General features: G+C 42.7%; 1 non-coding gene across 1 annotated transcript; it reads left to right on the top strand.

Annotated features, from left to right (window-relative positions):
• The first annotated feature begins 18,289 nt into the window (after positions 1-18,289).
• Trnat-ugu (transfer RNA threonine (anticodon UGU)) lies at positions 18,290-18,364 on the top strand. Its single transcript has one exon. It is a non-coding gene; the product is annotated as a tRNA-Thr (tRNA).
• The last annotated feature ends 53,725 nt before the right edge of the window (positions 18,365-72,089 follow it).

Here is a 72,089-nt window from a genome sequence, read left to right on the forward strand (position 1 = left end):
TGCAGTGAGTTTTGCAGCTTTCGTCTTTTTATATTTCGTCATAATTCTCTTCAATTACCGTCTGTCACTGTCACTCAATATATTTTCGTCCGCGTTGTGACTTGGCACGTGATGTCTTACTGTTTCCTCTGATGCGATATAAATTTTCGATGCGGTGCCTTTTGAAATACCAAGCACTTCGGCTACCTTGGTAATGGATGCACCTTCCATAGGAGCACCAAAAATTTGCCCACGTACGAAGTCACTTATATCCGAGATAACGCACTGACAACTACACAGACCACTCTTCTGACCACAACTGAGATTTGCAACGTGTAGAGGACAATGCATAGCTGCCGTTCATGGTAAAATACAATAACGCAGCATGCAGGCTTGGCTTACACCTGCGTTTATGTTCAAGCAATCATTCATTTCCCGTGGTATTGTCTTATTTTGTCCAGCTCCATTTGAATCTACATGCTTCATCCAAACTTCGATCTCACTGTAAAATTTTTAACCCCCCCCCCCTCCCCCCTCACTCACACATTCCTTCTATTGTCAGACCAGCCATTCCTTCATGCCTCAGTTTATCTAATTAAACTTCAGCATTCTTCTACTGCATCACATTGTAAGTAGGCTGTTTATGTTTGATCACTGGCTGTGCCGTGTGCAGTCTGTGGCTGGTTTGCATTGTTGTCTGCCATTGTAGTGTTGGGCAGATGGATGTGAACAGCGCGTAGCGTTGAGCAGTTGGAGGTGAGCCGCCAGCAGTGGTGGATGTGGGGAGAGAGATGGCGGAGTTTTGAAATTTGTAAGACTGGATGTCATGAACTGCTATATATATTATGATTATTAAGGTAAATACATTGTTTGTTCTCTATTAAAATCTTTCATTTGCTAACTATGCCTATCAGTAGTTAGTGCCTTCCGTAGTTTGAATCTTTTATTTAGCTGGCAGTAGTGGCGCTTGTTGTATTGCAGTAGTTCGAGTAACGAAGATTTTTGTGAGGTAAGTGATTTGTGAAAGGTATAGGTTAATGTTAGTCAGGGCCATTCTTTTGTAGGGATTATTGAAAGTCAGATTGCGTTGCGCTAAAAAATATTGTGTGTCAGTTTAAGCACAGTCATGTACAATTGTTCAAAGGGGACGTTTCATAACATTTCAACGCTTCTATTCTTTTCATGTGTGGACTGCTTATTGTTGACGTTCCAGTTTCTTACTCTTGGACAATAGCTTTAAATAATATTTCTTAACATACGAGGGTAATACCAGAAGTAAGGTCTCCTGTTTTTTATAAGTACATAGACCTGTTTATTTCTACAATAGTTTACATCAGTTTACAGCTTGAATATTTAGCTATTTTTCGACATAATCACAATTTCTGTCGATGCATTTTTGTAGACGCTGTGGCAGTTTTTGTATGCCCGTGTCATACCAGCTCCTCGCCATGCTATTCAGAAAGTTATGAACCTCTTCTTTCACCTCGTCGTCGGAGCTGAATCGCTGGGACTACAATTAAGGCTGACAGGTACTATGAGACTCTGAAAAAACTCAAACGGGCAATTCAGAACCGGAGAAGAGGAATGTTGAGCAAGGGCGTACACATTTTCCATGACAACGCTCGCCCACTCATCGCTCGGCAAACCGTTTCTATCCTTCAGCAGTTTCAGTGGAACATAATCACCCACCCATCCTATAGTCCTGACTTGGCGCTCAGTGACTATCACCTGTTCCCTAGGTTAAAAGAACATTTGGCCGGAAAGCGATTCAGCTCGGACGACGAGGTGAAAGAAGAGATTCATAACTTTCTGAACAGCATGGCGGCGATCTGGTATGACAAGGGCTTACGAAAACTGCCACAGTGTCTACAAAAATGCATCGGCAGAAATGGTGATTATGTCGAAAAATAGTTAAATGTTTAATCTATAAACTGATGTTAACCCTTGTAGAAATGAACAGGTCTATGTACTTATGAAAAATAGGAGACCTTACTTTAGGATTACCCTCGTATATTATTATTAGGTGTTAACAAATTCCTATTGTCCACAAATGCTTTTCTTGCTGTTGAGAGTCTGTTCTTAATATTCTCTTTACTTCGACCGTCATCAGTTATTCAATTGTCCAAACAGGAAAACGTATTTATTACTTTTACTGTCGGGCTTCCTAATCTAATTCCCTCAGCGTCATCTGATTTAATTCAATTACACTTATCGTTGCTTTATTTTTACTGATGTTCGTATTACAACCTTTTTTCAAGGCACCATCCATTCCGTTCAGTGTTCAGTAGTTGTTCCTTATCCTTTGCAGTCTCTGATAGTACTACGTTGTCTTAGGCGAACCTTAAATCTTCATTTTCTCCTAGCCTAGGTTTTCTTTATTACTTACTCAATTTACAGATGATATAACATTGAGGACATACAACAAATCTGTCTCACTCCCTCATAAAATACGACACTCTTTCAGGTCCTCCGACGCTTATAAAGGCAGGCTGATTTTTGTACAGCTTTCTATACTTTGTCCCTGCTACCTACAGAATTTGTAAAAAGTGTATTCCGGTGGATATTGTTCAAAGCTTGAGACAGTTAATTGTGGTTAACTGAGAATTTTGCCCGGATCCGCAAGTCACAATTTTCATCGCAGCCAAAGTCTTCTTCCTCATTTGCTTTTCTGTTTGTGCTACTCACAAGTATATGAACTGTTTCATCTCATAAATATGATTAAAAAAGGACAAAAACCTTCGTTAGCAGCACACATAAACGGATTCATTCCTAAGAAAAGTAGTGGTACTTCTACGGGATGTCCTAAGCAATATGAAGCACCTTCATGGTAACTTAGTAACCAGGCAACTAGAACAGTTGCTATGAGCTGTAATCAAAACTCCTGCCTTTACTGCAAACGTCAGAAGTGACATCGACACTCGTAGGTAGTGTTTCAGTAGATGGAGTGTGACCATGAACTTCGGGAATAAGCTTAACTTGTGCAGGAGATCGAAGCCTCGAACCGAATACTGAAGAGTACTAATTCATACCCAAATGAATCGCAACACGATTTCACAGGAAGTTATAGTGTGAATACTTCACAGGTATTCCGGAAGGAGAGAGCATGTATCATTCATTAGGTGCACTCCACATATTGCTCCGGTTACCATACACGGCAAATTACCGCTAAATTTTTAATACCACTTCATACCGGCACGGCCCCGCTCTCTCTGCTGACGCACTGGTTTTCTATTAGTAGTCGTAGTCTGCAGCACAGCAGGAAGTCCGAACAACCCACGGCCGAGTAACGCCCGTGCTCTTCTACATCTACATCTACATCCATACTCCGCAAGCCACCTGACGGTGTATGGCGGAGGGTACCCTGAGTACCTCTATCGGTTCTCCCTTCTATTCCAGTCTCGTATTGTTCGTGGAAAGAAGGATTGTCGGTATGCATCTGTGTGGGCTCTAATCTCTCTGATTTTAACCTCATGGTCTCTTCGCGAGATATACGTAGGAGGGAGCAATATACTGCTTGACTCTTCAGTGAAGGTATGTTCTCGAAACTTTAACAAAAGCCCGTACCGAGCTACTGAGCGTCTCTCCTGCAGAGTCTTCCACTGGAGTTTATCTATCATCTCCGTAACGCTTTCGCGATTACTAAATGATCCCGCAACGAAGCGCACTGCTCTCCGTTGGATCTTCTCTGTCTCTTCTATCAACCCTATCTGGTACGGATCCCACACTGCTGAGCAGCATTCAAGCAGTGGGCGAACAAGCGTACTGTAACCTACTTCCTTTGTTTTCGGATTGCACTTCCTTAAGATTCTTCCAATGAATCTCCGTCTGGCATCTGCTTTACCGACGATCAACATTATATGATCATTCCATTTTAAATCACTCCTAATGCGTACTCCCAGATAATTTATGGAATTAACTGCTTCCAGTTGTTGACCTGCTATTTTGTAGCTAAATGATAAGGGATCTATCCTTCTATGTATTCGCAGCACATTACACTTGTCTACATTGAGATTCATTCGCCATTCCCTGCACCATGCGTCAATTCGCTGCAGATCCTCCTGCATTTCAGTACAATTTTCCATTGTTACAACCTCTCGATACACCACATCATCATCTGCAAAAAGCCTCAGTGAACTTCCGATGCTATCCACCAAGTCATTTACGTATATTGTGAATAGCAACGGTCCTATGACACTCCCCTGCGGCACACCTGAAATCACTCTCACTTCGGAAGACTTCTCTCCACTGAGAATGACATGCTGCGTTCTGTTATCTAGGAACTCCTCAATCCAATCACACAATTGGTCTGACAGTCCATATGCTCTTACTCTGTTCATTAAACGACTGTGGGGAACTGTATCGAACGCCTTGCGGAAGTCAAGAAACACGGCATCTACCTGTGAACCGGTGTTTATGGCCTTCTGAGTCTCGTGGACGAACAGCGCGAGCTGGGTTTCACATGACCGTCTTTTTCGAAACCCATGCTGATTCCTACAGAGTAGATTTCTAGTCTCAAGAAAAGTCATTATACTCGAACATAATACGTGTTCCAAAATTCTACAACTGATCGACGTTAGAGATATAGGTCTATAGTTCTGCACATCTGTTCGACGTCCCTTCTTGAAAACGGGGATGACCTGTGCCCTTTTCCATCCTTAGGAACGCTACGCTCTTCTAGAATCCTACGGTACACCGCGTACTCTGTGTAAAATTGAACTCGTATACCATCAGGTCCAGCGGCCTTTCCTCTTTCGAGCGATTTTAATTGATTCTCTATCCCTCTGTCGTCTATTTCGATATCTACCATTTTGTCATCTGTGCGACAATCTAGAGAAGGAACTAAAGTGCATTTACATCTGTACTCTGTAAGCCACATTATGGTGCGTGGAGGCGGTTGATTTGTGCACCATTGTCCCTTTCGCTATCGTGTGCCAGTAGCGATTGTTGCGTGGGAAGCAAGACAAAATTGTTGGTAAACCTCCGTTCGATCTCCAATCATTCTAATCTTGCTTTCATAACCTTTCCGCGAAGTATCTGTACAAGGAAGCAGTATATCGATTGATAGTTCTAGGAACGTGCCCTCGAGCAATTTTAACTTTTAACCAAATTGTAATGCAGAAGGCTCTCTTGTAACATAAGTAAATGAAGCTGAACTAGCAACTGTGTGGTGCTTTCGTGCTTACTAGCCGAACCTGTGGCTAAAAACGTTGTTGTTCATTGGGTCTTCTCTATTTCGTGCATCAAGTCTGTGGTGTCACCGCCAGACACCACAGTTGCTAGGTGGTAGCCTTTAAATCGGCCGCGGTCCGTTAGTATACGTCGGACCCGCGTGTCGCCACTGTCAGTGATTGCAGACCGAGCGCCGCCACACGGCAGGTCTAGAGACACTTCCTAGCACTCGCCCCAGTTGTACAGCCGACTTTGCTAGCGATGGTTCACTGACAAATTACGCTCTCATTTGCCGAGACGATAGTTAGCATAGCCTTCAGCTACGTCATTTGCTACGACCTAGCAAGGCGCCATTATCATTTGTTATTTATCTTGGGATGCATGTACAGTCAGACCGATGTTCACCAATTATGGATTAAAGTTAAGTATTCCAGCAGCTACGTACTTTTCTTGATAGTATAATTACTTTACCTGTTCCAGACCTCACGCCAGTCTGCGTGAGCTTAAACGCGTGCCTTTCGGCTATCTCCTAGTGGCGACCAACAATCGTCTTATCACACAACAATGGATCTATGGGTCTTTCTGCCTATGTAAGCCTAATACGTTTGTTTATGTCGAGGGTCAATGTCAATCTCTGCACCATTAGTGAATCATGCAATCATCTGCAGGCTTTCCTGCTATTTCGCTGCAGTTTTCCAGCGCTCTTCAATTTTACAAATATATATATATATATATATATATATATATATATAGAGAGAGAGAGAGAGAGAGAGGAAAGGCATACTCTGGCACATGAGAAGAATATGCAGTAGACAGAAAAACTAGGCCGCTCATGCAACAGACACAACATCCAGAATTACAAGCCGGCCGATGTGGCCGAGCGGTTCTAGACGCTTCGGTCTGGAACCACTTGACCACTACGGTCGCAGGTTCTAATCCTACCTCGAGCATGGATGTGTTGATTTCCTTAGGTTAGTTAGGTTTAAGTAGTTCTGAGTTCTAGGGGACTGATGACCTCAGATGTTAAGTCCCATAGTGCTCAGAGTAATTTGAACCAAAATTAAAATCATAGGAGAAATCTCAGGACCATTTGAGAATCACACAAGGATCGCTTTTATTCAACATGGTCTTGGACAAAATTATCACACTCAGTTAGGTTGGTTCGTTGATTTGGGGGAGGGGATCAAACGGCAGTTTCCTTGGTCCCGTCGGATTAGGGAAGGAAGACAGCCGTACCCTTTCGAAGGAACCATCTCGGCATTTGCATGAAGTGATTTAGGGAAATCGCAGAAAACATAAATCAGGATGGCCGGACGCGGGTGTGAACCGTCGTCCTCCCGAATGCGAGTCCAGTGTGCTAACCACTGCGCCACCTCGCTCGGTGGATTCAGTTAGGAAGAACATTTGCAGGTGACCTGGCAGTACTCAGCCAGAACAGACAAAAAGCACTCCAAGCATTGGAACAGTTACATGAAGTCGGTGCCAAAACAGGACCACAGATTAGTATGAGAAACTACGAGACAGAGATAAAAAGTGCAACAATACATCAACAATGCACGCAGAACACGGAAAGGTAAAAAGTGTGGAAAAATGGAAATATCTAGGGGAATCTACACAAAAAGGAAGATGAAATGAGATATGCAACACAGAAAGCACGGAGAAATTTCAGGAAGCGTACAAACTCGCACAGACGCAGTGCAGTAAAATAAACATATCTGGGCAGGCCAATCGTTCTACACATCAGAAACAATCGGAGCCTCAGGCAACACAGAGACAGGAGAAGCAGAACATGAACTCCTCAGAAAAAGTTTTGAACTGTTGTAGACGGATGAAATGACCAAGCAAAGAATTATACAAAAACACATATTCACGGGAATGATCAGGAACTGTCGACTTTCTGTGGGAATATAATGAACAACAGACACACAAAGAGGATTATCGATTTTTTATGTAGTAGACAGGTAGATAAAGAAAAAAGGTTTCAGTAATTAGAAGAAGACCTAAAACAAGTATGAATCAGTAGGGAAAATGATAAAAGAAAGAAACAATGTTGGTTGCTTGATTTGGGTGAGGGGACCAGACAGTGAGGTCATCGGTGTCATCGGATTAGGGAAGGACGGGGAAGGAAGTCGGCCGTGTCCTTTCGCAGGAACCATCCCGGCATTTGTATGAAGCAATTTAGGGAAATCATGGAAAACTTAAATCAGGATGGCCGGAAGCGGGTTTGAACCGTCGTCCTCCCGAATGAATGTCCAGTGTGCTAAGCACTGCGCCAGCTCTCTCGGTGAGACAAATTCAGAAACAAAATTATGAGCACGAAGTTTGAGGTAAAAGAAAGATGACGGGAAAAATATGGAAAGAACAAAGAAAACAGGTGGGAAGTCAAAAACTGAATAATAAAAGAAGAAGAAAATGGAACAACCATATAACATTCAATTTCAAACACTGCCCTAAGAGGGAAAATTTGTAACGATAACAGTAACATTGTGAAAAGCAATGTCCGTCCAACACTTCATCGTGGTAAGCCCGAAGTTGGTTTATGTCTTAAGATTTCTCTTTGTCAAGAATGACATGTTATTTTCTGTTTTCTAGAAGCCATTCGCAATGTGGAACACTTTACAGGAGTCACGGAGTTCGGCATCTACCTGTATATGGACGCACGTGTCTACTGCATTCTGGGTCTTGTGAACAAAGTGAGTTTTTTTTTATACGATTGTTTTCTTACGGAATCCATGTTGATTCCTGAATAGAGATTTTCGGCCTCAAGAAAGGTCGTATTCCGCAAGCGTAAACGTGTTCCAAAAATCTACAAAAAACTGACCTCAGCGATATACGCCTATGGTTGTACGTCTGTGTTCAACGATCTTTCACGAAATAACGAATGGTTGAAATGGCTCTGAGCACTATGGGACTTTACTTCTGAGGTCATCTGTCTCCTAGAACTTAGAACTACTTAAACCTAACTAACCTAAGGACATCACACACATCCCATCCCGAGGCAGGATTCGAACCTGCGACCGTAGTGGTAATGCGGTTCCAGACTGTAGCGCCTAGAACCGCTCGGCCACTCCAGCCGGCGAAATGACGAATGACCTTAGCATATTTTCAATTACTGTCCAACAAGCTACAGTACGTATCAGCTAGAAGAGATACAGTGTCTTCTTTCGTAATTGCTGACTAACTCCCCATATTCATAAGCACTTTACAAAGAAAATCATATTCTTTTCTACGAGGTCGGTCATGGTCACAAGTTGTTTGTACGGGTATGCTTAGTAATATCGTGTGTTGGTTAGAAGATACTAGTTGTAGGTCCTGCGAAGAGAACTTTATGATGATGAAACAGATGGTAATGAACAACCCACATGAGTGAAGATGGCGCGCGAGGAAGTAAATCGTCTCCGCCCGCATGCTTCTAGCTAGCGGAATATCGTCAGATACATAGCGGTTACTTACGGCGGACAAGTTTCCCCTGCAACTTTCTCTGCCCAGCTGTCTGCCACCCAGTCAGCTATTCCAATACGTTTACGCAATCGAGACGCTACAAACATTCAGACACGGCACACACCAACAGGCAATGACTCACCCACTAATACCAACTCTCTCTCTCTCTCTCTCTCTCTCTCTCTCTCTCTCCCTCCCTCTCTCTAACAAACACACACACACACAAACGCACACACAGCCAGCGCCACCGCTACGTGAAGACATACGTCGTCTGATAGAAAGAGGTAAACCACATTTAGTACGTTTAGTGCTCTGCAGCTTGCAGAAACTGTAAATGTGTCATAACTGGATTAATTGTTCGAGAAAAGTTGCTTTGAGCTTGTATTTTATTTGAACGGACAAGATGTGAGCGTTGCCTGTCATCAGTAGTATCTGTATTACGCAAAAGTCACATATTTCTTATAATAAGTTGCTTACAATGCATACTGTTATGTTATGCGTATGTGTTTTTTCACTTCATTGTGCTCCTGCTTTCCTTGTATGTGATGTTCTCTAGCGTGTTCCAATGGTTGGTTGGTTGTTTGGGGAAAGAGACCAGACAGCGAGGTCATCGGTCTCATCGGATTAGGGAAGGACGGGGAAGGAAGTCGGCCGTGCCCTTTGAAAGAAACCATCCCGGCATTTGCCTGGAGCGATTTAGGGAAATCACGGGAAACCTAAATCAGGATGGCCGGACGCGGGATTGAACCGTCGTCCTCCCGAATGTGATTCCAGTGTCTTACCACTGCGCCACCTCGCTCAGTCTGTGTTCCAATGAAAATATTTCGTAACGTTCACGTAATAATATGATTCCATGATCTATACGTACTTATATGTAAAAAGCGTAAGGATTTTTTACCATTAAAAAGCATTCAATCCAAGCGCGCACAAAATATTTATTTATTCAAGACAACCGATTTCAACAGCCTTAGCTGTCATCTTCGGATCTTAAGCATTTTTTGTAGTAAAACGTGTTCATCTTACGCTGACCTCATCCACAAAATGCATGTACAAGAGGTCAGCGTAAAATGAACATGTTTTACTAAAAAAAAAAATGTTTAGAACCCGAAGATGACAGCTAAGATTGTTGAAACAGGTTGTCTTGAACAAAAAATATGTTGTGTGATCTTGGCTTTTGAATAGTTTTTAACAACTAAAACAGATCGCTCTTCAGCACTCTCATAATGAGAAAATTCTACTATTTTACGAAATATTGCAGTTGTCATTGACAGTTTCTGTACATACGAATATTATTTTTAACATACATAATTAAATATACATAATGCTACTTGTAATTTGTAACATCTCTGTTAGCATAAGAAGGAAATGTGTTTACGTAAAAGCATACTAGCAAAATTTTCAATTTTTAGGTAGCCCTGTACGTTTAAAATAATGACAGGATGTCTTGTTATATATGTGAAAATTTCTATTTCTCCCAAGATATTTAGTAAGCTATCTTTTTCGGAATATGTACGACTGATAGGCATTTTTTCATGTCACTAGCTATGTGGTTTTGTTCTTTCAATACTGTATTAAAGTGCCAGTTAGGTTCAGATGTTCTTTAAACCGTGCTTTGAAATTTCGTCCAGTTTTTCGTACGAAAAATTTTCTAACAGTTCTCGTTGTTTCCCCTACAAACACCTAAATGAGAAAATTTGCGCTGTTGTTCTATGTTACAACAAATGTGTGATCGCGATGTGTTCTGCGTTCTCAAGCCTATTTTTACGTTGCTTTTCTGGACTGAAAGTCTCGTTTTACCTGAATTTTTTCCCTGATTTGGGTATGACAGTAAAATGCTTATGTTTTCTATTATCTGTCCTTGTTAATGAACTGAAAATTCACATATGTACAAAACCCATCAATATATGTTGTAAGTAACTTACTATAAGAAGTGTCTTTCCTGTAATACAGATATTGCTGATGACGGAGAGCGCCCGAAACATCCCCGGTGGAATAAAATATTACCACAAAGTAGCCATCGTCGAAAAATTAATTAATAACATGACAATTTACAGTAGAATTATAGCACCCAAAAGGGGAGGAAAAAGCGAGATGAAACTTCACGGGTTAAGAGGGTATATGATGTTACTCCAGTGATTACAATATCGACTCAGATTTACCAAGAACTTACCAGTATAAGACCGCTTATCACTATGACGTTGCACCCCGTCTGGCCTGGATATACGCACTGATTCGGTTGGGAAGGGTGTCTTAAAGCCGTTGTATCCCCTACAGGCCCACGACTGTTGTAACTGGTCCTCGATATCCTTGATACGGATGGATGAAGACGACATCCGAACTTGTACCGTACGTGTTCTATCAGGGAGAGAGATATGGACATCTTGAGGGACACGGGAGTACCTCAACATCACGCGGACAGATCGCAGAGACATGTCACATGCGGGATGGGCATTGTCTTGTTCAAAAATGGCACCATGATACTAAGCTTTGTCTTGTTGAAAAATGGCACCACGACACTGTTTAAATAAGAGATAAGGACACAGACTGCCACATTCGAAAGCCCCGCAAATTTGGATACTACACTTTCGAACTGTGGGGGGTGCTGATGATTCTGAGGCACGATGGTACACTTCCCCTTCATAGAAATCCCTTAACATCTGATAACATTCACACACCTTATATACGCTGCCAGGTACTACATAACGCCAGTGCATTTTGGATGCCGCTTTACCTGACCCAGTGATATTACACACCCGCCGATAGCGTGTACACGTACCAGGTTACATTGACACCAGACCGTGTTTTCCGGGGGCTGCAGATATTTTGTCAGGCAATGTAGTAACATCCAGAGTTACACACCACCAGTTTAGCCAACGCTGTCTCCGGTAAACGACACATTAGAACGCCGACAGTCGTACCAGATGTATCTCAGTAGACATTATTCACAAGAATCGCTACTCCGAGATTCACAGAGAACTTCAGTAAATTTATCAATGGGTAGGAACGGTAAATTATTTATATACTTGATGAACCTTCCGAAAACATTCTACAGGCAGTCAAATGAGTATTTGAAATGCGACGTCTTGATATATTCATTCTAATTCAAATTAAGATTATTCAATAAAGATAAATGTTTGTAGAACAAGTTAAATGAATACAATCTATTTCTTGTATTAGTTGTAATAACCTATCGCTTTCTATGTTTCATTTCCGATAACTTCTAAATTTCAAAGAGTCGATACGGTATAGGAAAACTATTCGGCTGAAGTGGCCTTACAGTCTTTCTTGATATCAACTGAAAGTATACGCTTGTGTCACTGGAACAGTGGAGGAAGAGTCCCAGAAATCCAGAACCGTCCACGTAAGCATTTTGTAGTCCAATATGAAGTAATCGATTCCAGCTTGTTTGATTCCAATTTCTTCCGTTTTTTTTTTTTTTTTCAAAATAAAAGTGACACAGTGGTGGCGCAGTGCATTGCCTGGGATGGAGTGAAATAGTCCCACACAGAGGCCCAGAGTGTTTTTGAGGACATTTATTAACTTCGGCAAAACTGACGTCCCTGACAATTACACAATATCATCTTCATCATTCATCCCCATTACGGTCGGAGGAAGGCAATGGCAAACCACTTCCACTACGACCTTGCCTAGTACAGCAGTGCGGGTCTTCCGCCTCGTCCCCTACGCTCCTCGGAGTATGGGACCTCCTCATTCTCCCTTAATCGCTGACTGGGCGCACGATCCCCTGTACACCGTTAGAGCTATGCTGACGTTTCAGTCGTCACCAGAGTCCGGTGACGTCTCTGATTATGTTGACAGCCGCCTTACAGTTCTCAGCAGCACATTTGATGTGTGTTCTTCATGTTAGCTTCTGATCGATTAGGAATCCCACACAGGTGACAGCTGTCTTCTGAGAGAAGAGGCACGTACCGAGTACATTGTCGTATGAACTTGTGTTACTTCAGAAAATTTGTGCCAGACTGGAATTCTAACAGCGGTTTCGGCTTATTGTGAGCACTAGACATAACTGTTTAGCGATCTGAGCACGTCTTCAAGCCTGACTTAAGCGTTTATTGACACAGATGTTCCACCTACCACCGTATGGTCCCCTACTTGGTAACTGCGAATGAAAGCATTGGACCATTAGAATTGGTGGACGACTGCGGCTTACCCTAGTACGAAGCATGTACAGCTGAACTCAAAATAAATATAGCCTAGGGGCTATAGATTTTTAATGCATGACGATACATCGAGAAGAATTACAGAGGACGCAAAAAAATGAAATTAAATATGTTTTTCGTCTTTTCTTGGAGTTCTGTATAACTTATCTGATACGAGGATCCCGCATATCCAAGATGTTACTACAGGCGGGTGTAAAACAACGGAAAATACTGAACGCGAAAATGAAGATTTTGTCCTGTCTGACTACCCCCTGAAGCAGATCTTAGGATCTCATAATGGTGCTCAAAATGGTTCAAATGGCTCTGAGCACTATGGGACTTAACTTCTGAGTTCACCAGTCTCCTAGTTAGTTAGGTTTAAGTAGTTCTAAGTTCTCGGAGACTGATGATGGTTCAAATAGCTCTGAGCACTATGGGACTTAACTTCTGAGTTCACCAGTCTCCTAGAACTTAGAACTACTTAAACCTAACTAACCTATGGACATCACACACATCCATGCCCGAGGCAGGATTCGAACCTGCGACCGTAGCGGGTCGTGCGGTTCCAGACTGTAGCGCCTAGAATCGCTCGGCCATTCCGGCCGGCGGGGACTGATGACCTCAGATGTTAAGTTCCATAGTGCTCAGAGCCATTTGAACCATTTTTAATGGTGATTTTATCTCCTACTTATTGATCTTTAACATATAAACTACAACATAAACATAAATGAAGGATTAGGGGAACTAGTAACTACAAAATGATAAATGGTGTTGTTCCTTATACATTTATTGTAGATTAAAACTGCTTTATATATTACAAATGTTTATACATCAATGTTCAATGGACACAAAGAGATACAAATAAATTTCCCAACTAATCTGATTGACCAGTTACCCAAATCTGCTCCTCTTTATGGCTTCGCGATCTAATATAAACAATGCGAGATGACTGACATCATACACATACCAAACATTAGAAGACACTACTTTAAAAGTTGATCTACAGTGGTGAGCAACTTCAGTGGAAATAAAATTTACGTGATCACAGCTGTTTAGCTTTATAGCCCTAAGAAGCTCAAGCAATTAGCAACATCGTCGTATGTACTGCGTCCGGTGATGGTTCTCGTACGCGTCTGCGACGACGGAAGAACTCCTGCCACAAAATATAAAGAAAGCCTCATCCAAACACTAGGACGGTAGAAGACGGTCCTCTGACTAGCATAATTTAATATTGTCTTCTCCTCTCTGTGTTCTACAGACGAGCAACGCAAACTCCCAGCCACAAGGACAGCTTTCAGATAAAGTCTCAGTGTGAGTATAGGCAGAAGAAGTGCTGTCAATCACTGAACGCTGCATACTCAGTGACGAGTCCCTACCCGGAGGCGAAATCCAGAATCGTATAAGTTAGCAACAATACAGTGCCTAACCGTTCTAACTATAAAATCTTCTGAGAGCAAAGACAGAAAGTCCAGCTGTAACAACAAAGCAGATACTGAGCAACCATCAGACACAAGCACTCGAAACGGAAGACAACTTTCCCTCCACCGTTGGCTTCCCAGCAAAGCTCGGCTCCTCTCCCTCGTAACTGCAGAAGGCAAATCATATTCTCGAAACCACGGAATATTCTATCTCTCTACAGATTCTTCTGAACGCCGACCAACCATATTTTGGGCTTTTGTCGTCCAACGCGGAAAGTTTGCGAGGAAATACCTATACCAGTTAATTAGGAATTCATACAATAGTATGCTTCTCAGAGTAAAAATCCTCGGAAGCAAACCAGCCTGTGTGATTTCTGAGGTAACGCTTCCTCGTTCCTGTCTGCTGCGTCCAAGATTTTCAGAGTTTCTGAAATATTATCCGGTTATCCTTTCGGTCCGATACAAAACCGGCCGCCGCCGCTGCATTGTGCTTCAGCGCTCAGGTGCCCCGACCGTCCATCTTGGCTACTTCCTATGTTAAGCAGGACCAACACATCTGTGTGGGCTTTTCCACCCTCGGCTTGAGTTACCCCTACCGTTTCATTTCCACTGGCGTTCCAACATCTACTAGTAAGGGCAATCAGTCATTGCGCCGTTTTGATAATAAAGACACTCTGTCACCTTTCATGCAATACACGTTAGCAAATGGTTCAAATGGCTCTGAGCACTATGGGACTTAACTGCTGAGGTCATCAGTCCCCTAGAACTTAGAACTACTTAAACCTAACCAACCTAAGGACATCACACACATCCATGCCCGAGGCAGGATTCGAACCTGCGACCGTAGCGGTCGCGCGGTTCCAGACTGTAGCGCCTAGAACCGCTTGGCCACTCCGGCCGGCACGCGTTAACAACTGTTTACAAGACGTACGTGACAATGTCAGTCTTCTTTAAACGTTCATATATACGATGTACAACCTATCAAATGATACCTAATCCCGGTTGCAAATCACGGAAAAGTATGTAGATGAGTGCTTGCAAGGTGCGAAATTATAGCCACCTTACACGTAATCCTGAAGACAGCAATGGCAGATAAATGCCCCCATATGTGTCGCAAAGTTAGCTTAATAACTCATGCATCAAAAACCAGACCAAAAGTAACACATAAGAAGGGAAAAGGAAATTTAGAAGCTGTTAGATAGCTATTGGAAACATGGACGCGCCAGACATGCATTTCTGCCCGGCGCTTGATAAACAGAGAAAGACTTACGAAAATTAAAACACGTTCTACATGCTCATAGCATTAGTCGAACTACAAAAAGCGTTTGGATGTGTAAAACGGTGCAAGGTATTCGAAGATCTGAGAAAAATACTTGTAAACTACAGGAAAAGACGGATAATACATAATATGTACAAGAACCAACAGGGGGCAAGAATAAATTGCTCGGATTAAAAACAGTACAAGATAGGTATGTAGTCCGCCTCCCCAGCTCTCACTGAAGAAGCAATGACGGCAATCAAAGAGACGTTCAAGAGTGGGAGTACATTTCTCTGTGACACGATATCAATGGTAAGATTCGAAGATGATTCTGCTATTTTCAGTCAAAGTGAAGAATAATTACAGGGCCAGTTGAATGGAATGAACACCATAATGGGGACAGAACCGAAAAAATACGAAAATAATTAGGAGAAGCAGAAATTAGATGGAAGATAAACTTAAGATCAAAATTGGTGACTACAAATTTAATATATTCTGCTATCTGGAAGCATAACAGCAGATTGCGGCCGAAGCAGATAGGGCACAAAAATCCGATTAACGCGAACGAAGAGGGTATTCCTGGTCAAGAGAAGATTGTTAGTATCAAATGTCGCATTTAATCTAGGGAAGCAATTTCTGAGAATGTACTTTTCCAACATATCACTGTATGGCAGTGAATCACGGGCTGAGGGAAAACTGGGAAGGAAAAGAATGAAAGCGTTTGAGATATGATATTAACCAGGATTTTGAAAAAATTGTTGAGTGATAACTAATGAGAGGGTTACTCACAGAATCAGAGAAAAAAGAAACTACTAAACACACCGAAAAAGAAAAGGGACATTATGATAAGACATGTGTAAAGATATCAAGGAATAACTTCCTTGGTACTAGAGGGAGCTGGAAAAGGTAGAAACTGTAGAGGAAAAGAGAGGCTGGAATGTATTGTGCACGTAAGATGTAAGTGCTTCTTCGAGATGAAGAGGTTCCTACAAGAGATGAATTCGTGAACCGAAACAGTCAGAAGACCGACGAATAAAATAATATGCACTGAAGAGCCAAAGAAACTGCTATAGGAACGTAATACAGACACATGTCGGCAACGCCTGTATAAAGTGACAAGTGTTTGGCGCAGTTGTTAGATCGGTTACTGCTGCTACAATGGCAGTTTAACAAGATTTAAGTGAGTTTGAATGTGGTGTTATAGTCGGTGGATGAGCGATGGAACACAGCATCTCCGAGATAGCGATGGGGATTTTCCCATATGACCGTTTCACGAGTGCACCGGGAATATCAGGAATCCGTTCGCCTGCTTAACCGAGTCGGCCGGTACGGTATCTCACCGTGTTCGGTCAGAGGGTTACCTGCCTTCTGTCATAAAAAAGAACTGAGTTAACGGATCAAGTATGAACCTGAACAGGTGGCACGGGACGTCCGCCCCGAACAAATGTAACGAACAAAATGAGATCATAAACAAAAGTGGTAACGTCCTTGCCTCCTATGTAGCACGGGTTCGATTCCCGGACGGGTTGGAGACATTCTCCGCTAGTGGACTGGTTGTTGTGTTGTCCTCATCATCATTTCACTCTCATCACCGGCATGCAAGTCACCCAATGTGGCGTCGACTGAAATAAGACTTGCACTCGGTGGCCGAACTTCCCCGGTGAGGACTCCCGCCAACAATGCAATTCGATCATTTCATTTGTTATCAGGAATCCGGTGAAACATCAAATCTCAGACATCGCTGCGGCCGGAAAAAGACCCTGCAAGAACGGGATCAACAACGACTGAAGAGAATCGTTCAATGTGACAGAAGTGCAACCCTTCCGCAAATTGCTGCAGATTTCAATTCTGGACCATCAGCAAGTGTGAGCGTGCGAACCATTCGACGAAACATAATCGATATGAGCTTTCGGAGCCGAAGGCCTACTCGTGTGCCCTTGATTACTGCACGAAACAAAGCTTTACGCCTCGCCGGGGCCGTCAACACCGACATTGGACCGTTGATGACTGGAAACATGTTGCCTAGTCGGACGAGTCTCGTATCAAATTGTAGCGAGTGGACGGACGTGTACGGGTATGGAGCGGACCTCATTAATCCATGGACCTTGCATGTCAGCAAAGTACTGTTGAAGCTGGTACAGGTTCTGCAATGGTGTGGGGCGTGTGCAGTTGGTGTTATGGGACCACTGATATGTCTAGATACGACTCTGACAGGTGATACGTAAGTAAGCATCCTGTTTAATCACCTGCATCCATTCATACAAGAAGATGGTATCTATTCTTTCGGATATGTCCGAAGGAACAGATACCATCGGTGACCATGCAGCTCTCTTAGAATAAAATGATAATTAAATCAAGGCCCTAAGTCGCCGACAGGCGTTGATGTACATCAATGGGGACAGTTGAAAATGTGTGCCCCGACCGGGACTCGTACCCGGGATTTCCTGCTTACATGACCGACGCTCTATCCATCTGAGCCACCGAGGGCACAGAGGATAGTGCAACTGCAGGGATTTATCCCTTGAACGCTCCCCGTGAGGCCCACATTTCCAACTTAATGTCCACACACTACATTCGCAGTGCCCCTGTCCATTACACTCATTACTCGCGGCATACAATCTTACCAAGTCCTGCAACAGTTCGGGCAATGCGTGTGCATCGGCACAGAAGAAGAAGGTCAATGGCTCGTTAGCATTAACTATATAAAGATGATATGTTACGGGACTCGGTAAGATTGTCTGCAGAGAGTAATGAGTGTAATGGGCAGGGACACTACGAATATACTGTGTGCACATTAAGTTGGGAATGTGGGTCTCACGGGGACCGTGCAAGGGATAAATCCCCGCAGTCGCACTATCGTCTGTGCCCTCGGTGGCTCAGATGGATAGAGCGTTTGCCTTGTGAGCGGTAGATCCTGGGTTCGAGTCCCAGTCGGGGCACACATTTTCAGCTGTCGGCAGCTTAGGGTCTTGATTTAATTATCATTGCAGCCATTCATATCCATTGCACATTCCGACGGACTTGGGTAATTCCAATAGGACAACGTGACACCCCACACGTCCAGAATTGCTACACAGTGATTCCAGGAACACTCTTCTGAGTTTAAACAATTCCTTTGGCAACCCAGTTCCCCAGGCATGAATATTATTAAGCATATCTAAAATGCCTTGCAACGTTCTATTCGGAAGAGATGTCCTGCCCCTCGTACTCTCACGGATTTATGGACAGCCCTGCAGGATTCACGGTGTCAGTTCCCTCCAGCACTACTTCAGACATTGGTCGAGTCCATGCCACGTCGTGCTGCGGCACTTCTGCGTGCTCGCGGGGGCCCTACACGATATTAGGCGGGTGTACCCTTTTTTTTCCTCTTCAGTGTGTATTACCCTTGTTCACATAGATCTAAGCGATAATACAGGGTTATTACAAATGATTGAAGCGATTTCACAGCACTACAATAAATTTATTATTTGAGATATTTTCACAATGCTCTTCACACACATACAAAAACTCAAAAAGTTTTTTTAGGCATTCACCAATGTTCGATATGTGCCCCTTTAGTGATTCGGCAGACATCAAGCCGATAATCAAGTTCCTCCCACACTCGGCGCAGCATGTCCCCATCAATGAGTTCGAAAGCATCGTCGATGCGAGCTCGCAGTTCTGGCACGTTTCTTGGTAGAGGAGGTTTAAACACTGAATCTTCCACATAACCTCACAGAAAGAAATCGCATGGGGTTAAGTCGGGAGAGCGTGGAGGCCATGACATGAATTGCTGATCATGATCTCCACCACGACCGATCCATCGGTTTTCCAATCTCCTGTTTAAGAAATGCCGAACATCATCATGGAAGTGCGGTGGAGCACCATCCTGTTGAGAGATGAAGTCGGCGCTGTCGGTCTCCAGTTGTGGCATGAGCCAATTTTCCAGCATGTCCAGATAAACGTGTCCTGTAACGTTTTTTTCGCAGAAGAAAAAGGGACCGTAAACTTTAAACCGTGAGATTGCACAAAACACGTTAACTTTTAGTGAATTGCGAATTTGCTGCACAAATGCGTGATGATTCTCTACCGCCCAGATTCTCACATTGTGTCTGTTCACATCACCATTAAGAAAAAATGTTGCTTCATCACTGAAAACAAGTTTCGCACTGGACGCATCCTCTTCCATGAGCTGTTGCAACCGCGCCGAAAATTCAAAGCGTTTGACTTTGTCATCGGGTGTCAGGGCTTGTAGCAATTGTAAACGGTAAGGCTTCTGCATTAGCCTTTTCCGTAAGATTTTCCAAACCGTCGGCTGTGGTACGTTTAGCTCCCTGCTTGCTTTATTCGTCGACTTCCGCGGGCTACGCGTGAAACTTGCCCGCACGCGTTCAACCGTTTCTTCGCTCACTGCAGGCCGACCCGTTGATTTCCCCTTACAGAGGCATCCAGAAGCTTTAAACTGCGCATACCATCGCCGAATGGAGTTAGCAGTTGGTGGATCTTTGTAGAACTTGGTCCTGAAGTGTCGTTGCACTGTTATGACTGGCTGATGTGAGTGCATTTCAAGCACGACATACGCTTTCTCGGTTCCTGTCGCCATTTTGTCTCACTGCGCTCTCGAGCGCTCTGGCGGCAGAAACCTGAAGTGCGGCTTCAGCCGAACAAAACTTTATGAGTTTTTCTACGTATCTGCAGTGTGTCGTGACCATATGTCAATGAATGGAGCTACAGTGAATTTATGAAATCGCTTCAATCATTTGTAATAGCCCTGTACATTTTACCCCATGCTTCGTGAAGCATAAGTGTAGCCAAAAGGGCGTTAGAATTGAGCGTTTTGAGTTCTGTAGGTCGGGAAAGGTATCACATACCCAACGTCTGTCACATAACCGTGTAAAAAAATTCGTATGTGCCAGGTTCGTAGATCAAAGTGGCCCAGAGCAGAAAACAGCGTTTCCACGCTCACTACGACTGATCCAATTGTTTGAAGGATACTGATTTCAAAACGTGCGGATCGTCATACCACGACGTGGGCTCCTTCATCTTTCGAAAAGATGTAATCCGTGAAGCCTACGTCACGTTTTGGCACCAGCCATTGATCCCGTATGTCCAAGTTAGTGTTTGTTGAGACATTTAGTTCAACGTACGTAAATGGACTGTACAGTTTTTGTGCTCCTATCGCTCAACACACATTAACATTCGGTGTGTCGTATTGATGTCCAGTTGCACTCACAGGCTTTTCTGTAAACAAGATGAAAAGTTATACCGGTTACCTTTGCTGCTCAAGTGGCAGGTTCCTTCATTACACGTACCACGAATTTTTCTTTCCCCATAGCATCCAGCACAGCCGTAGCCTAAGTTTTACGTTTAACCCTGTTCCTGTTTCACTTTCTGTAATTTTTTAATTATATGTCGCTGGCATTTGTGAATGTTGTTTGGATTTGGAGGTGTTTAAGTACGTGCGTTGCCAAGGAAATCCATTCCACACTTCGACGTCAGAGTGACACAAACTCAAATACACAGAATGATATCTGCACAGAATCCGCCAGCTTGAAGAAACTCTTGTCGTGTACCTTACTGCGCATGCGACTGCTCTCAACTCACGCCGGCCGTGGTGGCCGAGCGGTTCTAGGCGCTACAGTCTGGAACCGCGCGACCGCAACGATCGCAGGTTCGAATCCTGCCTCGGGTATGGGTGTGTGTGATGTCCTTAGGTTAGTTAGGTTTAAGCAGTTCTAAGTTCTAGGGTACTGATGACCTCAGAAGAAGTTAAGTCCCATAGTGCTCAGAGCCATTTTCTCAACTCACTGTCATTACTTAACGACCGAAACTCTGAACTTCATTTTATATTTTCTGCAATTCTTATCATGAAATAGTTATGGCCGTTTGCATTCTCTACATTAATTTTGAATTGTTCTATGAAGAAATGAATTAAACTTAGTCAAATGAAATAAAGGAGTAGATGAATATAAAAATACTGAAGACTTAATAACAAGAAATGATGTCAATGTGAACCAAGCTAGTTGCTGCGGCAAATGATACGTTTTGATCTGACACAATGAAAAGCAAACAAATTCTTGCCTCATTTCAGTCCCATCTTAGATTTCGCTACTTTCCAAGGCTCTTTGTGGAGTTTGCTAAACAGTATTTTATTAAATTTTACTTATTTATGTCGAAAAATAACACTGTTGATTCAATGTAGAAATCGCGAAAGATCTCGCGCGCCGTAATTCTTCTAGGATATTTTTATTTACCCAAGATATCTTGAGCACTTGTAACTCACGCCTGACACGCCGTTCTTGTAAAATAGCATAAAGGGAAAAGTGAAACTCTAATTACTTCTGGTATCGACCGGGAATAACGAGGCTTCTTGCTCGACACAAATACCTTCAGCGCGACGTCGGAGCGACTGCAGGGGAGACAAAGAGAAGTACGGCGCACTTTGAAGCTGGATATTACAAAACGGATTATCCGAAACGCTGCTGGCAGGAACAACGCTATTAATGAAACGCAAACTTCTTATTCCTGCTGGCGATGTTTTTAACGATTACGTACCGTTCTGTTTCACGCAAAGATTTGTGCGGAGAAGTTTCGTTGTAGCGTAATACCTTTTAAAATCTGTGATTGCTATTACCACATGGATAGGTCGTGTGAACGTAATTCCACTGATTAGGTGCACTATTTGCGACAGACAAATACATGGACCATAGGCGTCGATTACAGGTATGCTCGGTCGCTAAAGCAACCACAAAATTTGCGTGGGTATGAATTAAAAAAAAAAAAAGTGGTATCCAACCGGCGCTATAAAGGTTTGGTTCTTGACCGTAATTAAAATCCACTCACTCATAGTATTCCTGGGCTGTTGGCTTTAATAATGCAACGCTGTAAAAAGGTTATCTTAAAACAAACGGCTAATTGAATCCATAGGAATTAAAATCCACGTTGAGATATAAGTGAAGTGACCGTTTTCTAAAAAGTTCGAATATTAAGGGAGTAAAAACTTAAACCCCTCCGGAACAGGCTATCAAGGCCCAACGGCACCGACCACAGGCGTCACTGGACGCGGATTGGAGGTGCATGTGGTCAGCACACCGCTCTCCCGGTCGTATGTCAGTTTCCGAGACCGAAGAATATTAAGGGAATGCCGTTTGTTAAAACAATAATGTAAACTGAAGGCGGTAATCTTTAATTATTATTATTGTATTAAGTAGAAGACGCTTGGGTGCGATACGATGAAAACGTTTATATAACAAAGTACGGATCTAATTAGCGGTTACTTTTAAGATAACCTTTTAACACAACCACATACGTCACCTGCTGCGAAGAGTGCCTCATACCACCTACCTAAAACTTTAAGTAAGTGGACAGTACTTATAACAATTTGGCGAAGTTCTTTGTGCTTTAGTTGGCAGCTCTGCAACCATCACGAAACATAACAGCCAGCGAGAGATTTTTGCTTGTGATACTGTGTTCGACATCGTGTAACTTACAATTAATTTGAATTTCCAGACTTCAACAACTGAACCAACGGCGAAATAATCAGAAGTCAGATCTAGACTTTAGTTTGTGTTCTGTCTGAAATGTGTCACCTGTGTTTGGAATTATATTATATCTTCGTGTCTTGCGTGTCAAAATCGTTAAAACGGATAAGTATGTAGTAAAATTCAAAAGAACTTTGATAGATAATCGTGATGGCGATGGTGATATCGAATCGACAGCGTGTAGCAGTAAAAGAGGATCGTCTTCGTCAGCTTTTGACAATGAAATCACTGTTACTATTTCTGGTTGTTGTTGTTGTGGTCTTCAGCCCTGAGACTATTTTGATGCAGCTCTCCATGTTACCCTATCCTGTGCAAGCTTCTTCATCCCCCAGTACTTACTGCATGTTACATCCTTCTGAATCTGCTTAGTGTATTCATCTCTTGGTCTCCCTCTACGATTTTTACCCTCCACGCTGCCCTCCAATGCTAAATTTGTGATCCCTTGATGCCTCAGAACATGTCCTACCAACCCTGGCACTTAGAACTACTTAAACCTGACTAAGCTAGGACATCACACACATCCATGCCTGAGGCAGGATTCGAACCTGCGACCGTAACGGTCACGCGGTTCCAGACTGGAGCTCCTAGAACCGTCAAGTTGTGCCACAAACTCCTCCCCAATTCTATTCAATACCTCCTCATTAGATATGTGATCTACCCATCTAATCTTCAGCATTCCTCTGTAGCTGCACATTTCGAAAGCTTCTATTCTCTTCTTGTCTAAACTATTTATCCTCCATGTTTCACTTCCATACATGGCTACACTCCATACAAATACTTTCAGAAACGACTTTCTGACACTTAAATCTATACTCGATGTTAACAAATTTCCTTTCTTCAGAAACGCTTTCCTAGCCATTGCCAGTCTACATTTTATATTCTCTCTACTTCGACCATCATCAGTTATTTTGCTCCCCAAATAGCAAAACTTCTTTATTACTTTAAGTGTCTCATTTCCTAATCTTATTCCCTCAGCATCACCCGACTTAATTCAACTACATTCCATTATGCTTGTTTTGCTTTTGTTCATGTTCATCTTATATCCTATTTTGTGGTAGTTCCACGAAAAACGAATCCGGCAGTGGATGTGGCAGCCACAGGTTCAGGACTTTAAAAAAAACTGGGAAAAACATTTACACTGCTTCAGAATGACGAAAAAGATGAAGGAGTTTATTGTCTATTGTGTTGGTCTATGCGCGGAAACAACAGATTGCCTCCAAAAACTGTTACTGCGAACAAGGATTCCTATAATGCAATCGTTAAATACGGCTTTAAGAACTGGTCTGTTGCTCTAAAGCGATTCAGATCTCATGAAAAAAGTAATCTGCATATGTGTTCAGTTACTACAGATAATTCTATGAAAAAAGAAGTAAACATTTTGTCATCAATTAGTTGTTCTGAAGTAAAAGAAATACAGGCTGTTACTGTTTGTTTAAGGAAAAGTTTGACTCCAGTATTTTTCTTGGTTTGCCAAGGATTGGCCTTACGTAGTCATGTTGATGAATCTTCTAATTCTGTCAGTTTTCTGAAATTACTTTTCGAGCGTGTACCCGAACTGAAACTGCGGCTTAATCAGACTCATTACAGGTGGATGTCTCATGACACAATTAATGAAATTGTAACATTGATAACTACTTCTCTTCAGAGAATGTTGGACCAACAAATAAAAGAATATGATTTGTATTCATTAATACTGGACGAGACAACAGATATATCAATTAGAGAGCAGATGTCTGTTTGTTTTCGTACTGGTGACTAAAATTTTTGCTGTGCAATAATCAATAGTTGTTTTGTGGTTTTAATGAGCTCCAATTAACGGATTTCCTGTTTAAATCTTTGAAGTATGTATTATCAAGATATTCTATTTCTGTAAACAATTGTCGTTGACAGTGTTATGGCGGAGCGTTAAACGTTAGCGGTTGTCTGCAAAGATTACAGTCAAGGATAACAGAAATTGAACCCAGACCTATTTACATTCACTGCTTGGCTCATTCTCTACATTTAGTTTTTCAAGACTCATTTAATAACATCCCAGTAATAAGAGATATTCTGGCAGTTCTCAAAGACTTGATTTCATATATTCGCGTTTTACCCAAGAGGCTAGGAAAATTCGGAAATCTTAAATAGTTGCTTTCAGATACTCATCTCACTGATACAGGTCAAAACTTAAGATCAGTCTGTCCAACGAGACGCTGCATGCGTGTCGTGTCTCTATTGTGTATATACAACAATTATGAAGTTCTTTTGCAATTTCTTAATGATGCACAAGATGAAAGAAATTATGCTGGTGCAAAAGCTACAGTATTTGTAAAATGCCTGCAAAAATTTGAAACTTTGTTTCATATTAGGATGTTAATTGTTGTATTCCAAAGAACAGAGGATCTTAATGCCATACTTCAAAAAGTTTAATTGAATTTCTTCCTTGCTCGTAATACTGTAGATGTTTTGTCTACAACAGAAGGAGACAGAAATACGGATACATTTTTATCACTTTGGGAACTTGCTAAAGATGAGTGTAATGCGCTGCAATTAAGTCTCCTCACTGTTTCACAAGAGAGAAAATTGCTTTTAAAATTAGCATGTGGTGAAGGGACATCCTCCTCTAGCGTCACTCTTTCTCAGTAGTAGTTGTCCATACCAGAAGTATTTTTCGAATTTTGGACAACTCAATATTGTCTCAGTTGCTTTTCTGAAAACTTTCACATAATTTTATACACAGTATGTTATATTTAAAACTAAAATTTATGAAAGTGAATTACTTTATAGTATGTTTATTAACGACGATATAATCGATAAGTACTAGTTCTGAATGTACAGGAAAAATTATTTTTTAGAAACATTTGAAATTGCGAACTATTGGCACACTTAAATGTCTATTATTAATTACGCAATCCTGCACCGTTTACTATAGTTATTTCTGGATTCATTTATGAAATAATAATCGAAATTAATAATGTAACAGAAACTAGTAGAAATTTATTTGTTAAGAAAAATTGTAAACCCTTCGGAATATGGTTATTTCCGCAGAGTGTGAGAGTCGTAAGCATGCCTCTGATGTGATCGGACGCATTTTTGTATTTTGTGTGAACAATGTAATTTCGACTATGTTGATGTGAAAAATCACAAGACTGTGTGATATACTAAAAACTGGAAAAATGTATCTACGTAAAAACAAAAATTCTGAACCAACAATCTTATTTGGATCAATCCAACCGTGAGGACTTATAATGTGATATTTTCAGCTTCAAGGGTCAGACCCCTAGACAAGAAGAACTGTTGCCAAGTCTACATGAAAAGTTAAGTAAACTAAAAAGTTTATTGTAATCTACGCTCATCTCAAATCTTCATAAAAGGCTAATGTGGACAATAGACGGAATTAAGGAGGGGGTAGATTACAACGTGTACTGAAGAACGGTTTCTGCACTTCGAAAACTGGAAACCATGAACTAACACCGGTTAAATCATGTAGCATTATTGAACATCCATTCCGATCTCGCAAGGGAACTGAGCCTGGGACCCTTCATCAACGAATTTCATCAGCAAAACAACTGTCTGGGGGAACACGTTCCTGAATCTCCCTATTTAGGTGAGTGACCATGTATTTTTAGTAACTTTTGTAGCATTTACATTAATGATAATTATACAGGGGGTAATTATGAGTTTCAAAGTGTAACATGTTGAGCATACCCCAAAATATTCAAAAGTCGGCGCCTATGATCTGGACTAGTCTTTGCCCTATCTGACAGAGTTATCTGACAGCTTTCATCTTTGCTGCAGCCAGTATCGACTTAGTCGCCAAAGTATCAAAAACTTGTGACACGTCCACGAGGCTCAATCTTGTCAACTATTGTTTCTTCCTCTAATATACAACAAGCATAATTAGCTCCTTTTGCTAATGACACTGCTATCTGCAATCAATCCAAACATATATACTGTAACTGAAGAAATGGCAAATATTTGTTTTAATATTATAATTGAGAGGATTTCTGCAATTGGCAAATTCTCACTTTCGAAATGATAGATACAGGACACTGAAATGTCTCGAAAACTACACATCGGATCGAAAAGAGTTATAATTTATTTGTTTCGGACGGGGACATCCTACGATACCACACTCTACCCGCCACCTCACCCCATGCGTGTATAACACATGGCGAGGAAATGATAACTAGGGTGGAAATTTCAAATATTTTTCTTAAATTGGGACAAACATCCATTAAGTCAAAAAACAATTCAATTCAGCCACTTTTGCACCTCAAATTATTATAAATCTTGAGGAGAGAAAAATCAGTAGATTAATATAGTTTGCGTATTACCATTCAGTAAAGTCTTATGGAATAATTTTACGTAGTTAGTGCTGTGTCATTCTGTCAATTAGTTCATTTAGCTGTCTCGAAGCGAGTAATAAAGCAGTTTATGGACTACTGCAGATGCTGTCTGGAATTTGGAGTAGACATTTTCTTGAGACATTTAGCATTTGATACGTGTATGCCTCACTTTTATCATCAGCGATGTACAGCACAAAGCACAACATATGTGTGGAGTGGGTGGACTATGTGAGGAACCTGTAACATCCACAGCAACAATGCTGCTAACTGAGAAGAGCCGGCCGAGCGGTTCTAGGCGCTACGGTCTGGAACCGCGCGACCGCTACGGTTGCAGGTTCGAATCCTGCCTCGGGCATGGATGTGTGTGATGTGCTTAGGTTAGTTAGCTTTACGTAGTTCTAAGTTCTAGGGGACTGATGGCCTCGGAAGTTAAGTCCCATAGTCCTCAGAGCCATTTGATTTTGGGAGTCTTACAAAATTGCGATAATGGTAACGATCTTTCGAAAATAATTTATTTTCTTAACTGAAACAGAATCGAAACATTCAGTTTTTACTCTCAGAAAATTACTCCCATGTTGTTAACCACTGATCTAAACACAGCCACCACGTCCAGCAACTTATACAACTCCTGAAATTCGCGGTTTTTCCTTTTTCTGCAGTCGTTCCCATCCTTCAATGGCCAGAAAATCTGTCTCAGAACAGTATTCTCAAGTGTCAGGAGTTTTCTTTCTGTCAGTTGCGTCATAGTCAAGGTCTCTGCACCGTGTAGGACGACTGGTCGGATTACTGTCCTGTAGATCCCAATCTTTGACGATCTCGGCGGAATCTTGGAGTGCAAACTTTGACCTGTTTCCTGCCTGAATTCTTGCCATTATTTGATGCCATGTATGATGCTAGTAGACTTCTCTTGGCCAGAGATTCCCTTTTTGCCGTTGCTAGTCTGCTTTTTATCTGCTTCTTGCTACGTCCATCGTGGATTATTTTGCTGCCTATCAAGCAGAGTTTCTTAAGTTCATCTGTTTCGTGATCGCCAATTATGACGTTAAGTTTGTCGCTGTTCTCTTTTCTACTACATCTCATTACTTCCTTCTGTCTTCGCTTCGCTCTTTGTCCATATTCTCTACTCATTAGACTGTTCATTTCATCCAACAGATCCTGTAATTGTTCTTCGCTTGCCATCAGGATATCAATGTCATCAGCAGATCTTATCATTAATGTACTTTCACCTCGAATTTTAATTCCGCTCAAGAACCTGTCTTTTATTTCCATCGCTGCTTCTTCGATGTGTAGACTGAACAGTAGAAGCGAAGGACTACATGCCTGTCGCACACCATTTTTAATTGGAGCACTTCACACTTGCTCTTCCACTCTTGGTTCAAGCACATGTTGTGTACTACCCGTCTTTCTCTACAGCTTATCGCTATTTTTCTCAGAATTTTTTAGATCTTGCAACATTTTACATTGCCAAACGCTTTTTGCAGGTCAACAATTTCCATGAACGTGCCCTGATTTTTCTTTAGTCTTGCTTCCATTATCAACCGCAACATCAGAACTGCCTCTTGCCGCCTAATTTTGACGAAATATTTCTGACATCTGGAACCTACGGAATACGTTACCATTGTGACAAAGCCTACAATAGTCAGACAACAGTCAAAGTCATCGCCACGCTCGCCTTTGGCAGCCCAGTGACAGCCGAGCGTTGTATCTCCACAGGACATTCGAGAGATTATTCTGTCACGGAAACCTTAAAGTGTTAATAAATCGGTGGAAAGTCGAATGGCGGAAGATCTTATTAGGCCTAATCGTGATGGGTAAGGCCTGGCGTGCGGTGACTTCTTAAATTTCTTCCGAAACAAAACATTTCATGACTAATGAGACGTCTACCGATATTTAATTGTATTAATTCCGACATCTGAATTTTAACTTCTTGAGTTGGCATTCCGACACAAAGAGTGCTCGTGCTATCACCATTACGCATGCGCTTGCGTGCCGTAGACGGAGCAGTGGGGAGTGACTTGTGGTCGTTCATGTAGCAGCTGTCTTGGCTCACGCGTCTGCGCGCCAGTTTTTGGTATAAAATTAGCAGTGGGAACTAGTAATCTCCAGTGCAGAACACTCCCCTGAAGATGGCCCAATGGTTGTCAGCCGAAACATCGTGGCAAGAAGTGTATGTAATCCGGTTGCAGTCCCGAAACTTCATGGAACAGATGGGATGATGAAGGTATTTTCACTAGAGCTCATATGTCCACTCTGAACCCTAAAAACATTGACAGTGTATACGAAGTGTGTTCAAGAAGTAAGGCGACTTTATATTTTTACGAAAAAATATTTATTTATTCATCAATATTCATGTTGTCCCCTTCAAAGTAATCCCCCTCAGAAACAATACACTTGTGCCAACGCTTCTTCCAATCCTCGAAGCACTTATAATAAGCACTTTTTGCTACAGCCTTGAGTACTTCCAGCGATGCAGGTTTTATTTCCTCAGTCGTTGAAAATCTTCGTCCTTTCATAGGTCTCTTTAGCTTTGGGAACAGGAAAAAGTCGCAGGTGGCACAATACGGTGAATATGGTAGCTGAGGCACGATTGTCGTGTTGTTTATGGCCAAACAATCTCTCACAAGCAACCATGAAGGAGCAGTTGCATTGTCGTGATGCAAAAGCATTGAATTGTTTTTCCACAATTGCGGACGTTTTTTGCGTATTGCTTCTCTCAAACGGCTCGTAACGTCAAATTAATATCCCTTACTGTCTGTACAACCTTGAGGCAAAAATTCATGAAGCACTAAGTCACAGCAATTGAAAAAAACAGTGAGCAAAACTTCGACATTTGATCGAACTTGCCGTTCTTTTTTCGGTCTTGGCTCTCCGGGATGCTTCCATTGGGATGACTGGGCTTTGCTTTCGCGGTCATAACCGTAAACTCATGTTCCGTCACCAGTTATGATCCTTTTGAGCAAATCAGGATCATCATTGACGTCATTCAAGAGCTTCTGGGCGATGCTCATGCGTCGGTTCTTCTGATCTAAATTGCCCAAAAGATCCCAAAAAATTGCATGACACTAGCCGACCGATATGCCAACATCCTCAGCAACTTCTCTTACGGTAATTGGACGATTTCCCAAAACTATTTTATTCACAGCTTCGGCATTATCACCTGTTGTTGATGTACTGGAGCGTCCAGAGCGAGGTTCGTCATTGGCATCTTCTCGACCATCTTGGAAGAGCTTGTACCACTTGCAAAATAAATTTTTTTTTTTTTTGGTTAGAGCAGACTCACCGCACGACACTGTCAACCTTTCAGGTGTTTTAGAGCATTTGATTCCATTTTTCACACAAAATTTGACGCAAATTCCTTGCTCCATTTCTTATAATAATCGAAAATCGCCGAGCACAAAAAACACGTCTAAGCTTTCTATCTGTCAAAAATAAAAGAAGTATATCGCACACTTGAAACTTTGAACATATGTTCGGGACATGTGGACCAACATAACAAAAAAAATCGATAATCGAATATACGTTGCACGCGCAGTTTGAGAAGTCACCTTGTTTTTGAACAGCTCTCGTACATGGAACTTACCTTTATACCTAGTGAATGTGAGTGTGCTAATCGCAGTCCACTGAAACTTATTGTTATTATCGGCTGCAAATACCTTTGAGTATTAAATGTTCTGTGATATGATTAGAAGAATTCTAAGATTTTTAAACGGGTCTCCTCAAGAAAGTTATCTGCCTCACAAACCATTCTGACCTTTAGACCAACGCAACGAGAGACAGTTCAGGGTGCCGAAAACGCTGAAATGACTTTATTGTTTAGTTCGTATCCGTGTTGATAACCGCTGAGGACCTCATGAAATTCACGGTGCCGAAAATATCGACATAGACTGCATAACAGGATTTACTTAAAATTTAATAAAAATCGATGTAACTACAAACGTTAGACATGTAATCTGGTAACGATACGGCATAATGAATATATACAATCGATGTTGACGTATTAGGCATCATGTTCCTCTAACTCCTGCGAACGATACACATCTATTAGTATATAGGATGTTCTCCAGAAGAGTCGTAAGACCTCTTTTCTCTGTTTCTTTGGCTGATATTCTCAATTTGGTTTTTGCAAGTGTGGGTGGAGTAGCCCCAAACAAATACCGCTCGTCAGGTCTTCCACGCCACGTCCAGTGTCGGCAGCAGCATTTTCAGACGATCAGTTGGTAACAGGTAGTTTCTTTAAATTAAAATACAGAACGTTCGTACGTTTGAACATTTTATTTCGATTGTTCCAATGCTATACATGTACCTTTGTGAACTTTTCATTTCTGAGAACGCATGCTGTTACAGCGTGATTACCTGTAAATACCACATTAATGCAATAAAAGCTCAAATTGATGTCCGTCAACCTCAATGCATTTGGCAATACGTGTAACGACATTCCTCTCAACAGCGAGTAGTTCGCCTTCCGTAATGTTTGCACATGCATTGATAATGCGCTGACGCATGTTGTCAGGCGTTGTCGGTGGATCACGATAGGAAATATCCTTCGACTTTCCCCCCAGAAAGAAATCCGGGGACGTCAGATCCGGTGAACTTGCGTTCCATGGTATGGTGCTTCGACGACAAATCCACGTCACCAAATATGCTATTCAATACCGCTTCAACCGCACGCGAGCTATGTGCCGGACATCCATGATGTTGGAAGTACATCGCCATTCTGTCATGCAGTGAAACATCTTATAGTAACATCGGCAGAACATTACGTAGGAAATCAGCATACATAGCACCATGTAGATTGCCATCGACAAAATGGGGACCAATTATCCTTCCTCCCATAATGCCGCACCATACATTAACCCGCCAAGGTCGCTGATGTTCTACTTGTCGCAGCCATCGTGGATTTTCCGTTGCCCAATAGTGCATATTATGCCGCTTTACGTTACCGCTGTTGGTGAATGATGCTTCGTCGCTAAATAGAACGCGTGCAAAAAATCTGTCATCGTACCGTAATTCTTCTTGTGCCCAGTGGCAGAACTGTACACGACGTTCAAAGTCGCCTGGTGCACAGAAATATGGTACGGGTGCAATCGATGTTGATGTAGCATTCTCAACACAGACGTTTTTGAGATTCCCGATTCTTGGGCAATTTGTCTGCTACTGACGTGCGGATTAGCCGCGACAGCAGCTAAAACAGCTACCTGGGCATCATTGTTTGTTGCAGGTCGTGGTTGACGTTTCACCTGTGGCTGAACACTTCCTGTTTCCTTAAATAACGTAACTATCCGGCGAACGGTCCGGACACTTGGATGATGTCGTAAAGGATTCCGAGCAGCATACATGGCACACGCCCGTTGGGCATTTTGATCACAATAGCCATACATCAAAACGATATCGACCTTCTCCGCAATTGGTAAACGGGCCATTTTAACACGGGTAATGTATCACGAAGCAAATAACGTCCGCACTGGCGGAATGTTACGTGATACCACGTACTTATACCTTTGTGACTATTTCAGCGCCATCTATCACAAAATGAAGAAAGTGGTCCAACTAAAACATTCATATTTCTTTATGTACTACACGAATATGTAATAAAAAATGGGGGTTCCTATTTTAAAAAACGCAGTTGATAGCTGTTTAACCTATGGCAGCGCCATCTAGCGGGCCAACCATAGCGCCATCTGGTTTCCCCATTCAAGCTAGACGAGTTTCATTCTTTGTAATTTTTTCGATTGATGCTTATTTCGTGGCCCGGTCACTATCAATGGACCACCCTGTATACACACAGGTAATGTTAATTGCGTAAATAACGGGCCGCAGATTTGCGCACGAGGTGATGGCACCCGATAGCCACACAGATGGGTTTCATAGGATTTACATCAGGCGAATTTGGTCGCCGAGGCATCAAGGTGAGTTCATTGTAATGCTTTTCAAACCAGTGTAGCATGTCTCCGAGACACAGTTAACTACACTGCTGAAAGGCGACATCGCTGTCGGGGAAAACATCAAGCATGAAATGATGCAGGTTGTTCGCAGCTGTAAGCGTGTCTTCGATTACTACCACAAGTCCCATGCAAGCGTACGAAAAGTCTCCCATACCGTAATATTGCTCCCACCAGGCTGCGTCCGTAGCGCGCTCCTCGTTTCTGTCCGACGTTCACCTAGATGATGTGACGGTACGTCACATAAATGGACATTTTGAGACAGGGAAAGGAAGTTTTTGCTGTGCGACTTGTGAATTATAAATTATTTCAAGACTGTGTACGTGTGCGCGATGTATAAGAAAGATTAAAAAAGTTAAATAACACCACCAAAAATCACAAACAGCGATGTGACATAAAAATAAAAGAACATTCTTTTTATCTGTGTAATGAAAATGAACATGACTAGAGACTATTGCTTTACTGAAAGCTTCAAATGGCTCTGAGCACTACGGGACTTAACATCTGTGGTCATCAGTCCCCTAGAGCTTAGGACTACTTAAACCTAACTAACCTAAGGACATCACACACATCCATGCCCGAGGCAGGACTCGAACCTGCGACCGTAGCAGTCGCGCGGTTGCGGACTGAGCGCCTAGAACCGCTAGACCACCGCGGCCGGCTTTACTGAAAGCTCTCCTGTTTTGTTTCGTCTAGAGGTAGGCCACCATTGTAGTGCTGGATAATATTTAATGCAAGTTTGATTGTAATTTAGTAAAATATACCTGTAATTGTTATTGGAAAGTGTTTATTATTGACTTAGTTGTCACCTCTCATGATCGCAACCATTAATTACACTTAACAAAATTTTTACAGTACTTCGTAGTGCAGGGAGCTCATTTCCCTCGCAGGATTTAGTCGGCCTTTACGCTGATTGCATTATTTAATTAAAATTTTATGTCATATTATTAAATGATCTTTCATTAACTTCATAGTTAAAATACAGTAGTGGTAGATTTCATTTACATAATTCACGGCATTGAATGAGTTCACTATGTTTCATTTTGGCCGCCTACCGGCAGATGAGATTCTCTCCAGTTTTGCCTTGCAACTAATGTACAAGAATTATTGAAAATCTTTACATTCCGCAATATCCCAGTTACTCTTTATGTAGTTTGGTACATAAGTAACCAGTAGCCACTGACACCCATGTTAATAATTATAGTTTGAGTAAGAATACTCATATTTTCTTTTCTAAATAGCAGTGCTCACGCAAAGAATTTATTAGAATGCGGTGAGTCGCGCGTTGTGTTTAAAAAAATATTATATCGTACGTACTTCGGGGCAGCCGATGTCCGTATGAGTGTTATCGCGGCATAAGTTAATTAAAAGTCTCATGCTAGCCCCATAATATTTAAAGCCACCCCAACCAAAATCGTAAAATATAATTATAGGCTAATAATAAAAAATACATAATTGTCCCATGATAAGTGCCCACACACCCTCACACATTCACATATACACTTATACCGTGATAATGACGGCGCCTTTTAGGACGAACATCGACCTAGTCTAGCAAAATTCTAATTCATCCAAAGAGCGGTCACGTTTCCACTGATCGACAGTTGAAGCCCGATGGTCCCGTTCCCAAAGCGTTCGTAATAGACGACGTCGTTGGGTCGACACGTGAACACGTAGGGGTAGTCTGCAGCTGCGGAGCTCCATGTTCCACAACGTACGATGAACGGTGTGCTCCAAACGACTTGTGCGTGCGCCAGTATTGTGCTCTTTCGGCAGAGATGTCACTTATCGGCATCTATCCTACTTCACAAAGCAGACATGCCACCGAGCGCCATGTTCTGTGAAGATTAGTGGACGTACAACCATTTAGTGCCTAGTGGTAGTTTCACTGTCTTCCTACCTCTTTCCGGAGACACGACAGTAGCACCGAAACATTCGACCTGCTTCGCCATTTTCGAGATACTCGTTCACGGGTTCTGCATAACAATAATCTGCCCTTTGTCAGAGACGCTTATCTCAATGGATTTCCCCATTTGCAGCCCATATCTTTCTAGGGTGATTCGCCGCCCTCATGGTTCAAATGGCTCGAAGCACTATGGGACTTAACATCTGAGGTCATCAGTCCTCTAGATTTAGAACTACTTAAACCTAACTAACCTAAGGACATCACACACATCCATGCCCGCGGCAGGATTCGAACCTGCGACCGTAGGAGCAACGCGGTTCCGGACTGAAGCGCCTAGAACCGCTCGGCCACAAGGCCGGCTCCATCTGCTCCGCTTAGATAGTTTTGTTACCGCGTCACGTGTTCGCGGCCGGCATTCTACGTCGCAATGGGCAGTGGTCGTAATGTTTTGGCTTATCAGTGTATCTGCAGATACATGTTTTGTATCGCCACCATGCGATGCCATCGTACCGACAGCGTTTGGGAGTTATAGCGACCTAGATCCTACGCCGATACCACAAGGAGGCGCAAAGTGCTGCGTCAGCAGCGCTGGCGGGCAAAGGTTAGAGTATAGAGCAGACTTTAAGGTGCACCGAACTCTCTGTGTGAAGCTAATCGTTAAGCCGGGATTTCCCAGGAGCAGAAATTTTGCTCCGCTTAGTACGTAATGAATGCAGCAGCCGTAGTGAGTCGTCAACTCGACATTGAAAAAATAGTGAAGCTGTTTTCTGACAGAGAGTAATGCCTAGTTCGGCAGCGCTTTATGTTAGCTGTGCCAGGCCAACTCGATCTGGAAGAGTGTAATGGAATATACGCTCCGTTCTAGTGAAGGAATTGCTGAAAGTCAGATAAATTTCGTGTACGTAATGACTAAAATGTGTGCTAAATAACTACAAATTTCTGTCAGTACGATGAACATGAATATTAACTGACGCAGTGTGAAGAACACGTAGCTGTTTTTCTGCGCTTCGGAGCAAATAATCGCCTTCCTCGTCGTCCATTATCAGCTAACATCAAACACTGGATTCCCTGTTCCTGTCCTTCCACACAGTCCATCAGTATTGTACAGTATATTCACACTTCGGTTAAAGTAACACCAACTTCTTAGAACATTCTTCCCCGACAACGTGTCTGAACTGAATAGTAAATGCGCTTGCGGGTTCATTTTATGGGAAAACACAAATGCGCAACACGTTTCAAGTTTTGCATCCCTGCCGACGATAAACATTCTGCCCTATTTGCGTGGTGAGGAACTTACGCTCCTAGGTAAACCGGCTTCACGTACAGTAACAGAACTGTTACGTCGACTCGGTTTTACTCTTGAGTTTTCTTGTTGTTTACTACTGAAACTTTTTGTATCCTGGTTGGAAGGCGGCGCGTGGTTTGTATCAGGAAAAGGTAAAACACGTCGGTACTGCTGTATGAATTTAAATCCCCTTTACTCATGCAATAAGAATACATAACTTGGAATGAGGTGCGAAGCTGAAGTGAAGTGTCCTAGCTGGCTGCACATGATGGAATGGGCTGAAGCAGTCGCGGAGCTCGTAGACCTCGACAGCACCGGCTAGAGGGCGCTGTCGTCTGTGTCTCTTGGTAGTGCCAACCTAGCAGAGAGGTCTACGTTGTGGCATCGTAGCTATCGATACCACAAAACTGTATCTGGAATACAACTTTGGCTTCTATTACCGGAAAAGAAAATTGAAGATCTGTTAGATGAGTTATACGCCTGGCGTTGGTAAAGGTAAGGGCACAGAGGATTCATTTCTGACGTTCCGATTGATAATGGAAGCCAGATCTAAGCAAAATCATGACATATTCATGAAATCTACCGACTCAGAAAAAGTATTCGACGACGTAAAACATTGCAACTTTTACGAAACTCTGTGAAAAATAGGAGTAAGCTAAAGACAAAGATAGATAATACGCAATAACGAGGAGGAATGTGTGGAAGCCCAAGGAAGAGGTTCTCGTGTTAAAAAGTGTTTAAGACAAGAATATAGTCTTTCGTCGCTGCCGTTCATTTTGTACAATGAAGAAGCGATGACGGAAATATAAGAAAAGTTGAGGAGTGAAACTGAAACAAAAGGTGAAAGGACATCATTGAGAAGATTCGGTGATTACATTGCTATCCTCGGTGAAACTGAGGAAGAATTAGAGGATAGAATGGTCTAATAAGTAAAGAATATGGACTAAGAGTAAATCGATGAAAGAGAAATGTAATGAGGAGAAACAGGGATGAGATTACAGATAAACTTGACGTTAAGACTGGTGATCACGACGTAGACGAAGTTACTGAATTATGTTGCCTTGGAAGGAAAATGACAGAAAACGGATGAAACAAGGAGGAGTCAAAAAGCGGACTAGCCTTGGCAAAAAGGACATTTCTGGCAAAAAAGAAACTTACTAGTATCAAGCATCGATCTTAATTCAAGGAAGAAATTTCCGAGAATGTACCGAGTTCTTATAACTGAAGTGTGGCTACTCACGGAAGCCCAGTGTGGGCTGTAATTACCCAATGGCAGGGAAACCGAGATACCCTGGGAAAAAAATTAGTTCCTATCCTTGCCACCAGGTACAAATCTGACGCTGTACGATATCTGTATGACGGTATGTCATCCACGCTGTCATTTAACAAGCCATAACTTGTGTGAACAGTGTCGCTAAAGAGAAGAGAGCCTGTGCACTGTTAGTGAAGCTGTTTAATGCGAACGGCAGCAACTACAGTGCTGCATTGAGAAAGTATCGCCAACTGAAAGGACTGAAGAGAGGCCAGATGTTATTAAATGGTTTAAAGATGATGATAACGAAGTTCTAGAACATGGGTAAGCTTGGAGTGGCACCTAGAAGAGGAATGCGTGTGGCTAGTGCTAGTGTTCGTGCAACGTCGCGAGAGTTGTCCATCCCATGGTCAAGAGTGCTGGAAGTTTTGCAGTCTGTTTTACACTGTCACCCGGTGCAGCGACTGAAACCTCACGATCGGCAGCAACGTTCTGAATTTACTCTTCGGTGCCTGGCACAGATCAAACTTGATGATACACGGCAGGGCAAAACCCTATGGAGTGATGATGTACATTTTATACTGCGAGTGGCAGTGAATACACAGAACTGACAAATTTGGAGTACTGTTATACCGCGTGTTGTGCACCAACAGCCACTGAACTCGCCGAATGTGACTGTCTGGCGTGGATTCACAAACACCTTTATTCTCGGTCCGTTCTGCTTTGAAGTGAATACATCGAGAGAGCCTGTCAGGTGTACCGTCACGTCTGCACGTTATCGAGACAGCATGTGATTCCTGCTTTGGAAGAGGACAAGTGTGTGGAAACCATGGTTTTGGTGCAAGGTGGGGCAATACCTCATCTCGTTCGCCCAGTAAAAGGCTGCTTAATGCAGTCCTCGACGAACGTGTTACCTCCAGAGGTTTTTCCAGATACATGGCCTGTAAGATCACCTGATCTGAAACCATGTGACTTGCTCAGGGGACATCTAAAAGAACGCATTTACGAGGGACACGTTCAGTCACTACCTGATGTGGACAGTAACAGGAACATGTTGTTCAGATTCCACTGGAACTGCTGCGAGCAACTGTTGATTACGTCGTTCTACGGATACAGCATCTGGTCGATGTCTCCGGTGCCCATCTTGAACAAACCGTGTAAGTGACGGTTAGTAAAAAGTCTACGTTTTGCCTTTCTCACCTGTTTCACCGTAACTGCCTGTGTCCCGTTCCTTAACTGTTACATATGGTAACATTTCCGTACGTCTTTCTTACATCCACAGTGCCAATGTAGCACCTGGTGACCAAAACTGGAAGCAATTTTTTTCCAGCGTTAATCCGGTCTGCATTAAGGCATTAGAATATGTACCAAGTTTCGTTTCGTAATATACGGTAATTGCTACTCGGTGAGTAGGTGCGCTGTAATTATAACGACACGGTATTTTTGGAGCACAGTACCGTATGGAATTTAAATGTGGACTGTAGGAAACAGGGAATGAAGAGACTCGAAGCGTTTGGTATGTGCTTCTATAAAAGCAGTTAGTTGCTCCTGACGAAGACGATGGTGGGAACTGTCGAAAACTCGAGGTTTTACCCTGAAATGATGCGGAAAGAAGTGTGAGAATGTTTTATACAACTGTGCAGTCGCGAAAGACTTCGTTCTATAGAAGGATGTTGAAAAATAGGTGGACTGAGATGGTAAGCAGCGAGGAGCTTCTCCGCGGAATTGCCGAAAACGGAACATATGGGAAACACTGTCCAGAAGAAGGGATCACGTAAGCGTTAAGACATCAGTGAATAACTTCTGCAATACTAGAGAGAGCTGTAGAGTTTAAATGCTGTGGGGGGAGAGAGAGATGGCATCATATCAAACAAATAATTGAGGACGTAGGGTTCAAGTACTACTCTGACAACGGGAGGCCACAACGTTGGGATCACAGATTTACTCCAAACTTTGTACACCTTTAGTAGGCCACTAAAACAACATTATTTGCAAATAGGAAGGTGCACTACGCTGGGAATTCCGAGAAAACCGCAAGATAAATTTTACGCGTTTACTATGTAAGAAATGTATATCTTGGCAGATGCCGTACTTCAGTGTTCATGGTGGTGAAGTGGTTAGCGTTCGAGATCCGTAACATGAAGCTGTATGTGGTGACGTTCGACTGCTGCTCACACTTACTTTTTAACCCATGTTTTCTTCATCACTGGTCATATTTTTCAGTTTATACGACATTCCAGAGGTAATAAAATTAAAGAAAAACACGTATATTTGCATGAAGTGTTAGTGAATTTCATGTTATTTTACTATTTACTATCTTCATTTAAATTTAATTATTATAACGAACGTATTTATGACTATCGATAAGTAAACGAAGAAACACATAGAGTTTTCCTGAAAATGTATGCCTGTCTTGATTCGCGAAATCACCTATACATGCAGTCTGGTAAGGTACCCGGAACCACTTTGCACCTCAACGCTTCGAGCTGCAAACACAGAGGCAGGCCCAATTTGGCAGTTAACCTGCGTAGCGGTGAGAGGTTGCTCATGTAGCAAGAATGAATAGTGTAGGTGCAAATTTTTTGAGTATCACAGGATTTACACTTGTACTACAAAAATGTAGGCGACTCCGTGTTCTTCGACTAATGTGCAGATGTCATGACGATTCAATGCGTAATGCAGTTACAAAACGTCTGTTAAAACATGCGCTCGTGTACTGCGAAATTCTTGTTCAAGAAGCAGATCTTACTGATACAGAGCAATCATCAGCAATTTCTGCAGATGCAATGGCGATTGGAGAAGTACTTTATCATTCTACTGTCGAAATGTTAGGAGAAAAAAATACAGATTTAAAGAGTAAGTGTTAGAGGGATTCGAACCGCCGCCTCGCTCATGACACTCTAGCGTGGCGCGAACGCTGACCAATCCCTTTTATCTCATTTTGTTCGTTATTGTTCGTTGCATTTGCTTGGAGTGGACGTCCCATGACACCCGTTGAAGTTCATTGTTGATTCATTCACTCAGGTTTTTTTTCTTTTTTTTTTTTTCACAGAGGACGGCTAACCCTCTGACCGATCGCTCTGAGCTAACGTGCCGCCATTCACTTGGTCACAATGACTTCTTACAGTTGACATCTTCGCACAGGTACATCGGTTATGTAACAGATGCGTAAAACTTCTCTAGCGATGTTCTCGGAATTTCCTGCGTACTGCACCGTAACGTGGCTCCGTAAACCTTCCCGGCGTATTAATTGGTTGTATTCAAGTCGAGTCTACAGCCGGAACATATCGTTATCTGAACACAATATTTCGGCGGTAAGCCTGGCCGATATCCTCAGGTGAGTAGGCCGTCGCTCTAACAAGCCGGAACTGAAATCAAACAGGCCGGGGCGGCTCCTTTATACACCGACCGTGGGTCCACCGCGCGTGCGCGAACATAACTGTCCTCTAGCGCAAGGCGATATATTTTTTATTTTATGACAAATACTGTGAAGAAACCGACTGAGTGACTATGGGGAGTCCATTATCCCCCTATAGTCGCCAATTTGTATATGGAAGATTTTGAGGACATGCCACTGAAGACGGCGTTCTTAAAACTCACTTGTTTCTGGAGATACGTCGATGATACGTTTATGGTATGGCCACAAGGGAGAGATGCTCTAGACGTCTCCTAGATCATTTTCATTGTCTGATTCCCAGTACTAAGTTCACGATGTAAGTTGAAAAGGATCTAAAACTTCCGTTTTTGGATATCTTCGTCCAAAGGAGGGATGATGGGACATTAGGACATAGTGTTTATCGTAAGCCCACGCATACGGACCGATATCTTCATGCATCGACTGGTCATCAATCGTACCTACGCAAAGGAATCCTAGGTACATTGGTAAAAAGAGCTTACGCCATTTGAGATGCAGATAGTTTGACATAAGAACTGGATCATCTAAAAGCTGTGTTCAAGCAGAATGGTTGTACTGACAGTCCTGTCGTGCTCTACAGTTCGGACCTTCGCAGGAACCAACAGAAGATGCTAGCAAATCGGTGGCATTTCTACCTTTTGCGGAGAGCATACCTTCAAAAATAGGAAATGTTTTAAAGAAATTTGATATCAAAGGTGTACTTCGTCCGCCAGCTAAGACCACAGCTCTGCTGGGCTCTGTGAAGGATGACGTGCTACAGACGCGAAATTTAACCGACAGGAAGAAGATGCTGTGATATGCAAATGATTACCTTTTCAGAGCATTCACACAAGGTTGGCGCCGGTGGCGAAACCTACAACATGCTGACATGAGGAAGGTTTCCAACCGATTTCTTATACACAAACAGCAGTTGACCGGCGTTGCCTGGTGAAACGTTGTTGTGATATCTCGTGTAAGAAGGAGAAATGCATACCATCGCGTTTCCGACTTTGATAAGGGTCGGAGTGTAGCCTATCGCGATTGCGGTTTATCGTATCGCGACACTGCTGCTCGCGTTGGTCGAGATCCAATGTCTGTTGGCAGAATATGGAATCGGTGGATTCAGGAGGCTAATATGGAACGCCGTGCTGGCTCCCAACGGCCTCGTATCACTAGCAGTCGAGATGACAGGCATCTTATCCGCATGGCTGTAACGGATCGTGCAGCCACGTCTCGATCCGTGAGTCAACAGATGGGGACGTTTGCAAGACAACAACCATCTGCACGAACACTTCGACGACGTTTCCAGCAGCATGGACTAGCTCGGAGACCATGGCTGCGGTTACCCTTGACGCTGCATCGCAGACAGGAGCGCCTGCGATGGTGTACTCAACGACGAACCTGGGTGCACGAATGGCAAACGTCATTTTTGGGATGAATCCAGGTTCTGTTTACAGCATCTTGATGGTCGCATCCCTGTTTGGCGACATCGCGGTGAACGCACAATGGAAGCGTGTATTTGTCGTCGCCATACTAGCGTATCACCCGGTGTGATGGTATGGGGTGCCACTGGTTACACGTCTCGGTCGCCTCTTGTTCGCATTGACAGCACTTTGAACAGTGGACGCTAGATTTCAGATGTGTCACGACCCGTGGCTCTACCCTTCATCGATCCCTGAGAAACCCTTCATTTCAGCAGGATAATGCACGACCGCATGTTGCAGGTCCTGTACGGGCCTTTCTGGATACAGAAAATGTTCGACTGCTGCCCTGGCCAGCACATTCTCCAGATCTCTCACCAACTGAAAAGGTCTGGTCAATGGTGGCCGAGCAACTGGCTCGTCACAATTCGCCAGTCACTACTCTTGATGAACTGTGGTATCGTGTTGAAGCTTCATGGGCAACTGTACCTGTACATGCCACCCATGCTCTAATCGACTAAATGCGCAGGCGAATCAAGGCCGTTATTACGGCCAGAGGTGGTTGTTCTGGATACTGATTTCTCAGGATCTATGCACACAAACTGCGTGAAAATGTAATCACATGTCAGTTCTAGTTTAATATATTTGTCCAATGAATACCCGTTTATCATGTGCGTTTCTTCTTGGTGTAGCAATTTTAATGGCCAGTGGTGTAGAAATAATAAAATACTGGTTCTCCGTACGGTGCACTGGCCACTGACGCTATTCGGCTGCTAAGCCGGTGTTTACGTAAACACTGTTCCCCTCCTTGACCTCTCGAATTCGAAACTTTTCACTGCGCCTTCGTCGTGCGTCACCAAAATATCCCCGTGTGTTTCAAATGGCTCTGAGCACTATGGGACTTAACAACTGAGGTCATCAGTCCCCTAGAACTTAGAACTACTTAAACCTACTTAACCTAAGGACATCACCCACATCTATGCCCGAGGCAGGATTCGAACCTGCGACGTAGCGGTCGCGTGGTTCCAGACTGAAGCGCCTAGAACCGCTCGGCCACCAGCGGCTGGCCATCCCCGTGTGCGAGGACCTCTAATAACAGTCGTGACCTCCGAACGTGCAACTGTGTACGGAGTTAAATTAGGCCAACCGCGTCGTTAGAGCTCGGACCCACCAGTTGTAATGCCCTCCGGCGACGGCGTGTTCCATTCGAGAAGTTGGCAGTTCAGGTGCTGGGCTAGTGGTTGCCGGCCCCTCGCGGAGCAAGCCGCCGGCGCGCTATGCATTCGGAGCCAGTTAGCCTCTGCGGCGGTCGTACGGAGCGCGCCTGGCCAGCAGTCACAGGTAACGGTGCATGCACAAGTAGCCGCGCTCCTAACGGAACCCCGGCCTCCGCCCGCAACTGCGCGCCGGCGGTCCTCGCTCCTTGTCGCGTTATCTGGCGCGGGTGGCCCACCTGAGACCGATAACAGATTCAATTTGGGCGCGCCGCGGCCGCCTTATTGTGGCGGCAGTAGGAGCGGCGCGAGGACAAAGGCGCCGCCGCCCCATTGTCTCCGGGCACACGGCGCGCCCGCTCTGAAAATAATTTAGTCGTCGTCGGAGACCCCGCCAGGCTGTGCTGGCAGCTTTGTGACTCCATTGCCCCAGCCGGAACCGCCGCCGCCGCCGACGGGTCCGACCCCTACTGTGTGTTCGTAATAGAGGGAACGGTGCTTTCGTGCCGTGTAGAGCACATTATACTTAGGAGAATTTGGAAGATCAAGTTTTTGTTTAACACGGACACTTGTGATAAGACACTAAACTGATCTTTGACGCTGAGGAAGGCTCTTAGTAAGGTCTTTGCAAGACAAACGATGGGTAGTCATACAGTTTTAATTACCTCGTCGAAGTTTTGAAACACTGGAATGAAGAAGAAGAAACATTACTCGAGACTACGTTGTCTTATGGGGGGTTGGACGTCAAACGGGCCGACTTGGAGCAGGAGAGGCATCACAGGACATTTTAATTTCTACTGTCTATACTTTTACAAATAAATTCATAAAACTTTGCCAGCATGACCAGGAAGGATTGAGGACTCACACCCATAGCAGTGGAAGTTCAAAAACGTAGCAAAATACCTTTTCTTTTACGTGTGAAATGTCATCTTTTTTCACTTACTACCGGCGGCATTTGTTCCTGTAGGTACACTTTTCTTCCGAAGTAACAGAAATTCTTCGATGAATTTTGCACAGCGTACAAGCAGTACTTACAGGCGTATGAAACTCTAGCATTTTCCAAATATATTAAAAACTGTGGTAAAAATTGAGATAATTAACTATAAAATTTGAGTTTTTTCTAAACAAGAAGTTTAAGACATAACAGTTCATTCATTTTTTCATAAATTAAATAAACTCTAGAGTTTCATACACATGTAACTATAGTTTCTATGCTGTGCTAAATTCATCGAAGAATCTCTTTCTTAGCAAGAAAAATGTACCTATAGCAACAAATGCAGCCAGTAGTAAGTGAAAAAATGATGAAATATCACATGTAAAAAAATGTATTTTCTTACGTTTTTGAGCTTCCACTACTATGAGTATGAATCCTGAATCCTTCCTGATCATGCTTTCAAAGTTTTATGAGTTTATTTGCAAAATTATAGACAGTGGAAATTAAAATGTTCTGTGGTGCCTCTCCTGCTCCAAGTCGGCCCGTTTGACGTCCTACCCCCCTTAAGAAACAGGGTCAAAAATAAGGCCAAAAAAGAGAAGGAAAACCACTGTGTGCAAGAACTGACAATACCAATGGCTGCAAGAAAGCCACGGAGTGGACAACGATAAATAATATAAGTACTACAGAAGGCAGAGGTATAAAACAGGTAACATCACGTCAATGGATGACACATTACACTGGACTGTTGCAGGAATACAGACAGCAGTGCATGTCGAAGCAGTTATTTTTGGAATGCGAAGAGACAGAGGAGGCAATAGCACGGGAAGATGTGAAGAAAGCGCTGAAGAGGGCAAAAAGTACCAAGGCATCTGTTCAGGAAATGTTACACTGAAACTTTTGAAATTTGGAAGTGAAAAGGTAATAGAATATTGGCACGTGATTTTTAACAAAATAGAAGAGCGGAAGCATACCGCTAGATAGAGAAACATGTGCTTCATTAGTAAACTCTACAAAAATGAGGAAAAGAAGTCCTGTTCAAATACATGGCAGTTAGCGTAATACCTTCAGTAGCAAACTTTTCTCTGCCATCCTTAAGGAAAACATTGAGCAGAATATTGTAAATGTCTCAGTGCAACAAAGTGACCGCAGGGTTGGCAAATCAAGTTTGGTTAAGATCGACTGTCGTAGATTAGCTACAGAAAAGAACTTTTGTAATATAAGAAGCATACGACGCCATCGCAGGATCTGAAGAGAATAAAAGTACGGGATAGATAGATTACTATACAGGGTGAAAAGTATTTAAACCGACAAACTCTGGGAGGTTGTAGGGGATATCAAAACAAACATTTTTCCCTAATGTCATTTTTTCCTATGCGGAGTATTTAAACCGGTAGAGGAAGATTTCTCTGGCGGCAAATTAATTAAACCAACAAATACTTTTCCATTTTTTATGACCAAGAGACACAACATTAACACAACCCAATTTCAGTTACAATAGATTTTTAAAAATTCCTCCATTGACACGTAAACAAAAGTTACACCGTCGGATTATGTTATGTCTGACACGGGCAAAAACCCCAGGAGTATCCTGAATTGTTCCTGTTGCTGCTACTATCCGGGCAACCAAATCCACTTCTGATGCAACAGGAGTTGCGTTAACAAGGTTGCGCATGTCTCCCCACACAAAAATTCCAGAGGGGACATAACTGGGGATCCAGCAGGCCATGGTACAGGACAACCTCTGCCAATCCACGTTTCTGGGAACCGTCGGTCCAGGAATCGACGCACACGACGACTGAAATGTACCGACGCCCCGTCATGTTGGAACCACATGCGTTGTCTTGTAGGGAGCGGGACGTCTTCCAGTAAGTCTGGCAATGACCTGGCGAGAAAATTATAATAGTGCCTGCCATTTAATGGCCTAGGTAGCAGATACGGCTCAATTAAACAGTCCCCTACAACACCGAGCGACACATTAACGAAGAACCGCACTTGGTGAGCGCTAGTAACTGTGGCATGTGAGTTATCCCGACTCCAAACATGCGAATTGTGCATGTTGAAGACTCCATCACACCCGAACGTTGCTTCATCGGTAAACAACACAGAGGATGGAAATGTAGGGCGCATTTCACACTGTTTCAGGTGCCACTGCGAAAACTGTGCTTTGGGTGGATAAGCAACTGGTTCCAGGTTGTGGACACGCTGTAAGTGAAATGGACGTAACAGTTGCTCTCGAAGGACTGTTCTTACATTCGTCTGATTCGTCCCCATGTTAGGTGCAATTGCACGAGTGCTGATTGAAGGATCCCGCTCCACATACTGCAAGACAGCTTCCTAAAATTGCAGCGTTCTTATCGTGCGACGGCGTCCATGTCCGGGTAATGTGCTAAATGACCCGGTCTCACGCAGACGTTGGTACACAGCAGCAAAGGTCATATGATGCAGGATACGGCGATTAGGACATTGTTGTTGATAAACCCACTGTGCAGCTCGTCCGTTGTGGTGCGCTACGTAGTACGCACCAACCATATCAGTGTACTCACTCCAGGTGTATCGCTCCATTAGTTAATAAAGACAATGCACTATTACACTGGTGGACAGCCTTTGCCTACAACTGAAGAGCGTAATACGACCTCCACCGGCTTAAATAATCCACGTAGGAAAAAATGACATTCGCGAAAAATATTAGTTTTGATGTCCCCTACAACCTTCCAAAGTTTGTCGGTTTAAATACTTTTCACCCTGTAGTTATGAGAATCCACAGGGAGACAGAAGTAAGAGGAGAAAATGTACAGGAAAGTTAAGACCACGAATGGTCTTAAGCAAGGTTGCATTCTATCCCCCCCCCCCCCTTACTTTTTAACAAGTACATGGACCAAACGTTGGAGACATAGCAGAAAAAAAAATTGTTCACGAATGAGTGTCTCATCTGGGCACGGCGGAATGCACTCATTGCTTTTTGCATACAATGTGTTGAACACCTTCTGGATAAATTGCGAAAGGAGTGCGCAAGATGGAGTCTAAAAATATATTTCGCAAAGATTTAGCTCTGTAAGCTGAAAAATTTTAAAAATGTCAAAACTTTCCTATTATGTCCAGTGACAGGTAGATGTTGAGAACAACGCAGCAGTGAGTGAACGAGCCACGAAGTCCCTACGTGGACTGATTTAGAAGAATAATATCAGTCATCAGACCAAAACAGAATATTCCATACTGTTATTGACAATACAGTTACTTACTTTCTCATGTACTCCGTTAAACTTGTCTGGTAAGTATCCCACACCGGAAAGCAGTACTCCAAAAGAGGACGGACATTTTCAACCTGTTCTTTCAATTTAAATTGTTCGTGATCTGGATTCCTAGGTAATTAGTTGAATTTACGACCGTTAGATTTGATTGACTTTTGGTATAACCGAAGTTTAACGAATTCCTTTTAACATTAGTGTGGTTGATCTCACACTTTTCATTATTTACGGTCAATGGTTAATTTTACACCATAAAGATATCTTCTCTAAATCGTTCTGCAATTTGTTTTGATCTTCTGATGTCTTTAATAGATGGGAAACGACAACGTCATCTGCAAACAACCTGAGACTGCTGCTCAGATTGTCCTCTAAATCGTTTACATAGACAAGGAACCGCAGAGGCCCTATAACACTACCTCGGTGTACGCCAGAAATCATTTGTGTTTTACTCGATGACTTTCCATCGACTACTGCGATCTGTGACCTCTCTGACAGGAAATTACGAATCCAGTCACATGACTGAGACGGTATTCCGTAAGTACGCAATTTTATTACGAGCCGCTTGTGAGGTACGGTGTCGAAAACTTCCTGGAAATCTAGAAATACAGAAACAATCTGAATTCCCTTCTCCACAACACTCAACATTTCGTGTGAATAAGGAGCTAGTTATTTCACAAACGATATTTTCTAAATCCGTGTCGACTGTGTGTTAACAGACAGTTCTCTTCGAGATAATTCATAATGTTCGAAGACACTAAAAGGAGGTGGCCATCTTTGTTAAGGGAATCACATGTTAACCGAGCAGTGGATGGGAAGAGAGTAACAGTTTTCGATTGGAGCAACCGAGTTTACTCCAAGGAAAAAGAAAGACTTATCTCTAGAGGGAAAAGTCATAGAAGAAGAAGAAAATAGAGCTGTGACAATGAAACTTGCTGATGGTGTTAACCTTTCTTTAAATATCCACCCTTCACTGCGACATATTTTCCCTAACGATTCGTGACTTGACTGAGACCTTCCTTGTCAAAGTCTGCATTATGACTGTTCAGGAAACGTACCACCTCAAAATTTATCTCATCGTCACGCCTGCCACGAAAGAGGTGAAGGACGAAGTATCTGGGCGACATGTCAGAGAGATACGGTGCAGAATGATCTGGGGCGTAGGCGTGGAGCAAAACCACACTCTTGACGCAATTTCGCCCAGACAACCTTCCGTAACCTCGTCAGTAATTTCCAGTAGTAGACTACTGTGACTGTTTGCCCCTTAGGAGTATAATCTTTTCTCATCACACCCTGCCAGTCCCAAAAAAGCACTCAGAATGACGTTGCCTGATGACGGTAGCCTCTTCATTTTTTTTTCCGCTATGGTGAATCAACAAATTTTCACTATTTGTTTTGCTACTTTTGTTTACGGAACAAAGTGGTTCTTTTTGGCCCCGTCCATGGTGGTTAAGCGGCTGAAGAAGACTTCTGACTACAGGTGGAACATTTGCGCTGCTGTCTCGGGTCGGTGGGCTACCTGAACAGGTGTAGGCAGTAGCCAAAACCAGCAGGCGGCGACCTACGTCATGTTCAGAATGTCGCGGAAGATGCTGAATACTGATTTGTGACTCATTTACACTTCTTCCACTGTCCGTTCGGCTGTGATACGTCGCTCTTAGAATACAAACGTCTCCGTAACTCTTGTAATTACCGATTCTTCACAAGTGGTCTGCCACTTCGTCTTTTGTCATTCGAAAATGTTTGGCCACATTGGAACAGGACTGTTGATATTTTTAAAAATATCGGGAATCCGAAACATCGATATTTAAAAAGTTATCGTTCCGGCCGTCGATATATCGATAAACTTGACGATATATCCGAGTGTCGGCGGAAAAAATATCGACGTACCGGCCAAAAAAAATAACGGCCGCACATTGTAAATATACTGCCAGTTTTAGAGCTGTATATTGAAGCACTGATTTATTATTAGATATTCTGTACATCGACAAGCTTGCAGCCTGCTTATCCCCAGTTATAACAAGAATGGAAAGAAAAACGATGCACTTTCATGCTTGTCGATAACCACTTTGCTAACAATGGTAACTGCATGTAAGTGGTACAATAAAAGGTGACGATGGGTCCCACGTTCGGTTTCGCTACATACCAGACTTGTCTCGAACACTTCATGTCGACTACCGTCTTTTTTTCATTTCTGCCAAAGCCAGAGAACTAGCAGCGGTAGTGTCAAAATTCCGTTGTTAAATTAAACGTTGCAATTTCTGTGGGTAGCGCAGAGCGCTGATTACGTCAGCATTTCCCTTGTAAGTAGGCTGTTTAGGTTTATATGTCGGTAACTCTATATAGCGCTCTGTATAAAAATCACTGACTGTGCTGTGTGCAATCTGCGGCTGGTTGGCATTGTTGGAATATTCGCTATTGTAGTGTTGCGCAGTTGGATGTGAACAGTGTGTAGCGTTGTGCAGTTGGAGGTGAGCCTCAAGCAGTGGTGGATGTGGGGTGGGAGATGGCAGAGTTTTGAGAACGGCCGATCTGGACGTGTGTCCGCCAGAAAAGGAAAATTTGTAAGACTGGATGTCATGAACTATATAATGCCTTTTGAACATTATTAAGGTAAATGCATTGTTTGTTCTCTATTAAAATCTTCCATTTGCTAACTATGCCTATCAGTAGTTAGTCCCTTCAGTAGTTTGAATCTTTTATTTAGCTGGCAGTAGTGGCGCACGCTGTATTGCAGCAGTACGAGTAACGAAGATTTTTGTGAGGTAAGTGATTCACGAAAGGCATAGGTTATTGTTAGTCAGGGCCATTCTTTTGTAGAGATTATTGAAAGTCAGTCTGCGTTGCGCTAAAAATATTGTGTGTCAGTTTAGTGATGATCAGCATAAGTATAGAGAAAACTGTCTGAGTACGTTGAGTTTTGCTCAGCTGTTTGAAAATCAAATAACGTAGAGGTTTTCCAGCACTATCATTTATAAATTTTTCTAAGGGCTCATACGTCTCTGCCCGCCGTAAAGACTAATTTTTTCATTTAGATATTTAGATTTTTGTTCATCATTTTCAGCAACTGTTTCTTAAGAATGCTGATGTGATGAAATAGCACACTAGCTGCTTTAAAACTGTTTTTCTTAACACAACTGGTTAGCTATCTCTTCACATCGGATATACTCTTATTCCACTGACAGACTCGGACTTTTTCTTTGTGCCAGCTACACTTTCTTCACACTGTCAAATAGAAAGGTTGAAAGTAATGAAAGCTCAAAAAGTAGTAAGACCCCTTCACTCAGTGAAAGTAAAATTACGCTCAACTACAATTTCAAAAGTACATTTTGAAATATTTACCGGAAATTGCGAAAAAAATATCACATAAAATAAAAACATTGGCACTCGAATTGTCATTTCGATATCGATATATTGGCAGCGGAGACATCGACGACATATATCCATAGTTACTGGAATTGTGTTACAAGCCCAATACTGGAAGCGCCTGCTGCACGTAACAACAGTGTCATATGACGCATAAGTGTTCCCATACCTTTCCACCAACCGAACAGGTATTGTTGCAGCGTTAACCCTCCTCATGCTACAACACGATGCTCTACTTCATAAATGGGCTGCGGTGTTTTGTCGTGCCATCTCCACAGGCGTGCTCCGCTGTTGCATGTTCCAGGACTGCAGGCGTATACCCGCCAAGGGACCACAAGTTCATTACATAGCCCAATGCTTTTCGAGGTGTTAATTAACACTTTATGACTATCGGATGTAGGTAATACTAGAGACAAGGTAGTTTCTTGAATCTTAACGAAGAATCATAGTAATCTTTGCTATTGACAGGCACAGTTGTAAGGTCTTTGTAGAGATCATTATCTGTCAGAAGTAGAAGAAACAGCCGGTAGCGTACATTGTTCTCCAGGGAACACCGAAGTAGATTTTCGGCTAGCTGAAGGAACATGTGACGAGGAAAGAGATTTTCCAGCGATGATGATATTCACACAGTGGTTCTCGAATGCCTCCGTGAAGAAGGAGCGTAATCTATCGTCGAGCAATTCAGCAATTGGCAGATCCTTCCGACCGGTGTTCACAGAGACCTGCCGATTAGCTTGAATGGTTCAAAAGGCTCTAACCACTATGGGACTTAGCATCTGAGGTCATCATTCACCTAGACTTAGAACTACTTAAACCTAACTAGCTGGCGTGTGTGGCCAAGCGGTTCTAGGCGCTACAGTCAGGAACCGCGCGACCGCTACGGTGGCAGTTTCGAATTAGGCCTTGGGCATGGATGTGTGTGATGTCCTTAGGTTAGGTTACGCTTAAGTAGTTCTAAGTTCTAGGGGACTGATGACTTCAGATGTAAAGTCCCGTGGTGCTCAGAGCCATTTGAACCACTTAAACCTACCTAACCTAGGGACATCACACACAACCATGCCCGAGGCAGGATTCGAACCTGCGACCGTAGCAGCAGCGCGGTTCCGGACTGAAGCGCCTAGAACCACTCGGCCACAGCGGCCTGATGTTGAAAAAGCCGGCCTCGGTGGTCGTGCGATTCTAGGCGCTCCAGTCCGGAGCCGCGCTGCTGCTACGGTCGCAGGTTCGAATCCTGCCTCGGGCATGGGTGTGTGAGATGTCCTTAGGTTAGTTAGGTTTAAGTTGTTCTAAGTTCTAGGGGACTGACAACCACAGCAGTTGAGTCCCATAGTGCTCAGAGCCATTTGAACCATTTTGTTGAAAAATACCATCATTATCGGTGTCAATTTGAGGTGTTGTTCAGCATTCAGTAAAAGTTCAAGGGTCTGCTACAATAACTTGTAACTTGCTTTTTGAAGTTCCCTCGTACCTGCCAAAACACAAAAAATAATAGTCTGATATAACTTAATATTTTTCGATGTGGTAATTAAAACTGAGACTCCCATATTGACTATTTTGGAAGACAAGATTGATGTGTAACCCCAACACTCTTCACTCTTGGTAAGACATGGTACTGGTCTTTGAAACTGAGGGGTGTTGGAAGGCCTTCATAGAAATAATTATATATCTAGGATGAAGATCTTATCAGTTACTCAACAATTCATTTATAAGAAGCCACAGTAATAGGATGCTAGTGGTTGCATAATGACAGTGAAATAACAGTACTGTGTCGTACTCCTGCTACTCAGTTACATCGTCTATGCCTCCGTTCAGCAAGATATGCTGTGACAACATCGTCTATGCCTTCGTTCAGCAAGATATGCTGTGACAACACTCGTGCAGCGGCCGTACTTTGCCACACTAGCTGCACGGACCACACAGTGTGTTTCGCAATGTTTTTCGGCAGCTCGGCTGCCTACCCCATAATTGATTAAAAGCGCCTGGCCGCTTTCTAGAGCTGGTCACTGGATACCATTAACCGCGTCAGTAAGCTGGAGATTCACGTTAGGGCGCCCCCTTAGTAGGAGGCGACGAGCAGCAGCAAGTCGGTCAGGTAAACCGGAGGAAGCGGTCGTTATAACGGAGGACCGTCACCAGCGATAGCAGACGTGGGGTAACCGTCTATACATGAGATATGAGAAATGAAATGATCGTATGGCATTTATTGGCCTGGATATCCCCTTCAGGGTTCGGCCCCCGTATTGCAAGTATTTTTAGTTGACGCCACTTCGGCGACTTGCATGTCAATGAATATGAAAATGATGATGAAGCACACACAACACCCAGTCCCTGCCGGGTATCGAACCAAGACAGTGGCAGAAGACGGTTGTTTAGAGGGGAACTACAAAACTAAAAGACTAAACTCTGTTCGAACAGGTCTTGGAAGGCGCAACGGTACTGACCCGCCGCCGTGTCATCCTCGTCCCACAAGCGTCATTGGATGCGGATATGGAGGGGCATGTGGTCAGCACACTGCTCTCCCAGCCGTGTGTCAGTTTACGAGACAGAGCCGCTCCTTGTAAATCAAGTAGCTCATCAGTTTGCCTCACAAGGGCCAACAGCTCTCGGCAGACCGGATGGTCATCCATCCAAGTGCTAGCCCAGCCTGACAGCGCTTCGGTGATCTGACGGGAACCGGTGTTACCACCGCAGCAAGGTCGTTGGCCTTAGACGAGATCTACCTTAAAAAAAACCAACCAGAGGACGTGGTTGTGAGAGCCTTCTATTTTGTTCACCATTCACCTTTTTTATTATTATTATATTTCCCTCTCGCCCCACACAGGCTTAGTGCGGGCTGTGAATTGTTGCCGGCCTTGTGGCCGATCTGTTGTAGGCTCTTCAGTCTGGAACCGCGGGACCGCTACGGTCGCAGGTTCGAATCCTGCCTCGGGCATCGATGTGTGTGGTGTCCTTAGGTTAGTTAGGTTTAAGTAGTTCTATGTCCTAGAGGACTGATGACCTCAGATGTTAAATCCCACAGTGCTCAGAGCCATTTGAAAAATTTGAGCTGTCGATTGTTACAATCCGCTGCCCTTCAGCCATACGATTTTAAATACTTGAAACACAATAATTTAAATAAAACTGCTTTAAAATTTAACATTTTTCGTGATTTTTGTTTTATGGGCATTAGACAGTGGCCCAAAGATTACTTGTCGGCCTAGCGTTTCGACTTCAATTGGTAAAGCCATCATCACACGCTATAACGACTCACAAGGGAACCTCCCCATCGCAACCACCTCAGATTTAGTTATAAGTTGGCACAGTGGATAGGCCTTGAAAAACTGAACACAGATCAATCGAGAAAACAGGAAGAAGTTGTGTGTAACTATGAAAAAATAAGCAAAATATACAAACTGAGTAGTCCATGCGCAATATAGGTAACATCAAGGACAAACGTGAGCTATGGAGCGCTGTGGTCCCGTGGGTAGCGTGAGCAGCTGCGGGACGAGAGGTTGTTGTTTCAGCTCTTCCCTCGAGCGAAAATTTTGGTTTTTTTTTTCAGACCTGTCCGTCCGATGCGAGGTAATATCGCCGTAGAATGGGGACGCTACACCTAAACAAACATCGAAACAGACGACGTCAGTCGACTGCTGCGCACGGAAGAGAGAGTATTCCTGCTAACGAGGCTCCCTGGCTGGCTGGCTGGCAGGCAGTTTGGATGAGAGTGCATTAAATACGTGAAATGTATTCCGTGGGCAATATGAATCCCGCAAATGTAGCTCGCGACTTCAATAACAAGGTTCACATTGGAGAGGCACGTCTTTTCATCTACTAATCGCACGGTTTGCGGTGCGGTCGCAAAACACAGACACTAAACTTATTACAGTGAACAGAGACGTCTATGAACGAACAGACAGATCGTAACTTTGCGAAAATAAAGAAAATAAATTTTTCACTCGCGGGAAGATTTGAACCAAGAACCTCTCGCTCCGTAGCTGTTCACGCTAACCACGGGACCACAGCGCTCCAGAACTCACGTTATCCTTGATGTTACCTGTGTTACGCATGGAGTACTCAGTTTGTATATTTTGCTTATTTTTTCATAGTTCCACACAACTTCTTCCTGTTTTCTCGATTGATCTGTGTTCAGTTTTTCAAGGCCTATCCACTGTGCCAACTTATAACTAAATCTGAGGGGAGTGCGATGGGAAGGTTCCCTTGTCAGAAAGCAGTTGCAATGTCAGGCAAACTCACCATGTCATAGTGTTTGTACGTGTTCGGTTAACAGTATGTTAGTCAAGTCATCAGACTGCTGACTATGATCGCGATCACCTCTGGTTCGCATAGCCGTTAATTTGTACAGGAATTACAATTCTGACTTGCTAAGGACCACTGATGTGACCTAGTTTCGAGATCATTTGGAGGTTATTTTTCAACGAGGTACTGAAAGAGTGCCTTATATATATATATATATATATATATATATATATATATATATATATATATATATATATATATATATATATTTATTTATTTTTTTATTTTTTGCAGTGTGAGCAGTAAAAACCGATCTTGAATTAATGCAATGAACTGTACACTTATATCCATGAACTCCGATGAGGAGAGGCTTGTTAGTACAAACACTCATCAACCGTAACTTTCTCATATGCGAGGGCCACCGCTACAAACTACACAGAATGTTTTTTTTAGAAAATGAATAACTGACATTATCCACATAGCGGAATTCTGGTAGTTCGCTTTCTTGAGGAACTCCTCCTGTCACAAAGCTTTTCCTCACAACCTGCTGAATGTTGACATGGGTCGGGTACACATGTCAACAAGCCCAGTAGCTCACTACGGGAACGGGAATTATTGGAAGAAAGTATGGAATAAACATGGTATCCACTGCTACGGGGGCGAGCACAGCATGGCACAGGTATGGATTTGTGAATTCGACACTTAGATGCTAAAAAATAAAAAGAGCACAGACAGTAGAACAGATTAAAATTATATATCCAGATATAGCGCCAACTCTACTGACACCTATCGACGTTGACTGAAAACATTAGCCAGCCGTAGTGGCCGAGCGGTTCTAAACGATACAGTCTGGAACTGCGCGACCGCTACGGTCGCAGGTTCGAATCCTGCCTCGGGCATGGATGTGTGTGATGTCGTTAGGTTAGTTAGGTTTAAGGAGTTCTAAGTTCTAGGGGACTGATGACCTCAGAAGTTAAGTCCCATAGTGCTCAGAGCCATTTGAACCACTTTTTTGAAAAGATTACCGTGTAAGTAGGCTGTTTAGGTTTTTATGTTGGTAACGCCACGTAGCGCTCTGTATGAAAATCACTGGCTGTGCTGTGTGCAGTCTGTGGCTAGTTTGCATTGTTGTCTGCCGTTGTAGTGTTGGGCAGCTGGATGTTAACAGCGCGTAGCGTTGCGCAGTTGGAGGTGAGCCGCCAGCAGCGGTGGATGTGGGGAAGTGAGATGGCGGATTTTTGAGAGCGGATGATCTGGACGTGTGTCCATCAGAAACAGTACATTAGTAAGAATGGATGTCATGAACTGATATATAAATTATGTCTTTTGAACACTATTAAGGTAAATACATTGTTTGTTCTCTATTAAAATCTTTCATTTGCTAACTATGCCTATCAGTAGTTAGTGCCTTCAGTAGTTTGAATCTTTTATTTAGCTGGCAGTAGTGACGCTCGCTGTATTGCAGTAGTTCGAGTAACGAAGAGTTTTGTGAGGTAAGTGATTTGTGAAAGGTATAGGTTAATGTTAGTCAGGGCCATTCTGTTGTAGGGATTTTTTAAAGTCAGATTGCGTTGCGCTAAAAATATTGTGTGTCAGTTTAGTGTTGATCAGAATAAGTAAAGAGCGAAATGTCTGAGTGCGTTCAGTTCTGCTCAGCTGTTTGAAAATCAAATAATGTAAGAGGTTTATCAGCACAGTAATTCATTAATTTTTCTAAGGGGACGTTTCAACCGTATATCTGTTCGGCACATCAAGGAGGAAATCATTAGAATAACCAGATTACAGGATCCGTGCGTAATATTTCACAAGCATCTGCATTGATATCTATACACAGCAAGCTACATTTCGCTGTGAAGAAGAGGGTGCTTTGTGAACCACTTTTGGTTGTTCCTCTTCCAGTTCCGAATAATACGCAGGAAAATGGTTGCTGGTAAGCGTGTGTGTGAGCTTGAATCTCCCTGATTTTACTTTCGTGGTCTTCCCTCGATATATACTTAGGACAATGGAATGTATTGGTTCATTAACAGTAAAGCACACCGTGATGTAGCACGCTTCTCATGTATCTTCTGCCACCGAAGTTGGCTGAACGCTTTCGTTACGCTGTTGCGGTTGCGTAATGAACTTGTAACGGAATGTGCTGCTCTGCTTTCGCTTTTCTCCATTTCCTCTATCAATTTCTGGTGCTGATCCCAGACTGACGAGCAGTATTCAAATATTGGTCGATCGCATATGATTACAAGTTATTTTCCCTGAAAACTTTTACACAACTTACAATTTTTTAAATCATCACTTTCTAGTACCGGTAGGTCTAATTAATTTATTATTAAACACAAAATATGTAAAAATACATTACTTGAAAAGCAAAAAAAAAAAATTACAAACACATAGGCAACGTATCTTTGTTATTTAGTCGTTCTTCTGGCGAGGGACGATGGTCTTCAATGGTTTAGTTTAGGAACGAACCAGTAACACGCCCAACGTATCTTTGTTATTTAGTCGTTCTTCTGGCGAGGGACGATGGTCTTCAATGGTTTAGTTTAGGAACGAACCAGTAACACGCCCTATCTCCGTTTCCTTAGAGAATCGAGCTCCCATGTGTAAAACAGTTTTAAACGTCTGAAAGAAAAATAGCGTGAATAAAGAGGTAACAAATTAAAACGTCATGCTTGAACCTTTACGGTGTACACTTACCTAGCGACGAATTGTTTCTCTCTCATTTTTTTATGGGGCTATAATCGACAAAAAGTTTAGAAAAGGTTTAAATACGATGTAAAGTTCATTCGAAATCGCTAATTGCACTCATTTTCAAAGACTGGATGATTATACTCTGGGTATTTTGCGCGCCATAAGTTACGATGTCAACATAAGTCCACAGATTCTCACTATAGTACTTTACTTATTGTGTTAAACCTTTAACGTAAGATTATATGACCTAATGAGTAGATTGCGACAGCATTTTAAACTTCTAAATTTGGTTATTTATTGCATGAAATACAGAAAACAAAATTTTATTTGCCTCTGAAAACTGTTAGGCAATTTGCAACTGGAACCGGGTTTGCTCGCTGTTTAGTAAGTGTGAGGTTAGCTGTAAGATCCAAAAGCGAGTTCGAATATCATACGGGTTGATACAAGAGCTGTGATCGGAATATGCCAGAGCCCATCATTTGGTGGCAACCACTCTTTGCATAACACCTTATAAGACATATACGCCATCCAGTTTGCTCGCCAAAGGGCTGGTAAGATACATGTGTCCAGAGGTGGCACTGTGTACCTTTTCCCATGTGTCGCACGATTGAAGGTCATGAATCATCACTTCCTGTCCAGGACAGTGCGTGTAGTGCAGGGTTTTATCGTCGGGGTGAAGGATACAACCAAAATCACCGGCGAAGACGCTGTTTTCATAGCAACATAGGAAAGGTGGGGTCATGTCAGCGGAGTAGAATTGGTCCAGTCACGACGTTTGGTGGTGCCCGACAGTGCACAAACATTAATGAATAAAGGTGTAGAGTGCCATGACAGAGTGGTTGTGTATGTAAGGATAATTGATCATTTTATATCACATGATTTGCTATCAGATGTACAGTTCGGCTTTAGGAGTCGTTTAACAACTGAAAATGCTATATTCTCTTTTCTCTGTGAGGTACTGAATGGGTTAAACAAAAGGTTTCGAACGCTAGGCATATTTTTTTAATTTAACTAAGGCGTTTCATTGTGTTTATCACAAAATAGTGCTCCAAAAGTTGGACCATTACGGAATACGGTGAGTAGCTCAGAATTGTTTCACTTCTTACTTTAGCAAAAGACAGCAAAAAGTCATTATGCACATTGTTGAGAATGCCTCTGATGTGGGGTCTGAGTGGGGTTGTTGTGTGCAACATTGGCTCGGTTTCAAATAGTGCAGTTCATGACATAAGTTCATGGCTTGTAGAAAATAAACTAACACTAAATCACAGTAAGACTCAGTTTTTACCTTTTCTAACACACAATTCAACAAAACCTGACGTTTTGATTTCTCAAAATGGGCATATGATTAGTGAAACTGAACAGTTCAAATTTCTAGGAGTTCAGATAGATAGTAAACTGTCGTGGAAAGCCCACGTTCAGGGCCTTGTTCAAAGACTTAATGCTGCCATTTTTACTATTCGAATGGCATCTGAAGTGACTGATAGTTGGATATGAAAATTAGTCTGCTTATTTTCATTCGCTTATGCCGTATGGTATTGTATTTTAGGGTAACTCTTCCCATTCTGAAAGGATATTTATGACTCAGAAACGAACTGTGCGGGCTATAAGTGGTGTTAAGTTCACGAACCTCTTGTCGACTCCTGTTCACGAGTCTGGGTATTTTGACATTGGCCACACAATATATAAATTCCTTACTGTCATTTCTTGTTAACAGTATTAGCTTATTCCCAAGAATAGGCTGCTTTTACTCACTTAATACTCCGCAGAAGTCAAACCTGAATTTGGATTGGACTTCCTTAACCCTTGTGCAGAAAGGCGTGCTGTTTACTGCTGCATCCGTTTTCAGTAAGCTACCGTAAGAATTCAAAAATCTTAGCAGTAATCCACGCGTTTTCAAATCGGAACAGAAGAGTTTCCTCACGGGTCACTCCTTCTATTCTGTCGAGGAGTTCCTCGAAAAATTAAGCTGATTCTTGTTGTATTGTTGGTTGCGTTTACTTAAACCTATGGGTTGACTTTTTATCGGTTCATAAACATTTTATTTTTATCTGTTATTACTTTTATGTTGTAATTTAACGTACTGACACCTTCCATGGTCTTGGGGATTTGGTCGTCAATTTGGTCCTACGGAACTTGACGTGTAAATATTTAATGACTGGTCTCCACAGAAGACTGGCAGACGGACGTTTCCCTCTGGGCCGTCCATTCTACAGGATTCAAGTCAGAGGCAATGGTGGTCAGCATCCTACCGGATCAGTTCCTCTTCCTCCGGTGAGGGGCGTCTTCGGTGTTCTAACATGGCCTTGCAGCGTCGCTCTCAGCGTTCCAGTGACCACTTTTGATGATCGTGGCCTCCCGTGTCGGTTGTTGGCATTGATTCCCGCCTTTCCGGCACAAAGGGTTCGTTTGGTACATTAAGTGAATACATTGTCGTCCTGCTGTCGGTGGTGTGTGTAGTTTCCGATGGCGTTGTACCAAGTTCTGCCACAGGCAAGGCTGATTGGTCGGCCAGGCGTCAGTCTGCAGAGGGTTGTTCGGTAACAGCAACGTCGGTCTTTTGTGTGTGGACGGACGGAGGCGTCGTGAGCCTGCTACGTAAGTTACGGGGAGGATATTTTGTGTCGGTGGATGTGCCACATCCTGCAGTGCAAGTTGGGTGATTCCGAGGCCTTCGGTACGTATGTGACTTTCGTTACCACATCCGGAACACATTTGAGGGTGACAGTCTTAAATAACTACGGCTCGGCAAACTCTGTCTTATACCCCTGAAAAGCAAGTCTGAGTTCAGTGCTCATCTTGTCCACTCCGTTGAGGGCTGGATGCGTCTTAAATTGAGTCCACTTCTCTGCTATGTGTTCTTGTGCTGTGCCGTAGGGCCGGAATGCCACCACACGTCTGTCACCAGGAGTTCGAAGGGGAGCTCGGATACTCGTATAGTCTACATTCCCAGTCCGACATGGTCAACCTCGACGTTGCCAATATTTCCGTCTGCGGCCGAGTCCTTGTTTCATATGTCAGACATTGTTCCATGTAGCGTCGTTAGTAAATTTCACATAGATCGTAATACTTACGATCGAAAGGTGTATGCGGCTGGGATCTTAGCCGCCTCATTTGAAATCGGGTGCTTTTGGCCCGAAAAGCAGATTCGCTGCACCGATTCGCCATGTTCTTGTCGCGCTACGGCGCGCATAAGTGTTCTTCAAGCAAAAACTTGGACAAAATCAGTGTTCGGTATTTTCTGTACCGTTAGACTCTAGAGAATATATTTGTAAGATAATAATTCATTTACATACTATATACTGTGCAGTAAAACAAAATTATGGCACTTTTATTAGATTCTTTATTTCTTAGCTGAGATACTAAGTATTATTCACATGATGTCTTCCAATTTGTTCATCTAAGCGGTATGTTTTTATTGGGGACTCCTCTTCATCATCATTTTCAGCTTGGAGGACCTGCCTACTCTATCCTTCGCTTGAGAGCAGTGAATGTAATGTTTCCCGTACGAAAGGTTTTGCTGGATTTCTTTGGCTTCGGTCTAACACCTGTTAGTAACGGATCAGATCTCAGTAGAAGCCTGTATATTATGTCCAATAATGTTTCTTTTGAGAAAGGTTTGCTGGTTTTCTTCGGCTTCGATTTCATTCCTGTTACTAATGAATCCGATTCCTTTATTCTCATTAGAATTTCTTAGCAAATGTTTGTCAACACGAAAGTGCTTATTGAGAGCCTCGGCTGCTTCTTCTGGTAAACTGCCTGTGGGTAAGAGGACATGTACAATGACGGTTGTGCCATGCATCAAAACCTTGTGTACAGTGAGAGACATAGGATGACATGGTTATAAACAAACACACACTCTTGTTCTTTCAACAGTATAAGCAGAAAATCTGTCTATGTCTGTCTTATACCCGCTGAAAATAAAATCTAGAATAACCGTGAATCGATTTATGAGTTGCAGATCTACATTTGTTATTTTTGCTAATGTTTCAGAGTCTGCAAAAAATCTTCTTCCTATGCTCCCATCATTGCTATTTTCATAGCAGTGCTTGTGAGTATCTACGTTTAATCCCGCCGGCCGGAGTGGCCGAGCGGTTCTAGGCGCTACAGTCTGGAACCGCGCGACCGCTACGGTCGCAGGTTCGAATCCTGCCTCGGGCATGGATGTGTGTGATGTCCTTAGGTTAGTTAGGTTTAAGTAGTTCTAAGTTCTAGGGGACTGATGACCTCAGAAGTTAAGTCCCATAGTTCTCAGAGCCATTTGAACCATTTTGAACCATTTAATCCCAATAGATTTCTAAATATTTCTTGTGTATCTTCTTTCCTGTGTTGAACAAGTTTCTTTTCCTCTTTTGAACGGGTTTGCCGCTTCTTGATCTTTATTTTACGAGGCAACTGTAACAAAAATTAGAAATATCTAATGCAGACAAGGACTATAGACCGGCAAGACTGAAGAGCTTCTCTGTATGCATCTTTGGTTTGTGACAAGTCACTGAAGTCTTTTAAGGTAGCCCTGCAAGTGCAGCATCTAATTGCCGATGCTGTCTCTGTTGCTGTGATGCAGACCTTTGCATCTACGTTAGTCGTCAGCAACGCCTGTTTTAAGGGTAAATCACACTCTGTTCTGGCAATTTTTGTTTCTTGTAATGTTTCAAGTTGCCTGTTGATATAACCAATTTCTTCATTAGTAGCATCAACTGTTACATGAATAAATCTAATTCTTTCTGGTTTGTCATAGCAATAGCGAGAAGATGTTAGTGAAGGATTAGGTCGTCAGTCATGCGACTAATAACTTGGAGAGACACTAAAGATGACTGAAATATTTTTACATCAGAATCTTGGTAGTTTTCAAATTTTTCTTGAATTGAATTTTCTGTGACCCTCGTGTGTAGAAAAGTTTCATTGCATTTATGTCATAATTTGGAAGATAATTTAAAACCACTTCCGAATATAACATTAATCGCTCACATGTGTGACTAAGCAAGGCTTTAATTGTATCTCCAGATATATGGCAGGCACCTGATAGGATTCAGTCACAGTGTAGCACTGCTTTCGAGCCTCTTGTTGGATCTGTACCAGGCACTGACATTCCTATCAGCTGTTTGGATTATTTCGTACTGTTCCCTTGACAGTGAGGCTTCCACAAAGATTGACAAGTCTTGGATAACTGAAAGGTGTTGTTTTGTTTGTAAGTCTCTATGACACCGATCGAATGCTTTTCTGTGTTTAGCCCTTCCTGTAGGACATGAAGCAATGTTCTTAACGTCTTTAGAACCCCCCCAGCATTTCTACAATCTCGGAGCTTCATTTGGCGGACATACGTTAATTCTGTTGCTCGAGGATTGTTTCTCATTTGCTGTATCTTACGAGTTTCACTGCTTTCGCTTACATCTACAAACTTCGACAGCTTACCAACTTGAGTTTAGTAACATGGAATTTTAATGGTACTTTACAGCCAATTGTCTTTATTTTTAAGAAAATACTTCCAAATGTGTATGAGACAAGCTGACTTTTCTTTTAACTGTGACTTTTTATAACATAGTTTATGTTTAAAACCGTTCTGTTCTCCGCCAGGTAAGTTACGATCGTTTCCCATTAAGTCCAATCCTTTTACGAACTCTTTTTCAGAACCTTCACAAGATCATAGAGGCCATCTTTTGTCATAGTTCTGACTTTTGAAGACCTAAGATAAAGATAAAATGCTTTCAAAATTCATTTCCATTATTCTATTTTTTATATCTAACAACTCATTAATGTAAAAAAAAAATCGCAAAAAATCGAACTACGGTATTCAGCGGCCAGTTTTCTACATTTCCATGAGCGTAATAACTTTTCTATCACACTGTACTAAGAAATATGCAGGTAAGCACCCTGAAATATAACAAAAAGAGCGATTACTAATAAAAGTAGCATATATTATGAATGAAAGTAATTACAAATAATGTTACATACCTGGATCTTCGGAATCCTTGTTTCTTTTCACCACATTTGAAGTAATAGCACAGTTTAATACATTCACAAACGCAAAGTGATTTAAAGCGGCAGAGGAGCTCCAGATGCACTGCAAGTGAGACGTAAATACAGATTAGCTCTACGGCGCATCAGTGCACAATAAGCAAATAGCACATAGTCTCAGCTTTTAGGGCAAAATACACCTATATGCAGCATCACTTTAGTGTCGGCCGGAGGAGGTAAACACGGCTAGCGTGCAGGCAATGCAGAGGGAAACACACAGCACATCCACCCCGCTCGGCTGCTGAAGTCTAATTGGTCCCTTCGACCACGGCTGCTCACTTGTAGGCGACATGATTCTCAGTGAACGTGTGCCGTTTACATTTCCTGTGTACTGCGTCTCTTGTACTCAAAAGGTGTTTGAGTTGACGGGTAAGCCATGGATCAGGTTTCCTCCTGGCTCCTACAGTTTCTAGCGGAGCGTGTTTATCGTTTACATTATTGAGTCTCTCAGTGAAATTAGACTCCTCGTAATTTGTTGTCAGCTATAGGGTCAGACATATGCAAGTGCTTAAGATCCCTGAAGTTGTCACTTGCTGTTTCTTCTTTAGACATAGCAACGAATAAGTCATGAATATTGTATCATGAGTAGATAAGCTAGCTGCAGAGATCCGATCGGTGTGGACTAGTCTGCCTGAAGACCTGGATGCGAAAATATCGGCGAGATATGAATGTGTGCTGTATAATGAGTTGGCGCAAGTGGAAGCAGTGTAAGGCTTGAGCAGGAAAGTATACGTGCTCTTTTAAAACGAAATGACAGTTGTTTGGAAAATTTATGTTAACATCTCCAGCTACAGTTCTATCTTCGTATAAAAATTCAAAACATGTGAATACAGATTCAAACCTAGAGAGCTCTCCAGCTGCCCAGCATCACAGAAACTAATTCCAGGATTACCTACACATAGCTCCAACATCAGAATAAATCAAAATTGCCAATTATATTTCAAGAAAGATAAACGTAGCCAAGACAGACATGAAGCTCAGCCCCACCACAACAGTACATGTTCATATCCCAAAAGCTCTGCAGATGATGAATGGAGTGAAGAAATGTATGAGGAATTGTCGTTGTTGATTTGGAGGGAGGGTGGGAAGGGGACCAAACACCGAGGTCATCGGTCCCATTGGATTAGGGGGATTAGGGAGGGAAGGGAAAGGAAGTCGGCCGTGCTCTTTCAAAGGAACCATCCCGCATTTGCCTGAAGCGATTTAGGGAAATCACGGAAAACCTAAATCAGGATTGCCGGACGTGGCTTTGAACCGTCGTCCTCCCGAATGCGAGTCCAGTGTGTTAAGCACTGCGCCACCTTCCTCGGTAATGTACGATGAAGGAGAAGAAATTATTCAGATAGTTGAGGGAGGTGAAAATTTAGTTGTGATGGGGCTGCAATTCGATAGTAGGAAACGGAAGAGAAGCAAGAATAATAGGTGAAAGTGGACTTGGGACAAAGGAATGCAAGAGGAAGCTGCATGGTATAATTTTGTACGGAGCATAATTTAATCATCGCTAACATTAAGTTTTAGAACCATGAAAGAAGGTTGTATACGTGGACGGACCTGGAGACATGGGAGGTTTAAGACTGACAGATTTTGGAACTGGATTTTAAATTGCAGGTCATTTCCAGTGGCAGATGTGCCCTCTGACCACAATTTATTGATTATAAACTGTAGATTAAAACTGAAGAAATTACAAAAATGTAGGAAACGTGAGCTGTATAAGTTCAAAGATCCAGAGATTGTTGAGAATTTCATAGTAAGCATTAGACAGAGGTTGACTGGAACAGAGGAAAGGAATACAGTAGAAGACGAACGGGTAAGCTTTAAGAAATGAAATAGTGAAAAATACGTAAACAAACAAGGCCAAGTTGAAATCCTTCGATATCACAGGAGATACTGAATTTAATTGATGGAAGAAGAAAATAAAGAAATTCAGCAAATCAAGCAGGCGAAAGGGAATACAAACGTCTAAAAATGATATTGACAGGAAGTACAAAATGGCTAAGCAGGAATGGGCAGAGAACAAATCTATAGATTTAGAAGCTTGTTTCACTAGTGGAAATATGGATACCGCCTACAGGAAAATTAAAGAGGACTTTGGAGAAAAGAGAATAAGCTTATGAATATCTAGAGCTCATTCGGGAAACCAATCCTAAGTAAAGGAGGGAAAGCTGAAAGGCAGAAGGATTATACGGAGGGTCTATACAAACACTGCACCGACGGCTGCGTTTGGAGACACTAACAGCTGCGTTTGGAGTGATACCTTGTGTGGGAATCATGGACTTCAAATGAATGGCGGAGCACTGCGGTCAGAAATGAACCGCGATTATCACTGCTCTAGATTACAGTACGTCAGGGACATTCTGAGTCGTCGTCTATTAACTCCCAAGCATCAGTATCGTGGTGCAAGTTTTCAACAAGATCGTCCACAAATAGCATGTGCCTCTAAGAACCGACTGCGTGATACAGAGGTACTGCCGTGGGCAATAAGATCTCCAGGTCTATTCCTGTCCGCCTGAATGTCCGTGAGTTAGAAACTATTTTCCTCAGGAACGCAGTGACGTATCAAGTTGAAAATTTTGTCACACACTAAGGTCTACGATCCCTTGGCGGTATAAAAAATTGAAGCTTTTAAGTCAAAGAAATCAAAAGATAGTGCCATATATGTCCCGTATTTTAATACTCGCAAATTTACTGATCAAAACCTATGGGGTTCTTCCCGTTGACCTACAATCATGAAATTTGGCAAGAAGCTAGGTTTTACAGTACCAGTTAAAGGGAAAAAATCCAAAAATTATTAATTTGCAATTATATCGCACGAAAAAAAATTTTGTCATACTCGAATGTCTTGCATTTTCCGGGACCGATATTTTGCCAGTATCCATAACTATCGATTACCCGGGTGGATGAACTGTCTATATACACTACTGGCTATTAAAATTTGCTACACCAAGAAGAAATGCAGATGATAACGGGTATTCATTGGATAAACCGCAATCGCGATAAGCTACAATCCGACCTTTATCAAAGTCGGAAACGTGATGGTACGCATTTCTCCTCCTTACACGACGCATTACAACAACTTTTCACCAGGGAACGACGGTCAACTACTGTTTATGTATGAGAAATCGGTTGGAAACTTTCCTCATGTCAGCACGTTGTAGGTGTCGCCACCGGCGCCAACCTTGTGTGAATGCTCTGAAAAGCTAATCATTTGCATATCATAGCATCTTCTTCCTGTCGGTTAAATTTCACGTTTTTAGCACGTCATCATTGTGGTGTAGCAATTTTAATGGCCAGTAGTGTAATTTCTCAAGCAAGCCTATTTGTACACCACAAGGCGGGCGGGTTAAGCCGCGCAATCGTGGCGACATCGCAAAGGCCAAGCAACCCGAGCCGACCTGTGGTACATTTCCACACCATTGGGTGTCGGAGGTGTTGATCTGTATGTGCCTGGAAGCCGTGTAGCGCCACTAACTGTTTGAAACACCCTCTGCTTCCAGCGCATTGTGGCAGTTCCCACCACGACTTCGGGTCCACATAAGTCTCCAACAGGCTATGGGGCAGCCAGCAGCCGACGCCGGTCGGGGTAACCTCCACCAGACTAGGTCACAATTCTAAGTCTGCACCGCGGACTTTGGCGATACAACGGGAGCCATCACCTAGGTGCACAGAAGCACGAACTTCTGCCTTGGAGGACAGTGGTTCGCAGCCAGGTTGGTACTTCCGCCATACCTATGCACCGAGGCGAACTTCTGACACAGTAACCTACAGGAATTCTGCGGACGTACGTATCGCTGGCACTGCCCACTTAAGGCTGCGTAGTGCTAGCTCACACGCGATCTGCTGAGTGAAGTAAACAGTGTTAGCAAACCAGGATGCTGCGACCTTCCGACGTCACGGCCAACACGGTGGACCACGAGTCTGCACAGGGCGAATACAGGGGCGTCGCAGCACTCCGGCATTGTAATTCAAGACGGATACAAGGTATTGTTCTGTTCCAGCAATACTGCCTCCACAATCCGACACTCCATCATCCGTACACCACAACGGCCTCAATCAGCTCGAGTCGCTATAGAATATAGGACGAAACCACGATACTAATTCAGCACCTGATGTCCTCTGACAGTCAATTACCAAGGAACTTTCAATGTCTTTTAGTGACAGAAGGCATAAAAATGTTTAAACTCATACACGACGTTATAGAAGGAAGAGAAATAAAAATATAGCAAAAGCGAAATTTTTTTGTTTTTGCGTTTATTTATATATATATTTACATTATCAATGTTACGAAGCGACTGTCCCGAAACCTAGAACCCAGGGTCTTGTACGGATACAGGTCAATGGTCAATGGTTTCCTGACCAAATATAAAAAATTTAAAATTCTGTCATAATTTACTCATTCCGTATTACGTTTAACACAATAAGACAAATATTACAGTTAGAAACTACGTGTTTGCCTTGAAGCAGCTTCACTGACTATAATCATCAACAGTACATCGTTTGACGTGACAGTCTTTGCCATTCCACTTTCGCAACGACTTCGTTAGGAAAAAGTCTGCTGCCACATCTTTGCATTGGCGTTTATCCTCACCATGGCAACCACTAGGTTGCCTATCGGCTTCACAACAACTTCAGTGGAAAGAAGTCTGCTGCCTCATCTTTGGAACGACGTACAACTTCACCATGGCAACCAGTGGTTCCAAATGGTTCACTAACAGGCCTTCAGAGGGCAACTCATGTTCTGTGAAAACGAAGTTCATTTATCCTACATGTTTAAATATTTTTAACGCTTCTTAATTGACAGTAGCTGTTAAATAACCTAAGCTTAGTGTGTGATTGTTTTTATTTCTCGACAATGTTCTTTTAACTAAGAAATTTTACGTTGTTTTTCGACTTATAACTCATTGGTTAGCAATGACATGATACCATCAGAAGTGGGCGGAGCCTCCATTATATATAGTAAGACGTGCACTGGTTTCTCCAGTAGTGATTCTCTAGCAGAAGGAGGTTCTTACTCACTGGTAATTCATCATTTTATAGCTTTATAACTTTACGTATTTTCTTTTATGTATGTAGCCCTCTAATTAAAGGTTTGTATACGACTTGTAGGTCTGATGATGACCACAGTAGTGGTCGAAACCGATCACCGTACTAAATAAATTGTGATCAAGATTGTTTTTAATAGTAAATATTTGTAACATATTGATCACTGTCACTCCAGTAATGTATTCAAACATAATCATCTAGTTTTAAGAATGAGAGCAAAAAAGTAAGTACATCATGTGATCAAAAGTATCCGGACACATGGCTCAAAATTACTTAAAAGTTCGTGGCGCCCTCCATCGGCAATGCTGGAATTCAATATGGTTTGGCAAACCCTTAGCCTTGATGACAGCTTCCATTCTCGCAGGCATACGTTCAATCAGGTGCCGCAAGGTTTCTTGAGGAATGCAGCCCATTCTTTACGGATTGCTGCACTGAGGTGAGGTATCGATGTCGGTCGGTTTGGCACGGCCCGAAGAGGGCGTTACAAAACACCCAAAACGTGTACTGTAGGATTCAGGTCAGGACTCTGTGCAGGCCAGTCCGTTACAGGGATGTTAATGTCGTGCAGCCGCTCCGCCACAGGCCGTGCATTACGAACGGGTGCTCGACAGTGTTGAAAGATGCTATCGCCATGCCCGAACTGCTCATCAACAGTGGGAAGCAAGAAGGTGCTTAAAGCATCAATGTAGGCCTCTGCTGTGAAAGTGCCACGCAAAACAACAAGGGGTGCAAGCCCCCTCCATGAAAAACACCACCACACCATAACACCACCACCTCCAAATTTTACTGTTGGCGCTACACACGCTGGCAGATGACGTACACCGGGCATTCGCCATACCCACACCCTGCCATCGCATCGCCACATTGTGTACCGTGATTCGTCGCTCCACCCAACGTTTTTCCACTGTTCAAACGTACAACGTTTACGCTCCTTACACCAAGCGAGGCGTTGTTTAGCATTTACCGGCGTGAAGTTTGGCTTATGAGCAGCCGCTCGACCATGAAATCCAAGTTGTCTCACCTCCCACCTAACGGTCATAGAACTTGAAGTGGATCCTGATGCAGTTTGGAATTCCTGTGTGATGGTCTGATAGATGTCTGCCTATGAGACATCACGACTCTCTTCAACTGTTGGCGGTCTCTGTCATTCAACAGACGAGGTCGTCCTGTACGCTTTTGTGCTGCACATGTCCCTTCACGTTTCCATTTCACTATCACATCGGAAACAGTGGACCTAGGGATGTTTAGGAGTGTGGAAATTTCGTGCACAGACGTCTGACACCAGTGAAACCCAATCACCTGATTACTTCTAAGTCTTTGGGTTCCGCGGAGCGCCCGATTCCGCTCTCTCACGATGTCTAATGACTACTGACATCGCTGATATGGAGGTCCTGGCAGTGGGTGGCAGCACAATGCACCTAATATGAAAAACGTATGTATTTGGGGGTATCCGGATACTTTTGATAACATAGTGTATGATTTCCGATGAAATCCCTCCTTTCATGTTAATGAATGTATTTTAAATTTCTTAGACCATAGTCTTAATTTCAGGCTTAGTGAAAGTAACTGATAATTCTGAGGCTGGTTGTATGAGTGATTTCCAAAAGCCATTCGTAAATTAAAAAAAAAAGCCGTTTACATAAAGCATTGTCTTACTGAGTGGAAATGATGTCAAGCTACAGACGTTACTTCACCAGACGAATATAAGCGTGATAACTAAATGCTGATAGGGAGCTGTAGATAATTTCATGAGCATTTCTCTACTATTTGGATGTCACGAACGCGTAAGCGGCTTTGTACTGTTTGAAATTTTAAGCGTACAGTAATCAGAGATGCTGTGTCGCCTGGAGGCTTGCTTGGACCATCTCTGTTTTGCAAGATGCAAAGGAGATGATGCGCAGCGCTAATCGTGAGAAGAGATGCAGTAGTCGGCAGGGATATGTCATGAGTTATGTGCCATGTGTCATGTGATAGGCCTAGTGGTACGGTTGCAGTTCTATTCTGAGGAAGTGGAACATGTTGCTTAGCTGATTAATTATTTGAGATGAGAAATGCAGTTGAAGCATTTTGAGAAGAATATTTCATTATGATTATTTTGATGTGTGACTGAAGAGGACTTAATTTAAGGTAACTGATTTCAGATTTTGTACTTTATTGAGGCAGCTTGTAGTTACGCGCTCTTGGTTCAGACATTAGAGACTTTAGTATAGGGAAAGATAAACAGCCAAGCATAATTTTCAATTTTAATTAGGGAGTAGGAATAACAGTTGAATATTTGTTATAATTTTTAAGAATTGCATTTTTTGAGAAGATCTCATTTCATGTTAAATACTACTTACGTTTGTCCACTGTAGAACTGTCACTTTTGTGTATTAACATTTGTGAAGCAAAAAAAAAGCTAATTTTTCAATATAAAACTTTTCTAATCAGAACACTGACAACATTTGCTGTTACAGTCTATTCCAAGTCATAAAATGGTTCAAATGGCTCTGAGCACTATGGGGCTTAACTTCTGAGGTCATCAGTCCCCTAGAACTTAGAACTACTTAAACCTAACTAACCTAAGGACATCACACACATCCATGCCCGAGGCAGGATTCGAACCTGCGATCGTAGCGGACGCGTGGTTCCAGACTGTAGCGCCTAGAACCGCTCGGCCACCGCGGCCGGCATTCAAAGTCATAGACCACATCCAAAGTTCATTCCAAAATATGAGTTACCATTTTCACTTAGTCAGATTTTTTATGAACCAGGTATACTTTGCCTTTTTTATAAACAGAGCGCATTGCACCAGACGCATCTGAGTAATTTGTTGTAGCTCAGCAAATGCGAAGCGTTTTCAAGAAAAGAGCAGTGTCACTGTGCTTTTATTGTGCAACAGGTAAGC

The sequence above is a fragment of the Schistocerca serialis genome, chromosome 8 (genome assembly GCF_023864345.2).
Source record: "Schistocerca serialis cubense isolate TAMUIC-IGC-003099 chromosome 8, iqSchSeri2.2, whole genome shotgun sequence".
In the NCBI taxonomy this organism is placed as follows: domain Eukaryota; kingdom Metazoa; phylum Arthropoda; class Insecta; order Orthoptera; family Acrididae; genus Schistocerca; species Schistocerca serialis.